The following is a 72,089-nucleotide window of genomic DNA, read 5'->3' on the forward strand; positions in this document are numbered from 1 at the left end:
TACCAAGGCCAACCAGAAAATGTAATTGATAAGCATGGATTTGCATTTGCATCTTTCAAAATCAGAAGTAGCATTCTCCCTGTTTCACTGTACTGTTACAAGTCCATCATCAATTATTAATATATGTATTTCCAAAATTAAATCCTTGTTATATTTTTGAATTCTGATATATATATATATACCTGGTGTCCACTCATGTTTTTAAAAAAGCCAGTGTGGTGTAGTGGTTTGAGAATTTTGTGGGTGGGTGAGTGAGGTGTGTCCAAGTGTAAAGGACTCAATGGTGTTGATGAGCGGGTCAGCCGCCTGGCCTTGACTACATTCCACAACCCGGGCGATGGGCCAGCTTCTGCAGCGGAGACCTTATCTCTGCGAGGGAGATGAGACCTCCGTTCCCATGGGAATCCGGGAGGGGGGATGGGATGGACAGAGTTATAACCTGTGTTTCTGGCGGGAGACCTTATTCCTGCCACGTCGTGTACGTGAGCTTTCTAGGATGTCTGAATAAACGGTCTTTTACACCAAAAAAGCCTTTTATTTCTGCTTCTATGGAATTCCTTACATTGTGGCAGGAATCTTAGTTCATCTATCTTCCTAGTGCAGTGGACCTCTGGTGTCTCGGCATGGAGAGGTTGAATATTTCTGTGGAAGGCGCGGTAGCCCCCAAAGAGGGCTCCGAGCTTTCCCTTCTGGATTTGGAGGAACCGGCGGGAGAACGGGTCTCGCTGGTAACTCTTTCCCGTCCTCGTATCAACACGAGTCTTCCCTTACTTCGTTGGGACAAGGGACGAGGAGACGACCATGGAGACTTACATGAGTCGTTTGGGGCGCTGTCTATGGATCGAGCGCCTGTGGATCGGATATCTGCCCGTTTCCGTATGGATTACAAACCTCAGATGCAACCTGTCACGGAGGAGACGGGCCTGACCACCTTTCATGCGGCAACACAGGAGTCCATTGAATCGATTCCTGGACTCGTATTTTGAAGGTGATGCTCCCAAAGAATCCACCGTGGCATAGCGCCCAGCACTGGGGCCCGATCGAAGACCACCCGTTGAAACCGGGACTATATCGGGGATTGGGAGGGTATCCGTACCAGCTTCGATCCGGACCCCCCAGATCCCGGATCAGCAGCGGCACCTGAGGTGCCCCGTGGAGCCACCGGTGGGCACGAGGTCCTACGTTCAGATGAAGAGGAATCCGAGGAAAGCCTGCATTCCCATCCGGATCTATTCCCCTCCCATCAAAAGAGAGCTGGGATGAGGAAGTGGGCCGACTGCGAGAGGCCCAAGAAGCGCGGGCCCGTGAGCTCCAGCTGTGGGAAGAGGAACGAGAGCAGCTGCAGCAAGGCGTGAAAACCTGCAAAGGGACCGGGAACAGCAGCGCAAAGAAATCCAACTTCGAATTGGACCGTGCCAAAGGCGGCGCTGCAGCGACAATATGTGCAGAACCTGTCAGTCCATGATAAAGTCCTGGAACACTCCAAACTGGACTTACAGCGTCAACGCGAAAGCGTTCAGGCGCTAACGTCGCATAAAGTGAACTAACTGCAGCTGTTCAGCGAGCGGGCGAACTGGCCAAACTGGAACGAGAGAAAGCAGCTTTGCATGTGCACCAGGATGCCTTGACTCGCAAGGAGAGGGAGCTAGCCGCCTTGGAGAGGGAACTGAAGAAGCAGCAGAACAGGATGCCCCAGGTTGGAGTCTACGCTGTCACTGGTACAGCCAACGCCAGAGGGGCGACGCTGCTGGGTCCTGCTACCACCTTCCAAGGACCGGCTCCCACCGGAACACCAGCGGCGCCGGCGTTGGTACCCCCACCTCCACCGATTCCGGCCCCTCCTGCGCCGCTGCCTCAACCTGCACAGCCGCCCCCCCAGCGGGCGCCAAGGGCCGTGGAGAGAGGATATTACAGACCTCCAATACCTGCCCGTTTCGATGGGACCGCTTCCAAACTTCCCTACTTCATCCTACAACTCGATGTCCACATGGAGGACTATGACGATTTATACCGGTCTGAACGTGAAAAAATACGGGACATCGGTTCCGTCTTGGATGGGGCGGCAGCCGACTGGTTTGTGACTCTTTTGAATCTGCAAGATGAGGATACTCGCCGCGGTGCCGGCGTTCCTCCAAGCCTTAAGGGCTCGCTTCCAAGATCCGGGTGCTGAAAATGAAGCCATCCGCACCATCAAATCCATTCAGCAAGGCAACCGCTCGTTTGCAGAATTTGCCCGTGAATTTCGTGCGGCGGCTGCTCGACTCCCTCCTGAGTGGCCTGAGCGCATGAAATGTGAATACTTCTCGGATGCTGTCGACGGCAAACTGCGTGAAACGGTGTTTCTAATTCAGATTCCTCGCACTATTGCTGATTGGATCGACTTGGGGTCCCAGGTGGCATCTCGTTTGGAGTACGCTCGTGCCGGCCGCCCACGCCCAAAACCCGCCGCTACGACCACCGCTGCGACTCCCAAGCCAAGCCCAGCAGCCTCTACCGAGACCACCTCCGAGCGCCGTCGCCGTCTGGGATTGTGTCTTTACTGCGGAGGACCGGGTCATCTAGCCGCCAACTGCCCGAAAAAACAACCGCTCCGGCCGCACGCACCCCATCTGCCAAGCCACCACGCAAATCCGGGCCGCCCCCAACGGGCTCGTCAAAGGGAGTTACCGAAGGCGACCCAGAGGAGGGGGAAGCAGCTGTTTGCCTCTCTTCAGCCCCCATGGATATGGGTTCGACTCCAGATGCGGTGAGTGAAGGCAGCGCCCCCATTACGATTCAAGCATTTCTGGCCAATCCCGCTAAACATACTCGCATTATAGCCTCAGCCCTTGTAGATTCTGGATGCTCCCATTGTTTAATGTCCCCATTTGGGTGTGAGGAGGAACTAGGTCTAGACCGAGTCCCCCTGGCTAAGCCCATACCATTCACCCAAATGGACGGCAGTCCTCTCGGGATCGAAGGACCGGCCCAGTTCAAAACGCAACCGGTTCTCCTCCGCTGCGCTGACCATTGGGAGAAAATTAGTTTTATTCTGGCGCCAGTGGCCAAACACTCCATAGTTCTGGGCATGCCATGGTTGTTGTTGCATGAACCAAAATTCATTTGGAAAGAAAGGATCTTAGAATTCACTGACCCTCCCTGCGGGGAACACATGAATTGGGGGGAAAACTCGGCTTCTCCTGACATACCCCCCCCCCCTGGCTTCATCAGCGATGCACGCTCTAATTGCTCCCGATTCTACCGGCATTCCACCGGCTTACCAGGATTTAGCCAGAGTATTTCAGGAGCAAGAATGTGATCAATTGCCACCCCATAGAGACACTGACTGCAAAATCGTGATACAGCCAGGGGCGCAACTGCCCAAAGGTAGAATCTACCACATGAGTCCCAAAGAGGAGAAGGAACTTCGTGCCTTCTTAGACAAGAACCTCCATGATTTATTATACAAGGGAGTAGTGGTGTATTTAGATGACGTTTTAATTTATTCACAAACCATGGAAGAGCATGAAGCATTGGTTCGGGAAGTATTAAAACGCTTGCTCAACAACTCCCTCTTTGCCAAACTTTCTAAATGCTGTTTCCACCAAACCTCTATCGACTATTTGGGTTACCGGATCTCTCCCGAGGGGCTAAAAATGGATCCTGCTAAGGTTGATGAAGTCCTCCAATGGCCTGCCCCTACCAATCGAAAGGAACTCCAATCTTTCCTAGGGTTTGCTAATTTCTATCGTGACTTTATACCCCAATTCGCTGAACTGACTCTCCCGCTCACAGACCTCTTACGCACTAAGGGTAAAGATCCTCAGGCTGCCAAGCCCGGGACCCCCCTTTCCTGGTCTAAAGAATGTCAGACAGCCTTTCAGCTTTTAAAATCAGCGTTTACTACCGAACCTATCCTGAAACACCCTGACCCAGATCTCCCGTTTGTGGTTCACGTGGATGCCTCGGACAAAGCGCTTGGGGCAGCCCTGTTGCAGAGAAATAAAGATGATAGGCTGGTTCCGTGTGCTTATTTATCAAAGAAATTCTCCGGTGCTGAACTCAACTGGACTGTAGGGGATAAAGAGACTGCGGCCATCAAAGTAGCACTTTCCACTTGGCGCCACTGGTTGGAGGGCTAAACACCCCTTTCAAGTTTGGTCGGATCACAAGAACTTAGCCGCCCTCTCCACCCCCCTCAAGATGTCCGGCTGAAGCAACTCCGTTGGGCCGATTTCTTTTCTCGTTCCTCTTTCACTGTCCATTTTCCCCGGAAAAACCAATAAACTGGATGATGCGCTCTCGCGCCTACCCGAGGGGTGGAGCTGCCTTACGGGATATTCCGCGCACTGTTCTCTCCCCTCCCAATTGGGGCTGGCTGTCACCCGATCTCAGGCGTCCACTCCTCCTTCTCTACCCATTCCCAGCCTGGTCTCTCCTTTTCCCTCACGGGAGCCCGAAGAGGCGGGGCTGCGCGAGCCACCAGCGGAGGAAGGTGACTCCCAATTGCGCCCTGGAGAATGGTGTTTGGCGGCGGGATTGTTGAGTGACGTGCCTCCCCTCCGTAAGCAGGTTCTCGAGGCCTGTCATGATGCCCGCTCGGCTGGACATTTTGGCTTCCTAAAAACTCTGCATTTGGCCCGCCGTCAATTTTGGTGGCGCGCGATGCGCAAGGACATTGAGACATATATTAAAGGTTGCTCTGTTTGTGCGGAAGCCAAGAACGTTCCGGGAAAACCCCATGGTCTGTTGAAACCTCTCCCGGTGGCCTCCCACCCCTGGGAAGTCATCTCCATGGATTTTATTACGGATTTGCCAGAAAGTCAGGGCAACACGGTCTTGTGGGTGGTGGTGGACTTATTTTCTAAACAAGCCCATTTCATCCCATGTGCTTCCATCCCCTCCGCTCCTAAGTTAGCGCGTCTGTTCATTCAGCATATTTATCGTCTACACTCCGCCTCCGACCGCGGGCCCCAATTCATTTCAAAGTTCTGGAAGGCTTTTCTGGGTTTGTTGGGGGCCGCCCCGGCGGTTGCCGCCCCCTACCACGTTCAAAGTGACGGTGAGTCAGAGAGAACAAACAGAACCCTGGAGCAGTATTTACGTTGTTACACCAACTCCCACCAAGACAATTGGTGCGAAGCTAATTCCGTTTGCAGAATACGCCTATAATAATGCGGTTCATAGCAGTACAAAAAAGACCCCCTTCGAAATTGTGTCTGGTCGGTCCTTCCCTCCGTTGCCGCCACTACCTGCGGAAGCGTTGAATCCTCCGGAGTTTCAGCAGTGGGATTTCATCTCTGGCCGAGGGGTGGAAAAGCGGTCCAGACCGCCTTACAGCAGGCTAAAGACGCCCAAGGACTTCAAGCGGATAAGCCCCGCTCGGATTTCCCTTTCGCGTGTGGGCGCCTGGGTGTATTTGTCTACCAAAAATCTCAGACGTGCATAAATTTTCAAAACTAGGCAAAAGATTCGTGGGACCTTTTCAGATTACTAAAGTGATTAATGATGTCACTGCCCGATTGGACTTGCCTAATTCTCTAAGTAATATCCATCCTGTCTTCCATTCCAGTTTGCTCAAGGAGGCTCCCGTTTCCGATGCCTGGTACGACCAGCGGAGAGACCCCCACCGACTATAATTGATGGCCACAAGCATTACGTAAATTGACGCCTATCCTGGACTCTCGCTTTTAATCGCATAAGCGCTTGCAATATTTAGTCTCTTGGGTGGGGTATTCCTCTGGGTATAATCAATGGGTTTATTCCGAAAATATTGACGCCCCGCCCTCATTTCTGCTTTCCATCGCACCTTTCCGCACAAACCTGGGGGGGAGAAGTCTTTTTTAAGGGAGGCAGAGTGTAAAGGACTCAATGGTGTTGATGAGCGGGTCAGCCGCCTGGCCTTGACTACATTCCACAACCCGGGCGATGGGCCAGCTTCTGCAGCGGAGACCTTATCTCTGCGAGGGAGATGAGACCTCCGTTCCCATGGGAATCCGGGAGGGGGGATGGGATGGACAGAGTTATAACCTGTGTTTCTGGCGGGAGACCTTATTCCTGCCACGTCGTGTACGTGAGCTTTCTAGGATGTCTGAATAAACGGTCTTTTACACCAAAAAAGCCTTTTATTTCTGCTTCTATGGAATTCCTTACACCAGGTAGTTTTAGATTGTTTTTGAATTTTTAAGATGGGCTTTTACTGTGATTTTATTGTTGTGGGATTTTAGTGTTGTGATTTTATTGTATGGTTTATATTGTAACCCACCCTGAGGCCATGGTAAAGGGAATGGAATAAATGCAAATGAATTGAATAGAAAATCAGACTTGAATCTAGGAGTCTCTGCCACTGACCCCCATCTAGGGATCTCTGCTGCTGATCTCACCAATCCCAAGGTCTCTGCCACTGACCTCTCCATACCGCAGCTTGTCCAGCTCACCCAGGTCGACTGGCTGTCACCCACAGAGAGCCAGGAGCTGGCTGCCGCCAAGAAGAAGGCAGAGGCAGAGAAAGCAGCTGAAAGGGGGAAGGCAGAGAAGAAGGCAGAGGAGAGCAAAGCAGAGAAGGAGGCTGAGAAAGCAGCTGAAAGGGAGGAGGCAGAGAAGAAGGCAGAGGAGAGTGAAGACGGGAGAGGGGGAATGTCACACAAAAATTAAGTGGGACCCTCACTCACATATAAATCGAGGGGGGCTTTTTTCAGCACAAAAAATGTGCTGAAAAAGTAGACTTATATGCGAATATTTAAGGTATATAAAATTGTGCCCCCTATACTTACATAATAGTCATTTTGGGAAAAAGGTAAATGCAAAGATAAGAAGAGTAATAATAACACAATGTAGTCATATACTTTTTCTAAACCTCTCAGCTTTGTTCTCCAGAGGTAAGGACCTCACTTGCCTTGTCCTTGTTACAGCTTTCTTACATTTAATATACAGCTTTGCTAGATACGATCACAACAATAGTATTCTGTAAGACCAGATATACTACTGAAAAAAAAAACCCCAGTCTCACTCTGTAGTTGAATAAACTGCTAGAAGGAAGGGCTTAATCAGGGAACCCTGGGAATATTAATGGAGGTAAAAGAATTGAGTGGTTTAAGTTCATTTCTTCATCAGTTCATATTTCCAGCATATCCCAACTGCTTTATTTGCATTCCTTTTTTAAAAAGAAAGCGGGAAGAACTGTATGTGCACTATAGCTATGCTATTTTAAGATGAGTCTGGTTATTGATAGTCTAAAATTAGAAAGTCTATCATTTAGATGAATTCTATGCAGCATATAAGTATTGTATCCCGAATATATTGTGCTTCAGAGACAAGTTCTCCTATAAAGTATGTAGCAGTTAATATAATTTCTGTCTGCTGAAGATTATGGCTTCTTAGATTCTTGAAATCAATGGGGTTTCAGCAGCCTGTGTGCAAGATTACAACCTCCATATTGAAATACTAAACTATACACTCACCTTATTCCTGTCACCTCAGACTAATAAATGTTTTTGAAATGAAGTTTGTATGTCTAGTCTAGAAGTAAAAAAAATGTGATTTCCTCCTCCTGACAGGTATTCTCCTAAGAATTTCATAATACAGAAGTTTAGTGCATAACACATTCTTAAATAGTGCCTTTCCCATTTCATCATGAAGATCTATTCTGGGGAACCACAATTTCAAAGTGTTTGTTGTAAAACTAGCACCATCAAAACACTGTGTAAAGCAAGGTATCTTTCTTCACTTTGTTATTGTCTTCTCATTTCTTCAAACATTTCCAGGAGTAATATAAGGGAGGGGACACAGATTGTAGCTCATTCCAGTGTTCATTCAGGTCTTCCTGGAGCAGGCCACCTTCAAGTATATGAGGAAAAGCAATGTCATATAGCCCTACTGTGCAATAATTCCACTACAAACATTGCTAATACAATGTGAGAACAATCACATGAGAATGCCAGCCATGCATTTAAGGTGTCATTATAATTTAATGTGATAATTAATTTGGGAGCCCATAGCTCAGATTCAGAAGTAGATGAGGTCTCAGGTTCAGTTCTTGACATCTCTAGCTGTAGCATATTATTGTGTTTTAGAGATTGCTCACATTCTTTATGTATGTTGTTGAATTATGTAGTTGATTTTATTTTTGTTGCTTCCTATTTGTAAAGTGTTTTGAGATTTTGGAGAAAGGTGGACTGTATATGTTTTAAGAGAGAAAGAAAATATTTGATTTTCATAAATATTTATGGATTTATTAAAGTATACTGTTAATTAGTTAGTAAATTAAAATAAATTGTATACATTATGCATTTCACAACGAAGTTCTAAATTGTAAAATTTGACATGCATTTTGTAACTTGGCCATTTGTTTGTATTTCACTGTGTTTCTAGTTAGCAATTTGCACACCAAATTCATTTTCGCTTTCATTCATTTAGTTTGAACAATTTTTCTCTTTATTTTCATTATTCATGAAAATAAAATTTAATAATTATCATTTTAATTTACTAATATCAGAAAGATCTCTTTCTGAGACCTTGGACAGTCACTGCTAATTAGAAAAGACAGGTGAATGGGCAGAATCCTGAACTAAATTATCTGACCAACTAAATAGTGGCTTTATGTATGTTTAAAATGCCAAAATAGTAGGGGCTATATCTATTAGGTGCTATATATTTCCCAAAACTGCTATCCAAACAGTATTACTTATTGAAAGAAAGAGAGGGAAGTAAATAGGTGTTGTTGTTTTTTGGTCCTGCTGCCTGCTAGCAAACTAACTGGTTAACTGGTATGCAACAGCAGCTGCTTTGCCGGTCAGTGGTTTAGATATGATGTTGGAGTTCACAAGAATAGTTGTAGAGATGCTTAGCACTCATCAGTTCAGTTTACATTCTGTTCAATGGTCGCAAATAGGGAGTTTATTATTATCTGGAAATTTGACTGTTTGTAAACAACACCATTCCACACATGAACTAACCAGTGGGAGTGTTATCTTCCCACCCTCATCATCATGTCATTAGCAGAGCCAGTTATCTGCTATGGCTTTGGGGAAGAACTGATTAGGCAAAAGAACAGAAACATAGGCTCATTCCGCACACGCAAAATAATGCGTTTTCAAACCACTTTCACAACTGTTTGCAAGTGGATTTTGACATTCCGCACAGCTTCAAAGAGCGCTGAAAACAGTTTGAAAGTGCATTATTCTGCATGTGCGGAATGAGCCATAGTGTTACCCAAACTGGACCCAGACAGTTCTATAAGGGTTTCACAAAGAAATAACGTGAGACCTTGTATCCTCTATCAAGGGTAAATTTTAGTAGGAGTACCCCAAGATAAAATTATGATGAAAGAGAGTCAGACAGAGTAACTGTAAACACAAACAAATCTACTGTCTACAAAATAAAATTAAAAGAATAAAAATGTAAATAACCTACACTAAGCACCTGAAAATAGATTCCATAAGTAGTCACACAAGCATACCCACACATACCAACACTTCATAAAAGGGAGAAGGGAGGAAATTTGGAAGTTTTAGGGAAGGAACATACAACCTTAAGTTCAGGGCTTGAGACACAGAAAAGTCTGGGGGTCGATGCTATGGAGATCCAAAGAGCAGAGTGAGTTGCTAGCAAAACAAGGAGAAAAATCCTGTAGTGTCAGTGGGCACAAAGAGCAACATGACTGACATACATTTATTAGGTTGAAATGAGCCAAATCTGCATGGACGCTAAAGCCTGGGTGAAGCAACATAACTCCTGAAATGGGAAGGAGCAAATTAATGTCTTCAGTGCCATTCTCAATAGATGAAACAAAGGCTGTTTCTGCACGGGCATTTAATGGCGGACTGAAGATGGCAAAAACGCCGTCTCCAGGCCACCATTCGCACAGGGGGCGCAGCTGCATCGCAGCTGCACCACCCTTGCGCCGCCCTTGCACCATGAAGCCGGTGTTTCCCCAGTGCACTCGGAAGCGCACTTGTTGGGGAAACGCCACCTTGAAGCCGCTGCCGAGCGAACGGCAGTGGCTTCAAGACACCTCCCCCCCACTCCCTCCCGGCACTCCCTCCCTCCCAGAGGCCCGGGGACACGCCGGGTCAGCCAGACGCCAGCGCTCCGTGGCGCCGGCGTCCCGGCTCTTTCCAGGACCATCCATGCGGACGGTCCCAGCGTCCTCAGGTCGGCGCAAAATGCGCCGACCTAGCCGCTTCCACCTCTGTGCGGAAACGGCCAACGAAAGAAGATGAATCAGGAGCTGCTTAATGAAATAGCAATGGCCTTGTGCTGGGAAGAAACTTTTGGGGTATGTCCTTCTGCAATGTCAGGATATTGGGTGATGACTCCAGTGCTGAAAAGTCTTTTGTTATTGGGATATGATATGCCACTGAGCTGGGGGGAGATTGCACTTGTTCTGTTTTCCTGTCAGCAACACCCTTTCTCTTAATTCCTTGGAATTTCCAGCGTCATAACTCAACCCAGGAGTTTTTACAAGTTTCAATTCCCTGACACTGGATTGTAAAGCCACTACATCCAAAATAAAAGAGGAACCCTACTATCTGATCAGTAGTGGCTTTACAATCCAGTGTCAGGGAACTGAAACTTGGGAAGTCTTGTAAAAACTCCTGGGTTGAGTTATGACGCTGAAAGGAGTTTCTCAACCCTACTTCTGATGCGAGTTAGGAAATGCATGTCTTTTGCACATCACTACAGAAAACCTATAGGTGGACAGCTTAATTCAACCTAGGTCTCTGTTGCAACAGAGTTTCACTGAATAACTAGAAGGGCAAATCAAGACACTCACATTGCTTCCATGCACAGGGTAGACAAGTGGTCTGATGTGTTTAGCTGTGCTAGTTCCTATGGAGCTGATGTCTTTGCGTAGCTTTCCAGAGATGTTTGGCATCTAATATACTTTTTAAATGTATGTAGCATGTGGTGAAACATACCCATCTTTTGCCTTCACAGATAGTCCCTGCTGTGACTTGTGAAAGTAAATTCCATTGAAAAACCTTGCACAGCAGGGGCATCTGACATGCAACTATCTTGCTTGCCTAGTAACCACAGCCTTTGGGAAATGTCTAGATTTAAAATGTAATAGTTGTATGAATCAGAAGGTCTCTGAGTATAAGGTATCTCTCAAAATGAAAATATCTCATTCACCTTTCTGTTACGTTACTCTGTAATTCCTCCCTGACACAATGCATTTTATTAATTTGCAATAGTCAATGGCTGCAGTTCTGGGAATACATCTGGGCAAGATTTCATATATAATAGTAACAAGTGGAGGCCCAGATGACCCAAGTCTATGCTGTGGAGCCCACTATGGCTTCCTCCTCCTCACTTCCTCTCCCCATCACTGCTGCCACCACTTCAGACAACCTAGCTCCAGCAGGCTGTTGGCATTCTCCTTACCTGGATGGTTAGTGTGTTCAATGTATTATTGAAGGCTTTCACAGTCAGATTCAATTGGTTCTGGTGGGTTTTCCGGGCTGTGTGGCCATGGTCTGGTAGATCTTGATCCTAACGATGTAGGCGAAACGTTAGGAACAAGATCCACCAGACCACGGCCACACAGCCCAGAAAACCCACAGAACCGGCTAGTGCACTGGCGTAATGCCCATTGGGCAAGGTGGGCAGCTGCCCAGAGCATCACTTTGTGGGGGGCATCAAAATGCTGGGTTCGGTTTTGGGTATTTTTGTGGTTTTCCATTTCTGGCCTGCAGGGGGTGCAGTTTTTAGGCTAGTGGCACCAGAATTTCAGCGTATCATCAGGAGACTGTCCTTATGCTACCCCCCAAGTTTGGTGAGGTTTAGTCCTGGGAGTCCAAAGTTATGGACTCCCAAAGGGGTGCCCCTATCCCCCATTGTTTCCAATGGGAGCTTTTAGGAGATGAGGGCTATAGTTTTGAGGGTTCATAACTTTGGCCCCCCTGAACCAAACTGCACCAAACTTGGGGGTATCATTAGGGCAGTCTCCTGATGAGACCCCAAAAGTTTTGAGACTGTGCCTTCAGAAATGTGCCCCCCACAGCCTGCAACCCCCATTGACAGCAATACAGAAAATGCAGAACAAAGATTCTTGGACAAATTTGTAGGATGTTCCTTCAGGGGGTGCATTTTTGGATGTATCGGCACCAAAATTTCAGGGTATCATCTGGAGATGATGGCAACCCCCAAGTTTGGTGCAGTTTGGTTCAGGGGGGCCAAAGCTATGGACCCTCAAAACTGTAGCCCCCATCTCCTATTAGTTCCCATTGGAAACAATGGGGGATGGGGCACCCCCTTTGGGAGTCCATAACTTTGGACTCCTTGAACTAAACCTCACCAAACGTGGGGAGTAGCATAAGGACAGTCTCCTGATGATATGCTGAAATTTTGGTGCTGATATGTCTAAATATTCACCCCCTGCAGGCACCAATGTCCTGGTGCAAAAAGAAATTTGGTCGTGGTGGAGTGGCCGCCCATGGGGGGGGGGGGATCCAACTCAGGTTTTGCCCAGGGCTACAGTTTGCCCAGGGCTGCCTCGTTACACCCCTGGGCTAGTGTGTTGTTTGCGTATGTTCAGACAATGCTGTTTTTAAAAGAAATAGTCAGGGAGATTTAATTTTCAAAACCCCTAGGGGGTTCCCAAGTCTGCAGAAAAACCTGCTGGGATCAATCTGCCCCATATATTGGGGCTCCACAGGCAAGGGGCAGACTTGGGAATTAGATATATAGATGACACTTAAGGCTGTGCACTTAAAAAAACCCTGATATTTATTCAGATTCAGATTTAGGAAGGGCATAAATACTGGTATTTAATTGTATTTGGGTCCCCAGGCAGTGTTCCAGGATTCAGGTTTTTCCAGCATTCTAGATTTATTTAGACTCTATTGTTCCCTATGGGGAGAAAATGGTGTAGGGCTGAATGGCTTTTTCCCAGTAAGAAGAAGAAGAGTTTCATGTTCTGCTTTTCCCTTCCATAAGGAGTCTCAGAAAAGTTTACAGCCACTGGGAAATTGTGATAATAGCCCAAAATAGCAATTTTCAAGTATATTTCTGAGGGTCCATAGTCTAATGAACCTCACATTCTCCAAGCAAGGATACAAGCCCTCATCCTGTCCTGAGCAAATAATGGAGCTACTACACTTCCAATATTCTGTCCCATCTGAGGCTGACCTTGCTTTGTGCTAGAATGCTGGTCTTTAATCTGTGGCAACACCTTACATTCTTTGGTATAAGCATTAGATATATTTTTAAATTTTTAATTTAAGATGTTTTAGTGTATTTTGGGCCATGTGTTTAATATATTTCAACGGGAAATAACAATTTGGTGATAGTTTATACCCCCAGTTTCTACTGAGAGCTGCACAAATGTCCCTTCCAAAATTTTCTAATGATTCTTGTGTCTTGGATAATATCTGTGCCAAGTTTTGGCTTTCTAATTAGTCTGAAAGTATCCACTTAAATGTATAATTCCTTATACAATATTTAGAAGGAGATTTTTAAAAAGTCACTCAAACTTTTTAATAATCATGTCTTGGGCTATGTGTGTACTTAATTTCCCCTTTCTGCATGGAATGGAAGAATCTTAACCATCTGAAGGTATACATTCCTTCTTCTTTTTGAGTGAGATATATACCAATGTCCCATTTACCATTGCTTCAATAACTCTATAACATAGCTGTACAATAAATTATCAATCATATTTATTTTTAAAAAAGATTTTGTTGAAAAAAGTGCATACCTATTGAGAACCAACTAGTCAAATTGTATCCGCCTCAGTGCATCCATAGTGATAACTGTGCATATTGGTTGCCGTACCTACATCCAGCAACACAAAAATGATCCTTTTGTATCTGCAACATCCATGGGGGGGGGAAGGGGGGTGTCTCTGTGCAAAAGTGTTCTGTCACATCACACCATGTGATCAAAACAGTTATTAACAATTAAGACAACAGTTGGTAGATCCACATGGACACTGGAATATTTCATAAAGCCTGTTTCAATTTTATCATAGTAGGGAATTCTGCATAAATAAAATCTCCTTGGCATTCAAAGAACATACCTTAATTCATGTAAGACAAAAAAAAATGCCTGCATGAATAGAGTAATTGGAGTGGGGTGGGTCATATGGCCACCTCCCAAGATGCAACCTGTACAAGGACATAAAAGTGACACCATCTCCAAAAGTTTTGTCTTGAAAATCCTATGGGATCACTATAAATCAGCTGTAACTTGATGGCTCTCATGCACATGTTCGCGCGTGTGCATGCACACACACATACTCATATTTAACTATTACATTAGTATAGTTTTTTTTAAAAAAAATGTATTATCATGTTTCAGCAGAGGAAGGGAGTATAGTATTGCAAGGTGGTCCTGATCTTAAAATTTGTAGTTATTATATTGGTTTGCAGGTAGGTCTATATGCACATTGACCACTGTATAAGCATGAACATTTTTAAAGTATATTGGCGGCAATCTCCAATACAGTTACAACTAACATCAATAAAACATTCTTGTAACAGTGATAATTGTAGCAATAATTCTAGATGGTTTGAAATAATTGCTCGGAATTTAGAATAAAGAAATGAGACATAGTTGATAGGATTAAATGAAAGCCATAAAGTCCCTGAATAGCAGATCAGTAACAATATCCATTGTTGCCTGTCGCTCCCTACATACCTTAATTACAATCTATTAGCATCACTTGCTTCAAGCTGAGAATCTTGGATTTTATGACAGTTCTGATATTTCATATTTACCAGAGATGCTGACAACTTTAACTTCAAATGTGATCACCTATTTAACATGCTGTGATCAAATGATCATTTACATGTGAGCTGAAAGCTTAGCTGGATCACCTCCTTGTTTTTCTTGATGAGTTAATACCATGTTCAGCAGTTTGTTTTTGTTGAGTTGCCTTTCAACTAAAGCAGACAGTACCCCTGAATTCACCCCCTGAGCTATTTTTCCAAATTGAAATGGTGTCGGAGGGAGGGTTCGGCAAAAGCTCTCCTACCATTTTGGAAAATGGTGTAGGGGAAAGTGGGAGCCATTTGTTTCCACCCACTGTGATGGCCATGACCAGAATTGGGGGCCTCAGCACTTTTAAAAGGATTTGTTGGGGGAAACTCACTCTACAAAATCGAGATGTGTCTTCAGGATGAACTTGGAGATCCCATCTAGTTTGGCCCTAAGTCTTCTGTGCATAAGAGCTTCTTACATGATAGGGTCATGGAAAGGTCAAGCCTTGGAAAATAAACTAAATTCATATCTTCCATGTTTCAGGTTATGATAGCTGTTAGGCCTGCACATTCAATCAAAGATGAGGACATGTATTCCACAGGGTCATGGCAGTGTCATTCTGACTTTAACAATACAACAACAACAACAACACAGATTCTTGAAATCTGTCCTTAGTGTTTGTGAAGGCAGGATACAACTTTTAAAGGTTTTACAGTGTATAAGATGCCTGTTGTACCTGTACAGGTTGACATTGTTTCTGTTTGTACGTGTTCTGAGTCAATGCCACAACCATCACATATCACCTTTGTCTCTGTGAGTGACCTTGGGTTATATATCATTCCTTATAGTATGCTCCTTTCACAGTGAAAAGGACAATAAAAAGGACTGAGAGCAGTAGGTGGTATTTATGGGCTCATGAAATGAGACCAAGGAAGAGATCTGGATCTCTTCAAGCCCCCAGTGAAATAATTAGCAGTGACAGTATGTCCCAATTTCAGACATGGACTTCAGACACAATCAGGAAAAGTAGTTCAGTTGGCCCAATTTCAAATCAAGCAAAGCAGAGCTTAAGCTGACGCTAATTGGAATCCACGAGAAGTCATATTGTAAAGGTTTCTCAGTCCCGATCCTTTACAAATGATGTACCCTGAAAGTCTGATCTGGATGCATTCCTTCCTCAGTTTTAGGATGCTTAATTAGTATATCCAACCCACACTAAACCCACCATTTGTAATACCAATTAATAGGATAGCTAGTCAGATTACAGGAATACCTCAAACCAGTTGTGGAGATTAGGCAAAAAAAGTTCTTACCATGACTCAGACAAGGTGTAGTTATGTACTACCAAATGGAATGGTTGAAGGGGAAGGCTACCATAGTAACCTCAATATATGTGGAGAAGTAGCTGGGTTGCTACATCTTTCCCTGCCAAGTCTACATGAGACACAGTGGCCCTTTATGCATGAAGCCCTTCGTGCATTGATCCTCATCCTACAGTGCCTTAGCAGTGGGGTCTTCTCATGATCCCTTGTTTAAGCATGAGTAGGTGGTTCACTGCCTGCTGAGCAGCTTGCCTGCCCCCACTTCTGAGTCACTCCCCACCCAGCACAATTTTTTTAGTCCTTTAAATTTTGTATTGATATTCATTATATCAATATTGTACTACCATTATTTTTTTGTTTTTGGGGAGAAATGCCAGCCATCAATCCCTGCAAGGAGTGGGAGTGGGGAAGACAAGAAGGAGCAAAGTTTCCCCACTCTCAGCAATCATGAGGCCTTCATGAGGCTGCAGGGCAGAGCACCAGTGAATAATCAGCCAGTGATTACAGCCAAACATGCTCAATAGCTTCATAGTTTCTTTCTCTCCAGCAAGTGGTTCCCATTGGCTGTGTACATGGAAGTTATATTCTAGATGAAACAGTAATTCTTCTGAATCACTTATGATGATGCATTTAAAATAAATAAAAAGAAAAACTGAGTATTCCATTAGACAAAATATTATCACCAAAGCTGAGGCTTTTAAAATCAGACTGATTAGTATTTAGTTTTCATGGCATTAAGATGAACATCACAAATAAATAATATTATCAGGAGTTTTTATATGTACTTTAGAGTACATGTTATATCAGAAACAATTGCTAGTGTTGATAATGTGTTATAATTAAGTATATTGGTTGGAAAAAATGTACACAAAAATGATGGAATTGCCCTCATTCACATCTGTTTGTTTATTTTATTCAAACTTTGCTACTCAGTCTCACAACATGATTAATATTATATAATTAAATCCGAATATAGTAAAGCCAGTGAATATGCTGTAGCAGCACAACAGATATTGGAAGTCACCATGGGGCAGTTGTTCAAAAGGTCAGACCAATTGTTCAAAAGGTCAGACCTGGAAGATCCAGGTTCAAATCCCGACTATGCCATGGAAGCTTTCCGGGTGATCTTGAACCAGTCACAGTCTCAGCCTCATCTATCTCATAGGGTTGTAGTGAAGATAAAATTGAAAACAGTAGAATGTTGGAAGCACTTTGGGGGGGAGGTATAAATGAAGTAAGTAAGATTTCTGCTGTTACTGAATTCTTGAGGTTCACTTAGCCTGTTCTATTGCCAGACTGACCTATGGTGGGCTAAGGGAACCCTATTTGGAGGTCAGTGGTATCTCTATCCATCTCAGCCAACAAGTTTGTTTGGTGACGCCTAAGAAAAAGCCATTTCAGTGGCAGCAACACAATGTTTAATTTGTTTATATTCACCCTGATAAGGTGGAAAAACACCATAAAAATGTTTTAAACAAAATTTAAAAAATAAAAATTATGAACAACCACCTTAGAAAAATGTACCTGGTCCCCTCACTTATGATCTTCAGAAGGCAGTAGAAGAATGTTTTTATTTATAACTGCATTTGACAAATTTAGTTTTCATTATGGTCTTTTATATTTGTATAATCATTGTTTTACTTACATTGTAAACTGCCTTGAATTCCACAAGGTAGAAAGGTGTCACTTGAAACTTTTTTGGGGGGGGTGTCTTGTTGTAGACAGACAGTACTTAGTGTGGTGTCATTTGGTTGAAAACAGCCACTCCCACCCCCGCCCAAGAAAGAATCTCCCATAGGGAATAGCAGACCCCAAATCATTTTGGAATCTCAATTTTTTTTGAGGAGTGGGGAACCTCTAGTTTGTCTGAGTGCCTGCATTTTCATCTCAAAACAAATTGGAGTTTGCTAAAGGGCTTAAAAACCATGAAGCATTCGTTCATGCTACATTTGAAAGAAGGAGTGTGTGGTTACAGCAAACAGGGCATGTTTGCACTCATCACAAACAAACTGATGTTTGTTGGGGCAAATTAATAGGGCCAGTGTACTGTTCTTATTCACAGGAAAGAATTAAAGGAACAATTTATCAATCAAACCACTTAAGAATTAGGCAGTCTTAGGATTCAGTTCAGATCCTTGTTTGTTTTTGTCCCAGTTCCACATATAAGGATAATTGTTTGGTTACATCCTGTTCGACACTTCTCTGCAAATAACAGAGATGGCTGGATTCTGGACTGCCATAACCTCACTCCCTCCACAGAATCACTATGGGCTCGCTCCAAGAGTGGGGTAGGGGTTGGACCAAAGGAAAACAAAACAAAAGGCTAAAGTGTGAATCCACACACCTTAGAGTATCACTGTCACTAGTCCCCTTACTACCCAGTCAACCAGAGACCAAAGGAAACAAACCTCCAGTCCTTCCTGGGTCTAAGAAAGAAACCAACCCTGCAAGGTTGCACATTCACAGGGTAAATTATGAAACAGGTTCCTTCAGTAGTTATAGCAAACTTGTGCCAAAGTTCTGGATTCAGACTGAAGCAGAGGCATAGCTAGGGAAAATAGAGCCTGGTGGAAAATCTGAGCCCCCCCACCCCCACCCAATGGGCAGCCGTTGTGATGCTGGAATCCACCCCCAAACAGCATCACTTTCAATGTTGTTTAAACTAGGGAGCCCAGATTTTAAATCCACCTTAAAGGGAGAATCTGGGGTCCCCAGTTAAAACAACATTGAAAGTGATGCTGTTTGGGAGTGGATTATCCTCCACCCTGAAACAGCATCACTTTCAATATTTAAACTGGGATCCTCAGACTCTCCTTTTAAATCCATGCAGAAGGGGGTGGATTTAAAAGGAGAATCTGGGGAAATTTGGAGGGTGTCTGCTGTCAGGGGTGCAATTGTTATGGTAGCAGCACCAAACTTTCAGGGTATCTTTAGGAGACTCTCCAGATGATACCAGCCAGGTTTGGTGAAGTTTGGTTCAGGTGGTCGAAAGTTATGGACCCTCAAAGGTGTAGCCCCATCTCCTATTAGCTCCCATTGGAAACAATGGGGGATGGGGGCACCCCCTTTGGGAGTCCATAGCTACCTGAACCAAATCTCACCTAACTTGGGTGGTATCATCAGGAGAGTCTCCTGAAAAATCTCTGAAATGTTGTGCTGCTAGCCTAAAAACTGCACCCCCTGCAGGCCAAAAACTGAAAAAAAACCCACTAAAAAGTACCAAAGAACCACAAATGAACCTGCAATTTTGTGCCCCTCCATAAGGGGTGCCCGGTGCAACATGCACCCCCTTGTCCCCTGGTAGCTTCACCTCTGGACAGAAGCCTCCTGAAAGCAAGAACATACCAAAATGTATGTTTTCTGCACAAGTTTTCTGCACAAGTTACAATGCATCTTACTGCCAAATGCTACTTTTTTTTCCTTTCAATTTCGCACATCTTCCCCCTCCATTTGGTTCTTGAAAGGTTTTCCCTTCATTTTTCCTCCTCCTCCATTTTCCAAAGAAGTTTTTAAGTTTTTTTTGTCTTTGTCATAGTGAACAAGCAATGTAACATTGAGGCAGAGATACAAAGAAACAGAATTGATTAGAAAGCCTTAATTTTATACAGGCCAGAAATCCCCACAATCAGTTCACATACTTCAACTAGGGTTTGCAGCTCTAAAATGAGAAATGCCTTGAGATTTTGAGGGTGGAGCATGAGGAGGGCAGAATTTGGGGAGAGGAGGGACTTAAATGAAGCATAATGCCTTACAGAACCATTTTTTTCCAGATGAACTGATCTCTGTCACCTGAAGATCAGTTGTAATCCTAGGAGGATGCCAACTACCAACTGGAGGTTGGCAACCCTAACTGTAACTTTAAAAATTCCCCCTTCCTTATGTATAGAAATAATTGTTCAGTGATTTCTGTGTTACTTCCACAAAATGCAAATCTCAGTGTAGAGCTTCTAAACATCTAAATATAATTCAGGTTATATAGCCATGTGCATCCTCTATTTAGCAGAACAGTGATAGTCTATGCTATAATAAAGCAATGACATTTTAAAAATGTTGGAATTGAGGAAATTATATCAGAATAAAAGAGTATTAAGTGTCCCTAAATTACCACCTAACCTTCTCAATTCCACACTTAGCACAAAGCTAGCCTCTTCAAAACTCAGCTCGCACACTTTCTATTTCAGAAGCAACCCCTTAGAACAGGAAGACCAGATAAAATAATTTTATTCGATTCAGAATGCCTGGATTGATTGTTTGCAGCACTTATGTGTGCTTCCTAAACAGTGGTTTGGAACCAAAACCTAGTTTCATTAAAGACAACAGTGGTCTAACACCAGCACTGTTGTAGTGATGCATGTTATTCCAGAGATCTGTTAAGCTAGAAGCACCAAACTTTCAGGGTATCTTTAGGAGTCTCTCCTAATGATACCACCCAGGTTTGGTGAAGTTTGGTTCAGGGAATCCAAAGTTATGGACCCTCAAAGGTGTAGCCCCCATCTCCTATTAGCTCCCATTGGAAAAAACACTGAAAATACAAAAGAATTCCACAAACGAACCTGCATTTTTATCGCCCACCACAAGGTGGCACCCTGGGCAAGTGCCCACTTTGCCCAATGGGAGGAACGCCTCTGAGACACACCTTGCTGAGGGGAATCGGATCACAACTTTACTGTTTCAGGTTCCTCAGGTCTTGGCACAACATAGACTGAGGATAATTGGTGCAGTTGACAGCCTGACTGCTATCAGCACCTTCCTCTATCCACCTGCTAGGATGACCAAGGCAAGGGCTCATATAGAACTGAAAGCGGCAGAAATCACTATACCTAGTCATCACCATCCTCCTGGGGGTATAGCCAATGTCCCAGCCCTGAGGCTGGCTGTACTATATTGTCATGCAGAGAACCCACCCAGCATAACTTGCACTATTTTCTGCAGCCAGTGCCTAAACATGAGAAGCCAGCTGTCACAGTTAAGCTCTTTTAACAATGCAAGCTAACATACATAATACATATATTCTTTGCTATGGGGATGGTGAAAACCCCAAAGCCTATTTGCCAATTTGCTTTGGCTAAAATTCCTTCTCAGCCCTGTTAACCAGTGATCCCTGCTGCAGTCATAGCAAAGCATGAGCAGTCACTCTGAAAATAAACCCCACAAGCATGGGGGGGGGAGGTCTTTCCTGAGAGAAAGCTGCTGAAAGCCCAGCATTTCTTCAGTCTGCTCCTCAAAATCTGAACTGTGTACCAGAAACAAGCCTGTAGCCTGCAGTCTGTACATCCCAATTCTATGGGCTGGCCTTTGAAGCAGACAACAGGAAACTGCTTAAGAAATGACTCAGCAAGGGCTGCGCCAGTTGTCCAAAGTCATCCTTGCTTCCTACCCCAGGCACAGATGGCTTTTCTATGCCATGGCTGGGAGCCTGCCTGTCCGCCTATCCTGAAATAATACAACTTTGAAATATTTTTCTCTTGTCCACTTGTTTTCACATAAGGCCTGTTCCTGATTTCTTAGCCGCATTCCTTGTATGCTTTTAGCAGCATGATACCTTGAGGCCTGATCCAATTTATTTATTTATATTTTATGCATAGGGATAAGTTATAACTCCTTGAAAAACAGCATCTCATTTTCCCAGACGCCCACAGATATCAGCAATTACACCAAAATACAAAAGGTTCCATCAAAGTAAATAATTTATTCTCTAGTGAAGAATAAAGAATAGCTCACTTCAGAAAGGAGATTTTTTTGTTTGTTTCTTTCATAAGTTTGAATGACCTGAGAGACCCATATGGTCTTTCCACAAATGAGAGGAAGAAAACATTTCAAGGGTACAAATATCACTTATTATATGAGAAAACAATTTTAAATTAAAAAAGAAAGCACTTGTCTTATATCTCTGTATATTGGAACCTCTTTCAGTTAGTACTATTATATCCTCTTCAAATGTTATGTTGTTTAATAATACCTAAGTGTAAAGAATAAAGCACATTCTCTGCAGTAAGCAGTTGTATGCAGCCACAATTTTATCCCATATCATTGGAACTTAATAAACAGCAATTCAAATTTGTCAGTGTTCCTTTTGCTTTCTGAGACATTCTGATGCTGTTGCTGCAAAACCATAATTATTCCAGTTTAACTGTTTATTATAGGTGTCATTACAGGTGTTAAAAATCACCAGTTTATCACAACAACATCCTTGATTATTACTTCATTTGCTTCAAATTTTCACAATCATTAGGATGGGAGATGTAGCATTTTATATTATCAGAGTACTTTGGGAACATACACTGTACATTTACAAAAAAAGCCGCGCTCTCTGCCCGTCACGACTCTCCCGTTCTGTGCATGCGAACGAAGCGGCTCCTGATTGGTTGAGTGGATGCGGTGTCATTTCGATGCGTCCGCATTTCGACGCTTCAAAGCGATATCGACCTTGTTCCACCAGCGACTCGCAGTTCATAACTGCGACAGGGATGTCGCGGTTCCGAGCGGGGGGAACAGAGACAAGACAACGTCGAGCTCGGTTGTAGTGCGGATACACTGAGTTGAACCTGAGTAGAAACCAGTACAACACAGTAAGTGTGGAAAGCCCCTAAGGTACCCTGTGTTTTCTTCAGGGACCAAGAAGCAGTAGTGAATGTTCTAGCAATAGGGCAGATATGGGTAATGAGTGCAGAGCAGCTTTTTTGGAGGAAGTGTGGGCACCTCCCTTCTGGATAACAAAACAAATTACTTATATACAGTGGTGGGATTCAGCAGGTTTGCACCACTTCGGCAGAACCGGTTGTTAAAAGGGTGCTTGTATACAACCAGTTGTTAATTTATTTTATTTATTTATTTATTAAATTTATAGGCCGCCTCATCCCCGAAGGGCTCGAGGTGGCTCACAACATGGCTGTTTCAACAGCAAATTAATACAACATAAAAATAATCCATTAAAACTCAGCAGCAATTAATAATAAATAATTAAAACAGCAAGATTGTATAACACATATACACAGGCACCTGATCTAAAGGCCAAAGGAAAAGAAAAGAGGAAGAAAGAAGAAAGAAAGGGAGGAGATAGGCAGGGCCCAAGACGGAATTAGGGCCCAACCAAGATGGTCCAGACAGGCAGCTTTGATTTCAGTTTCAGTGGGGGGCAGTGGAACTGTGGCCAGCCCCTCCAAAAGCCCGGTGGAATAGCTCTGTCTTACAGGCCCTGTGGAACTTGCCAAGGTCCCGCAGGGCCCGGACAGCTGGAGGTAGAGCATTACACCAGGCAAAGGCCAGAGCGGTAAAGGCCCTGGCCTGGGTTGAGGCCAGCCACATCCTTGCAGGGCCTGGGATCACCAGTAGTTCTGCCGCTGTTGATCATAGCGGCCTGTGTGGGACATAAGGGGTGATGCGGTCCCGTAGGTATGTGGGCCCCATGCCGCGTAAGGCCTTAAAGGTCAATACCAACACCTTGAAAACGATTCAGAACTCCACCGGAAGCCAGTGCAGGTGGCGCAGCACCGGAGTGATATGATCTGAATAATCACCACCTGTCAGAAGCCGGGCCGCCGCATTCTGGACCAGCTTCAGCTTCCGGATCAGTCACAAGGGAAGGCCCATGTAGAGTGAGTTACAGTAGTCCAACCTCGAGGTGACTGTCACATGGATCACCATGGCCAGGTCAGACTGGGAGAGATAGGGAGCCAGCCGCCGTGCCTGGCGAAGATGAAAGAATGCAACCTGGGTAACATGGGCCACCTGGGTCTCCATTGATAATGAAGAGTCCAGGCAGACCCCCAGGCTGCGCGCCAGGGATGTCCAGGCCAGCATGACCCCTTCCAAAACAGGTGGCTGAAATTCCCTCGGTCTGTCACCCCGGCCCAGCCAAAGGACCTCCGTCTTTGCTGGATTAAGTTTTAACCTACTCTGCCTCAACCACCCAGCGACTGACTCCAGACAGTGCTGCAGAGCCGCAGGGGCAGAGGCTGCCCCCCTCTCCATCAACAGAATGAGCTGGCTGTCATCCGCATATTGGTGACAGACCAGCCCAAAATTCCGCACCAGCTGAGCAAGGGGTCGCATGTAGATGTTAAATAAAAGCGGGGAAAGCAAGGCCCCCTGAGGTACCCCACAACTAAGTGGGGCCCTCTGGGAGGCCTCATCCCCACACCACACCTGCTGACCCTGACCCTGGAGAAACGAGGCAATCTACTGAAGGACAGTGCCCCGCATTCCAGAGGCAGCCAGGCGGTGGATCAAAAGGTCATGATCGACCATATCAAATGCTGCTGTGAGATCAAGCAACAGCAGCAGCATCGATCCGCCTCGGTCTAGCTGCATGTGGAGTGTGTCTGTGACGGCAACGAGGGCGGTCTCCATCCCATGCCCAGCATGGAAGCTGGACTGGAGGGGATTGAGCACCAATGCATCCTCCAGGAAGCCCTGAAGCTGCTCCAACACCACTCTCTCAATTACCTTCCCCAGAAATGACAAATTCTAAACGGGGCGGTAATTGGCCAGATCGCCAGGATCTAAAGATGGTCTTTTTAAGAGTGGGCGGACCACTGCCTCCTTCAACCCGTAAACACTCCTTGCTCAAGGGAGCAGTTGACTATATTCAACAGGTGGGGTCGTAACTCCTCCCAGCAAGCTTTTATCAGCCAGGAGGGGCACGGATCCAGAGGACAGGTAGTAGGCCTAACAGCAGCTAGGACCCTGTCAACATCGGGCTTGCAGAGTAGGGAAAACTGGTCCAAACTTGGGCCTGAAGACGGCGAAGGAGCCTCGAGTTCCCTTACTGTATCAAGTGTGACTGGAAGGTCCCAATGGAGTGACGTGACTTTATCCACAAAAACGCTCTGAAAAGCCTCACAGCCAATAGCCAATTGAGAATTTGTAGACCCTTCCACCAAAGAGGTGAGGGATCGAACAATCCGAAATAATTGTGCCGGGTGAGAGCTAGCAGATGCGAGGGAGGACGAGAAATTAACATACTTTGCCTTCTGTATCGCCAACTCATAGGCCAACTTCATAGGCCTATAAGTTGTTCATGCCACTTCGTCGCGAAACTTCCTCCACACTCACTCTAGCCATCTGAGTTCCCATTTCATCTGACGTAGCTCCCCGGTATACCAAGGAGCCCGTCGTGAGCAAGGCCACAGAGGGCGCTTGGGAGCAATTTCCTCGATGGCATCTGACAGTCTGGAATTCCGTAATTCAGTAATGTCACGGCGGTCCCCTTGTCACAGCGTCACAAAAGAGGTCCCTGCCACCGGCCTCCCCTGGTGATGTCACGGTGTTTGGACGGACATCCATCGACTCAGCGCTGCAGAAAGAGGGGGAATCTAAGTGCCACAAGGGGGGTCTCTGCCACCAACCTCCCTCAGTGGCATCTCAGCATCCAGATGAACATCCCGCAGCATCTCCGCCTCCTCCTCGTAATGCAGTTAGATGAAGAACCACCGAGACGACCAGGAACGGTGGAGCCGGGAGCCGAGGGCAACAAATAGCTGGCAAAAAAGGGAATGTCAAACAGCTGGCAAATGAAGGGAGCGTTGAAACAGCCGGGAAAGCACCAAGCGGCCGGGAGCCACAATAAACGGCCGGGAGCTGCAAACAGGCAACAAACAGGTGGCCAGGCGCATCAGGCAACCCGGAGCAACGGCGGCCAGGAGCGACGGCGTCCAAAGGCCGGGAGGCCGGGAGCAACAAATGGCCAGGAACAGTGAGCTGCCAAGAGCCACAGCAACCCCACCCCAGTTACGACCGGTCAAATCCCACGCACAGCACTCACAGCACAGCAAGTAAACTAACTGAGCTAGGTTAAGCCCAAACAAACTAGGCTACTGACAACTCATCTGCAGCTATAGCTACAAATAAATAACTAAAGTTTAAAATCTAAAACTAAGCCTAGAACCTAAACCTAAAGCCTAAAAAAACCCTGAACAGCAGAGCTCTGCTGCAAAGCTCCCGCTGGGGGCACCATCTTAGATTGCATAATTGTTAAATTATTTGAATCTCATCACCGGAACCGGTTGTTAAATTATTTGAATCCCACCACTGCTTATATAGATAATCTTTCCAACATGTTATTCCAGGCAATATGCAGGGCATTCTTTGGTATTGTGGGCTTTCCTTAGCTTTGCTTAGCCTTCCAAGAGAAAGTGGTGGGTATTGCAGGAATTTCAACTGGATTGACTGGTTCTGTTGCCACAAACAGGCATTCATCCAAGGATGGTGACTGGGGCTGAGCCTAGTCTATCCACCAGAGAGAGCCACAGGCAGACATTGAAAGATGAGCCACCCTCACTAGCTGGGCCAGTTGAAGCAAGAGTAGCTACCCTTTCTGCTACTGCCTGCCTAGTATGATTAATGCAGACACCCCCCCCCCCAAAAAAAAAATCTGGTGCCATAGGCCATTTCCCAGGCTTGTCTACTGGCTAGTACAGTCATTCATGGGCTCTGCCATTCAATATTTGGGATTTGGAAAAGCCTTTGAAATTTAGTAAAACACTTTCAGTTCTGACTCTTCTGGGTCTTTCAGTTCCCGTAACAACTCCAAACTACCTCACCCTGTGTTATCTTCTTCTGTTTGCAATTTCATAATAACTACACAGTCACTTTAACTAACATACATCAAGGGAAGAGGTAATATACTTGCAGAGGTTGTATGAATTTTTGTAATCAAATTTGCACCTTTTCCCCCTTCCCTGAATGACCCCTATGACCTCCTTGTTTATTTTCTGAGATAATCCTCTTTCCATTTCCGTTGTCTGCTGAGTTTGTACCTATTCAAGCAACTGTAGACCTTATTCAGATAGTTCTTGTTCATGTTCAGAATGGGAAAATTCCTGAAGAGTTAATAGAATTGTGAAAATGTAAATCAGCTAGACAGAAAATCAGAAGATATATTAATGAAGTTAATGTACATAGCGCAGTTCAAGCTATATATTTTTCACTAGTACCCTTCCTTTACTGTCCCAGGGAGATCTTCTGATTTACAATAGTAACCCTCTGCCTTGTACTAAGTTAGCCTTTGAGCTATTAGCTTTTCATTTTTAGCCTTGGGCCAGCTGCTTCTAACCCTTTTGTCTTGCATCAGTGGTCCTCAGCCTTTTTTAGTTTACAGCAATCATATAGCCATGACCTTATAAATTTTCCTCCCCTATCTCCTTGAATGTCCAAATTCACATCTAGACTGGCAGCTTACTGTGTAACTTTTGGTTTCTGCTGCCCAAGTTTTCAGCAGACACAAGTTCTGCTTCAGCAGCCTCTGGCCTTCAGTTTCTAATATTGTACTGGAGTCCAAATTACTGAGATAGCAATCTCTGAAGGCCGTTTATTGGGATCCATTGTTCATCCTGTTCCCATATTGCAGTATTATGGTTTTTACAAGAAACTGTAGCAATTCACAAAAGAAATATCCTTCTCTCCTTTATTCCTGGTCCTATTCACAGATTTTAAAAGCAAAGCAAGTTAATGTTATTTTTTTACAAAAAAAATGCTAAATAAAATAAATATAAAACCTCAGTGGATGAGGAAGGAAGAGTTGATGTTGCCCACATATCCATTTTATACCAACCTATTTTTTTTCACAGAGTATGCAATCATTTTATTACTTTCAGTGGTTATTTATTGCAGGCTCATGCTTTCTGTTTCTTTTACTTCATAAAAATTCATTGATTCATACAAAATAGAAATGTTCATCTATTGATAGATTAATATTTTACATCTCCATTTTATAGATATATAGGGAATGGGAAGCCGTATCAAACACTGTGCATGCCAAAATGGAAACAAACAAGCATCTGCTTTGTTGAAGACTTTCATGGCTGGATTCAACTGGTTGTGGTGAGTTTTCTGGTCTGTGTGGCCGTGGTCTGGTGGATCTTGTTCCTAACGTTTCGCCTGCATCTGTGGCTGGCATCTTCAGAGGTGTATCACAGAGGGAAGTCTGTTACACACTGTGTCCAGTAAGTAGGGAATGTTTTAGTGGGGTATATATAGTCCATGTCCCAGGGTGGGGAACCAATCAGTAAGTGTTTGGGTGGAACTTTCTATGCAAAAATGTGATTGGGTGCATTGTATTGTGGGTGGGGTTATCAGTCCATTTACATTTGTAGTCGCATTTGCATTCCCTGCAGCAGCAGCAGTACTGGAGAATACAAATCCTGTGCTTGAGTTAAGTCCATTGTCCATGAATTTAGCATTCCCTTGGCCTTTGATTCTGGTATTTTTAAGTACCGGTAGCCAAGCTTTGTTAATTCTTCTTGTTGAAATTGTCTTGGTGTTTGTGAATTTTTGGAGGACATTTTAAAAATCTGGAGCCATGGCGAGGAGGAACTGCTGAATTTTCTGGACCACCTTAACGGCATCCACCCAAACATCCAATTGGCCATGCAAGTGAAAAAAGAAGGAAAACTGCCTTTTTTAGATGTCTTGGTCTTTCGCTGACCCAACCATCAATTGGGCCACACAGTATACAGAAAACCAACACATACAGACCGATATCTACATAAAATCTCCAACCACCACCCACCACATAAAAGGGGTATAATCAAAACTCTGACAGATTAACATACACCTCAGTTAGGTACCTGCCACCAGTCCCTTTATCTACCTAAATAGTCAGAAGTCAATGGACAACCTTCCTGGGATTAAATTAAAGAAAGTCACCTCAGCAAGGTAGGAGACTTGCAAAGTGAGTTTCACAAGAAGCCAATCCAGACTAAAGTGCTGGATTACAATTGTAACACCCTGAAATCAAAGATATGACAAATATAATAAATTAAAATTGTGCAAGCAATATGAATAAAAGAACAATGGGCAATAAAAACAAAAAAAATACAAATTATAATTCAAAACACCAACACAGTAATAGCATTGGTTCAATTACAAAATGTTATCACAAAGGCTGAGTTCTTTTAGCAGTCAAAGACCAATCCACTCCAGGATCAATCAGGTTTCCAACAAGCAAGTCTCATCAACAAGACAGGTTCACAGATGAAAAACCATGAAACAGTTGAAAAGCCATGAACTGAGAACAAAACTAGATGAATAGTCTGAGCTACTTGCACAAGAGTCTGAGTTGGCCTGACTTACTTAGATAATCAGATATGTGGTTGATGATGTCATCCTCAGAGGCTTGTTGCTAGCCATGTGACTGAGAGGTAAAAGTAATTATGTCAGTATCAGTGGATCCACTTGCACCTAAGTTGATCCCCCATTATGATTTCATCCTTGGAGCTAATTAGGAAGATGGTACACTTCTCATACCTGGCTCTCGTACCTATGTTTCTAGAAGTCAGCACTGGCTGGGTTCAGTGGCATACCACTACAAAACAGCCCCTGGGGCTCAGGGTGGCATGCAGGGCAGCCAGACAGTGTAGCATGATAGTCGCCTCCCAGGACTATCGCCTCCCAGGACTCCCAGCTGTTGCTGCTGCCACTGCTGTGGTCCATGTGAGGCAGTGGGTGAAGCTGGGGAAAGACTGAGGTGGCAACTGGGGTTGTGTGAGGCAAAGCAGCAGTGGGCTGGATGAGGTGGCAGGAGAGGAGGCGGCAGCAAGCCAGGCAAATCAGGGCAGACAACAACCTGCAGACCAGGAAAGGCAAGCATGGATCAGGCCCCGCTTGCCTTTCTGACTAGTGGGGGGAGAGCAGTCAATTGCACCCCCCACACGGCCTATGTGCATAACACCTGAGTCACGAGCTCCCCCACCCAAGATATGCCCCTGGCTCAGTTTCAATCAGGAAATTTCCATTTTTCACTAAGCCTACAACCTGAACCAACATTTAAAGGAACAAGAAACTGCATTTTAGGAACCCAGTTTCTTGAAACATGTATCAAATATAAAATTCCTGTTAAATTGTTCTTTTGGGTCCCCAAGGGGGGGGGATGTTACAAATAAATAAATACAAATAAATAAAATTCATTAGTTAAAATTGTCTCAAAGAAGAAAAAGCAAAACTCTCCTCCTCTGATATCTGTTTTTATAATGCACAATTTTTTCTAGCAACTACCAAAAATATGATTTTCAGGTCACTGGATTTTAGGATATTAATATTTTTATGTTTTGGTTTAGATTATTATCAGCAAGAAGTATATTGTGATTGAGAAAAGGTAGATTCTATAGAGCTAGGGAGGCTTCAATCTCATATCTACTTTTATGCAACAACTGGCAGTGTTCCAGTTAACAATAGGAACTTTGTATTAAAGCTGCCCAAGTACAGAATGGAGTTTCACCACCTGCCATCAATGGTCGATTCCCCACAGTCAATTTATTGTGTGATATTCACGCAAACAAACATGGTTTAAGCAAGAACTCCCCACCGCTTAAGTGCCAAACACGGATTGATCCCGATTGTGGCACGCGCTCCCCCCTTATCCCACTTTTTTCAGAACCTGCATTGAAGTGCACCTTTTTTTCCCAATCATGCTCCGAAGCTGGATCAGTGGGGAGAAAAGGGACAGACGCAGCTTATTCTTCCTGCCCTTCCAACCTTCCAGCCAATCAGAGCACAGTGAGCTCTGGGCAGACCGCACACAGCCTTTTTTGTGCTGTGCTGGGCATGGCTATGAAGGAATGTAAATAGGAAGCTATGGTATAATGATTTTGATAAATTGTTTGTGTGTGGCTCCATTCGAACGTAAAAACAAAAAGGATAACAAGAATTTCCAATCAGGGGCAGAGTAGTGTTCCCACTCCAGCACAATAGCCAATCAGAAGGTGGGGGAATTCTGCCTACACATCTACATAATGACGTAGCTGTGTGGAAAAAAAAATTTTTTAAAAAAAGTTCCCACCCCAACACAACACAACAGCCAATCAGGACAAGGAAGAACAGACCTGCCGAACAGATTGGATGTTCGTGGAGAGTGTTACATTGCTTGAATCCATGATAGATATCGAGCTCTTCACTAGAGACATGCTGCAGTGGGGAAGGAGAAACCATGATGAAAAGGTGCTGTTTCTTTTGAAAGCTGGTTGTATTCGGCTTTAATTTCTCAGTGGGGAAATGGCCAATATGAACTACTGCAGAACAGGTTACAGAACAGATTCTTTAAATGCCTTATGGAAGAAGTTTACTAAAAATCAATTCATTTTCATTATTGGATTACTGTAGAGGAAAAGGATTGGTATAATTATGGCCATTTTACACCACTTTCCAGCTATTTCTATTAAAAATTATCCAACCTGAAATGGAGTTCATTTATTAAAAGTATACTGTTGCTGCTGCGCAGTCCAAACTGCAGTTAATTACAATAGAAGTTTATAATGAACACCCTAAATTCTATCCCTACTTCATATGCAGGAATTATATTATGTTTCCATGTCTGTAAAGGTCAACATCAGTGCTGATGATTTTACCCAGACTGAAGCACTTAAGTAAGATGAAAGCACGAAATGTAGTGAATGGAAACTGATTGCAACAGTCTTGAGTTTTATGTGTGCCTATACAAATATTGATGATGCACTGGAAATATCTGAGATTAACATTACAGCGCATGATTCCATTAAAGTATTGAAAGCTATGTTTTCAGGATTTATACCATCTTTGTGTAAGTATGACTGTTCATAGGATGTGCAGCTGTAACTGCACTAAAGAATATTTGGTCTGAAGAACATCTGTTTGTGAATATCAGAAAGGTTTTTGAATCCAAATGAAATTATTTTTTACAATTGGAAGAAGTTTCAAATTGTTTCATTTGAAGATTTTTCTTACTTCTTGCTGCTATATTGCATTTTCCCGGATGACAGGAAACATTCACATAGTGGAAGGAGATAAGTGGATGGCAGTAATATCTCATCCCAATAGAAGAGTTTCCTTCTAACAAGGACACTTTGGTTGAATCACCATAGTCAATTAATCATGTGATACTCGTGCAAAATATCCAGGTTTCAGAAGAACTTTCCACTGCCTGATCACTGAACACGGATTCATCATGGTTCTGGCCTTCCTGCTCGTGTGTTTTTTAAGAACCTGCATGGAAGTGCACCTTTTTAAAAAACACGTGTCAAACCCAGATCAGTGGGGAGGTTTGGGGGTTGAATCTAGATTTAATTTCCCTCTGTAGGGAGTGATGTGGAGCCTTCCAGCCAATCAGACTGCAGTGGGCTGTTCTTTTTTTGTTTCACGCTGGCAGAGGCTACGTTGAAAAGTGGCTGTGTGGAACATGATTTCTATGCCAACTATAGCTGAAATTAGACTTTTGTGCCAGCACAACTGTGTGGGTAAAGAGTTCCGAAGCCGTGCATAAACGTAGCTTAGCATGAAAAACTGCTACCATCTGATCTACGCATATGCATGGTGATGTAGCGCCAGCACAGTGCAACAGCCAATCAGGATGAGGAAGAAAGAGCCACTGAACAGATCGCATGATCATGGGGAGTTCTGCACTGTTTGAAAGCATGATAGACATGGATGTCCTCATCACACACACGCTGCAGTGGGGAGGGTGAAACCATGATGAAAAGGTGCCATTTCTTTTGAAACCTGGTTGTATCTGGATTTAATTTCTCAGCGGGCAAATTGCCTTTGATAGAGGTTTCTGGGTTCATCATTACATTTGTTACCTAATTTTGCACCAAACTCAGGAAGGCTTTTTGATTCTATATAACCATAGACTGTGGTCATCTGACATATTCTATTACTTGGGTCTGTACACATGTGAACTAGACAGGAAGAATAGAATCCTTTGCTTGTATCCACTGACAGACAAGCAGATTGGAACTACAGTTCTGCTGTGCTTGTCAGCCCTGCTTGTGACATAGTTTATTCAGATGATGTAATTTAGATATAAAAAAACAAGGTTTCTGAATATAAGAAGCCATTCTACCTATTCCTCAGAGACAAAGGCAAATGATGCATTTATACATGAAAGCAGAAAGGAAGTGTACATTCCTACATGAAAGCCCACAGCGGTAGATACAAGGCATAAGCTAAAGGAAAGCACAACACAACAAACAAGATAAGATAAGATATGAAAATCCATTCATTAAAATTCCTCAAACTGAAAGAGAATATCTGAGTATCATTAAAAAGGGGGAAATTATCCTCTGATGCAAATCATTCCTTCGCCTGCTTTTAGCCCAATTAGGCCAATCCCCACATGAAGAGGTGAGGATAATGGGGAAGATTTTTTTTTTACCTGAACCATGTTCCTTCTGTATAATTTTATTTGTTTTGTCGTATGCTAGATTACATAATTAAATTGGTAGGATTTTATTCTATTGTTTTATGCCAAATAAAGGCTAAAGAAAATAAATAATTAATTAAATTGGGATAGATATATTATGGACTATGTGTAAAGACATAGACATAAGACACAAGACAAAGACATAAGACAAAAATGCATACCAATACTGTCTTTATAAATATGGCATAAACATTTGCTTGTTAATGCTTATTATTATCTGGCTCAACAAAAAGAAAAGCAAAATTGTAACTTCATTCACCACATGCTGGACCATCTTTGTTTTCGAATGTTCCATTTGGGTCCCGGTTTCTATTTAGCACTAGAACCCAAATGGAACAGTCTAAAACAAAGAGAGATCTCAGAAAGCAGAGTTAACAGCATGTGGTGAATTTTGGCTCTTTCTTTTGGTGAGACAAAGTACAACATCTCACTGATTCAAAATCAAGTGCCAGAATTTACATAGATTCAAATTGCAATTTATTTTGAAAATGGCATGGTCCTACCATTCAGTTCACAGTTCAGAGAACTGAGCTCAGGAAGGAAACATCCATTTTTGAAACCTCTTGAAACTCCAAAGACAAGAAATCTTGAAAGCACTTGCACATTTTCCCCAGTTGCTTCATGCCTTCTGTAAGGACAAAGCCCTCCGAATATTATGTCAAGCCCATATGGTGCCTATTATCATTTAATCAAATGACATTGCAGTCTTCAGTGAATCTGTCCTCAAAATACACTTGTGAAATTAACGCTATTACCAGACTACATTATACTCCTGTGTAATTGAGGCGCTGTTAGTTGCCCAAGGTCACAGAAGACATTTGTGGTGGTATTGATCTTGAGTCTCTAAAGTTCAATTTCAGCACACTAGGACATGATTCCTGTCTGTACAAAGTGACTTCTCTATAATAGAGTCCTGAGCCCTAGAGACAATTTCATAGAAAATGGGCATACACAAATGAATGCAATTAATTAGATGGGAAAATCTCTTCATCTTGGAAAACAGTGCAATTTTTTTTCTGGGTCTAATTCAGTCAGCCTAGTATCAAAAATTGTTACTCTCACTTTCTTGAGACTACTTACATTAGCTGACATTTTGAAATTCTCTAGAGATGTAGAAACCTGACCATTTTCAGTTCTTTGGTGAGTCAGTTTTCTAGAGGTTCTTTTTCCTCTCAAATATCCAAAATTGGTTAATCTTCAAAAGTGCTGCTATTTTTTTTTTTACATTTTTTAAAAGCCCAAACTCGTTGGGGCAGTGTTGCTATTTGTAACTCAGGTCATGAGCAGTGCTTTGCCTGAAGTATTGGAGCTTACCATTCTGGGTACAGTGCACTTTGTTGTATTAAGGTGGCATATTTGTCAATAAAGTGCAGGCTTGATTTAAAAAATCAGGATTTTTTCCTTAAACAGTCGGCACATCTAAGGGTTTCTTGAACTTGGTATATTGTGCTTAGTGGGTTAAATATACGTTAAGACAGCTAATTCCTGAAAAAGTTTTTTATTATTACTATTTAATTTTGCTTAATATCATAGCTTTCAGTTCTTTAGCTGGTTGTTGTTGGCCTTTCATTACAACTCAAGACTCACTCAGAGGCCTAAGATGTTGTAATGTATTGGCGTAGTATTCATGCAGATCCCAGCAGGGCTGCCTTCTGAATATGACAAATGTTTACTTTTGTAGGGTTGGAGATTCGGACAGTCCAAATCTGGATTTTGACTGAATCTGCACTGATTCGGACAGATTCGGACGAGCAGGGGCCGAACCTGAGCTGTCTGAATCCCACCAGATCCGAATCCATGAGATTTGGATCACCAGCCGAATTGCGTTTTTATTTTTTTGGTGTTTTTTCGCATTTTGGCCTGCAGGGAGCGCATTTTTAAACATATCAGCACCAAAATTTCAGGGTATCATCAGGGGACTGTCCCTATGCTACCCCCCAAGTTTGGTGAAGTTTGGATCAGGGGGGTCAAAGTTATGGACCCTCAAAAGGGGTGCCCCTATCCCCCATTCTTTCCAATTGGAGGTAAAGAGATGAGGGCTACCCTTTTTAGGGTCCATAACTTTGGCCCCCCTGATCCAAACTTCACCAAACTTGGGGGGTAGCTTAAGGACAGTCTCCTGATGATACCCTGATATGTTGGTGCCAATATGTCAAAAATGCGCCCCCTGCAGGCCGGAACGTGGAAAAACACCCCAAAAATAAAAAAACCCAAATTCCCGGATTTTCCCACAGATTCGGCCCAGTCCGAATCTGCAAGGTTCGGAATTCGGCCAATCCGAACCCATTGATCCGAATTTGGGCCGAATCCGAATTGGAACGAATCTGGCTGGTATTGACCAACCCTATTACTTTGTTGTTTTGAAGATGTTTTAAGTGCTGCCCTGGTGTTTTTGGAATAGCACTCTTACCAGTATTTTTCAGGCGGGTTTTCAGTCAAATACCCACCAGAGACTCTGACAGGTTGCTGGTTATCCTGGTCCCCCCAAAAAGTTGAAAAATTGTCTTCATTCAGAAATTATTTGAGAATACCAAATAACCACTGGGGGATTGTGTGCCCTGTGCCCTTCCCCCATCTTTTAGTTGGTTTGCAGGGCAACAGGAGGCAGGGGGAAGTCTACATATGATCTAAAACATATTTGTTACTTTCTGATTGGCTTTGCTTCAATTGTCCAACCTGGTTATTGTGTGGGCCTTTCTTAATTTTCCAGGAGTTTGAACACAAAAGGCTTTTTAAACACTAGCTATTTATCAATATTGCTAGCACTGTTCCTAGGACATGTTAGCAATGTTTTAGCACACAAATGGGACACAAACATCTTCTCCCCCCCCCCTAATACAACTGTTTTCTCTGCAATGGTTGTGGACTTTCCTAAGCTTATCTGATGAGCAGATTATAATTATATTTGAGCTAAACATATACGCACAAAATATATTTGAGTTAAATATATACATACATTTATGGGTGCATGTATGTGTGTGTCCTTTTGCCTTTAATTTCTAGAGGGTTGGTGAGGGTTGTTCTTTGGAAGTTTAGTGTTGCTGCAATACAGTTGGTGAGGCTATTGTGCTGTGCTTCTATTGGTTTTACAGTAGCCATTTTGATGGTTGAGATTCTAGTAAGAGTTAAATAAAGTCTGCTTTTAATAAGGGTGTGTTAGGAATTGGTTAAAAAGCTCCAATTAAATTTCAGCAAAAGGTTTCAGTTCCTCCCTAATTAGATTTATGGTAGGCAGTTATGAAGAGGCAAGATTGTTGTTTGTCAAACAGTTAATTAGCATAGATTAACTTTAAAAAGAAACTTTTAATGTCCAATCTGAGCTTAACAACAATTGAAGTCAAGTGGCTTTAGGAAAAGTACTTTAGACTGTCTTTCAGTTCCATTGTCTAAAAGGAAGCTCCTCCATTCTTTAAAAGAGATTAGGTGCTCATTGTAGATGAGTCAGAAAAGTTGGATACAGACCCATTTAAAAAGTTTTCAAATTCTAATTCAATATTAAGGCCAGGTTTACATACAGGCCTGAAGCCAGTTGCTCTGGAGCCTCTGTACTGTCATCTCCACCCCCCAAGCACCACTTTCAATCAGGTGGAGTTGGAGCCAACAGTAGAAAGCTAGAAGGGTCTAGAGCAGCCAGCTTTCGAGCTGTATGTAAGCCTGGCCTTAGCTGGACTCAAATGGGCCCTTGCTGTCTCATTTCCACATGGATCTCTACATGGAGATGAGGGCAAAGTTAGCAATCTCCACATGGAGATTGTGAATGGGGCAAGCCTGCTTAAAAAAACTAATAATGAATGGAAAATGAAGGAAAGAGGAGAAATTATAATAGATGGGCAACAATGCCAGTGGTTCCACTATCTTCAAATGCAAGATAAATTTATGAAAGATGTCCAAATGGGCTTTGAACTAGATAAATGCGATTTGTGGGAAGCTCTATTTAAAGATGAGAAGGGTATGATAAAGAGAGTATACACACTGTTATTAGAAAAAGAAACGGAAACAGAGAGGATTAAAAATATGATAATTTGGGCGCAATCAATAGGCCGTACTATTAAGTTAGAAGAATGGGACAACCTATGGAAAGATATTAAATTTACGCAAAATATAAGTTTAAGAGAAAATTGGGTAAAAATGTTCTACAGGTGGCACTTGTGCTCGGTTAAAATAGCCAAAATGTATAAAAGTGAATCCAACAGATGTTGGAGATGTAAAGAGGAAATAGGCTCATATGAGCATGTATGGTGGGAGTGTAAAAAGATTAAAAGATTTTGGTTAGAAATTCACGAAATGATAGAGCAAATCATGAATGTGCATTTAAAATTGACAAAGGAGTTATTTCTACTTAATATTATGGACAAAAGTTTAAGAAATACTTTGAAATATAAAAAACTTTTGTTGTATATGAACTGAAAACTGAAACTGTGAACTGAAAGCATAAAGTCTTTCTTACAGGTTCTGCACACCGGTAAATAAAAAAAATATATTTTGCCAAAATATAAATGTGCATGTGTATTCCAAAGGCTATGGGGAAAAGTTTTTTATATGTTCTCTGATAAAGTTCCCATTTTAATCTCAATGTATGAGGTCTAAGATTAACCTGAAGTATTCATTGTTGCTATATTGATTTTACTGTAACTTTCACAACTGGGACTATCAGTAAAACCTTGTTAAATAGCTGCTGCACATATAGTCTGGAAGAGAGATGCAAAAAAGAAAATCTCACCCTGTTTTTTTTAAGTTCCTTTAAGACATCTCAGTATAATATGTACCTTTACTTTAAAATGATCTCCATTTTTAATAAAACAAATGAACCATCAAATATTGCAGCCAAAGATGAAACTGTACCAATGCTGTCTTCTATGCATGATGTCAACCTATGTAAATAGCCCGAAGACAAAATGGTTGGTGAGGAGTCTCTGCTGCCTCCAGGGTTTTTTTCTGTGAAAGGAAATATATGGCTTGTTTTGACTGTGCCCACTACCAAATATTTCTGAACTTCTTATGTTACTGTTATCTTTACTGCAGACAGTATGATGAGACCCCCTGAGATCAACAGATTAAAAAAGATGGCACTGTGAAAATATATTTTTTTAAAGCAGGGTTTTTTTTTAAAGCGGTTTTTGAAAAACCTCTGGAATTTTCAGTGCTGCTTTATAGCTAACTAGCAGGGCATCCGTGCTTCACTACGCATACTTCATCACAGGCTCTCTATGAATTTTGGCGTGACATTCAACATACTTCTTTACAGCCTGTTTGTGCACTTTGGGGTGACATGCAGCATATTTCCTCACAGCCTGTCTGTGGACTGATGGGTTTCGCATATTTTGCAGCAGCTTCCTGTAGTTGTCTTTTGATAATGCAATGTATTATTGCTCTCTTTCACCTGGTGGGCTCCAAAAGATGTCATGTGGAAGCAGCCATTGTATTTTCGAAATGCAGAAAGGAAGTGTTCTGCAATTGGATGCTGATGAGTGAGAAGGCTGTGAAGAGGTTCAGGGTAGGGTTGAAGGGCAGGGAGCTAGACTGTACCGCCACTGCAGCACATTCCTGGGGACTCATCCCGCCACCTCAGAGCACAACACCAATTACAGGGTGATCGGAGACCGAGAGCAATAAACTTGTCTCCACAGCAATAAATCTGATGTCCATATGCAAAACAATGCACGTGCATTGTGGAGGGCAGTGGTAGAGTGCAGTTGGTGAAGGACATGAAACTGGTAGTGTTGAACTGTCACTCTTAGAATGTTCGTGCAGCATGTCTGTGGACTGAGCGGTTGGTTTGCCCTTAGAATGTTCACGCAGATGGCCAGAGATAAGCAGTTAAAACAGTAAATAGGTAATAAATCGAGTGAAAGTGAATATTTTGGGAAATCCTTTCTTAGTGAGCACCTGGAGTACGTAAGGAACAGGTGTGTCAAATTTCATGTGTGTGGCTTCGGTGGTTTTTGAGTTCTTTTGATGAGTCAGTCAGTCAGTCAGTGAGTGGTATTTCACGTTTATAGATATAGATTCTGCCTTTGGAGCCCTTAGATTTGCATTGTCTTTCTGTCTGATAGTGGCTTTCCAAGGTTGCAGGAGTTTCCAAATAGTTTTTGCCTGCCTTAAAACATTTTAACTGAGGATGCTAGAGTGACCCTAGAATCTTCTGCATACCAAGCACATGCTTTCTCACTGTGCCACAGCACATCTATCATCTAAAATGAACACATTGTTTCAACTACAGACACATGATTTTCAAATTATGGTATTTAGTGGCCTTCTCGTGTTCTTTTTCAATGACCCTGCTGTCACCAGGTAGAACTATGTCGACAGTGGACATAGATTTTACTGTAACTTTTGTCCTCGATCACTGTGATGTCCAGCGTTATATGTGCCAACACTTTTTCTGTATGGATTTGAAAGTCCCACAAGATCTTGACCTTTCATTTTTCATGACTTTCTCTGAACAACGTTCCCACCAGTTTTTAGCCATCTAATGTTATAATTCTTGCATAAATTCCAGTGGATCATCTTGGCCACTGAGATGTGCCTCTGTTTGTACTCAGCCTGGGTGATCTTTTTTCCAGCAGCTGAGTACATGATCTCCAGTTTCCTCAGCTTCCTTTGCATCATCTGAGGATTTTTTGATTCTGGCCTTGATCAAATTTGTTCTAATGGCTTGCTCTTGAGTGGCTAAAATCAGGGATTCAGTTTCCTTTTTCAGAGTTCCAGTTGTTAACCACAGCCAAGTTTTTACAATGTCCACCTTGTCCTTGATCTTCCCCAGAAATTGAGGTGCAATGCTTTGTTGTGTCAGCTTTCATTCCTTGTTTTAATCACATTTTTCTCTGGGCTTTCAGTAAATGCCTTTTTTCATGTCAATCAATATCTGGTCTTGAGTTTCTTTCACATAATCAGCCAGGCCAGAGCATGTTTCTCCTCCACTATTTGCTTTATTTGCAGTAACCCTCTGCCGCCAGATGTTCGAGGAAGGTATAGTCTATCAGTATCATTACGTAGGTGTAAGACATAGTGCACTGACATCAGCTTTTGGGTTTTTCTATCCAATGGATCCAAATCAGCCTTTTCCAGTTTATGATTCTGTGAGAGAACCTGATGATAGGTATTTCCCAGGTGTTGATGACCTTGATAGTAATCCATCCATTTAATTTGGATTTCAGTATTTTTCTAACCCTCTCCCATGTCTACTACTGTCATTCTTTCTCTTTTTCTTCATCTCCATGCCTACTATCACTCTTTCGTTCTCTTTCTCTTTTCCTGTGCCTACCATCTCTTCTTCATCTTTCTCCATCCACAAATGTCAGCTGTCACTCCTGGCCCTGCTGGAAGGTACGTATCATGCTGGCATTGCATCCTAATTCAATTCAATCAGACCATCTCCAGAACCATTACATTACCCAGGTATGTCTTCCAGTATCTCTGGGTCTTAATTCTGCATCAAATTTAACTAATTGTGGGCACCTCCATTGGTGCTCAGATGAGACTAGGTGCACAAGAAAGGGATGCCCTGACCTAGATGAGCCAGACTTGTTCTATCTCATCAGATCTTGAAAGCTAAGCAGAGTCAGCCCTGGTCAGTACTTGGATGGGAGACTACCAGGGAAGTCTGTTGTGGTAGGTAATGGCAAACCATCTCTGTTCATCTATTGCCTTGAAATCCCTAACTGGGTGGTGGTGGTGGTCATTATAGATTGGCTGTCTTTTGATGGCAGTTACCATCACTAAGAAGGAGATAGCAAGCCCTGTAAGTTTATTTTTCCCTCTCTTGGATGCACACCTTAATTTTGTGAGGGTGTTTGTGTGTCTTTGAGGCTGAAAGTAATACTGTAAGGACTCTAGACCTTGTCAAGAGGCTAAACTCCTGGCAGAATCACTTAAGGCTGAATGGTCACAGCTGAGACACCAGACAACATTACATCCACCCCTTCATAATAAACAGCCACAGCAGCAGAACAGAGGAGACAGTTCCAGTGGTGAGGGAGTGGAGGAATTTTTGAAGGGTAGCTTCTGGGCATCAGCAGTAGTAGAAAGTGACATTGGCAGAAGAACACAGCAGTGTCACTTCGGCTAGTCCTGGTTAGTACTGGTAAGAAATAGACCCTGATAGACCATGTCTGATCATGTCCTAGCTATGATTAAACAATCTAAATTGAAATAACCATAGGACATTGGGGAGGTTATTAATTAATAACATTGCCATAAGTAAAAAAAGACTTGATCACACTTAACATACAAACAAGTTTCTTTTATGTTTAAAAGTACTTGCTAGAAATTTCAGACAAAACATTTCTGTGCTTCTGAGGAAAATATCCTGGAGGCAGGAACTGATGTACTACTGGGGAATGGACTACAATACACTGCAGACATTCTCTAGTCCAGGTCCCATATGCTTGATCTATTGGTTTATTACTTCTTACTAATACATTTCAGCCTTCTCTTTAATAATAGACTGGAGACTCTATTTTTCACTTCACACACATGCCCCCAAAGACTGACCTGATGGTCTGGTACTACTTCTTTTGATTCCTATTACCTTCACGTTCATGTCAGATAGGTCCCAAACCTGCAGCTTGAGACAGACTTTTAACATGCAAGCTTGTTTGCCAGGTGGATTTTTGCAGCTCTAATTATGATGAAATATAACTGTATGGTCTGTTCAAGAACTCATGCTTGTAAGCAGAAAGAAATCTGCTTAAGTAGCCTATTTTCAGGGAGGTGTACGTTGTTCAAAGTATGCACTTGCTGTAGAGACAAAAAAAGAACAAGTTTTGCAGTTCAATGGGGGGAACTCTGAATCTTCTGATATAGAAGGCACTGCAGGAGAAAGAATCAGGGAATCATGGGTAATTTCTACTATTTGTCTAAGAGAGAAAATTGATTATTGAACCTTCAAGTATGAACCCCTAGGGATGGAAAATTGCAGTGTCTGAAGACCATGCTCATTTCAAATATTCTGTTACCTTATATATTGAAGTTGATCACACCTGTAACTTTGTCTCAAGAGCATCCAGCTGTGCCTAAGTCTTGGCCTAGTGTAAAGAACTTCAGGAGCCCTTGAAATAAGTAAGAGATGTATTCCTTAGCTGATCTATTCCTTGATATTATGTGTTTTGATAGTTAAACAATGTTTTGCCTTTTGAATATAATTTTTACTTCTTTTCATTCATTTCTTCTTTTATCCCACTGTGTTAATCCTGTGAAGTAGTTAATCCTAAAACATAGTTATTGATTCAAGGGTAGATTCTGCATGGTAGAAATATAATGGTTTGACAAAGGGAAATATTTTGGTTTGGGTAAGAACTTCACATTAGTCCCTTCCCCAAAGTAAAATTAGCCCATTATATTTCCCTCAACTCAGGTTTTTCAAAAATTGCCAAAATCACAATGTTTTTTGAAAAATCCCAGGTTGAACTTGCTCCCAAGAGAATGACATGGATGCTGTTCTGTTCCCCAAGCAATCTAATATCAGGTGCCTTGCACTTGGCGAGAACAGAATGTAAGACCCACAGACGAATGAGTAACAGTTCAAAAAAGTGTTTAATAGCATTGAGAGTTTAGGATTCTGACTCCTCCCATGAAGTTTAACTAATAAAGAATACTTGCAATATTGGAAACAACTGGAGATTATTTGAAGAACTTGCAGACACCAATTCTTCCTTTACTGCTTCTAAGGAAGTCTGAGATGCTTGTGCCACTTCTGAGATCTCCCAGTGTCCTAGACTCTGTTTCCTTGCAATCTGTTAGAACTTGATGACTCAAAATACTATGAATCTCTAACACCTTATACATAACATCCTAGACGTCTGAGATATTGCTGTCTCCAGCTTTCCACAGACACTTCCACTGAAACAAAAACTGAAAAAAGGGACTGCTAACTAATAACAGATAATATAATTATCTTGCCTATAAAGGGCTTCTTAAAGGGGCAGGGTCTAACCACAGAATACTGTACAAAAACAATTAAGCCCTTTCTATCTAAGGGTATAACTAAGGCTTAAATAAAGAAAATAGCGAGGGTGTCTCAGGTGCCCAACCACTTTATTTTTCCCACCCTGCCATCTGTTCTCCCACTTTACATTATGTCAATTTTGTTGCTGCTGAGCTGCCAACTGGTGGGATAGCCTGCCATTTCAGAAATATCCTCCAAGTATGTTTTCTCCCCATGGCAGCGACTGTGAGTGCCATTTCATCCAAATGTGTTACAGGAATGGATTCACAACAAACAGGGCCATTGCCAGCAATAACCCCATTTGCTTTTTGCTTTTTGGGTGCTCAAAGCATGTAGCTAGGCAGGTGCACACCTTTGGATGTGGATGGGACATATTGCTTTGCTCCTTTCCTGGACAGACATCATTATGTGGTATGTCACAATGCTAAGAGGGGTTGCATGTTTACAAGTGTCATGGTTACAAAGCGCTAAACTTTATTTCCATGCTGGAGAAATGGGTGGGGGAAGTCCTGCTTGGGTTCTCAGGGTTGCTGCAGATTATCCACCAATCAGAAGCGTTCCCTTAGCAGAGTGTAGGAATGGATGGAAGGGGGGCTGTGATGATGGATTAGCCAACCAGAATTCAGGAAAAATGGGAAGTTTGTGTCCATGTAGCTCCATTTGCATTGTTAAAAAATAGCTGGTTCGTGTGAAAAGACTGAAAGAAAACGGATTGTTCCTCCCCTCTGACATCAACTCCATTCCTTCACAGAAAATGGGCACACATGTGAATGACAAAAAACAGAATAAAATGGACCCAGATTCAAAAATAATGGATACAATTAATTATTATGATGATGCTGTGCAGAATCCACCAAGGTTGCTCTGTGAGCTTCCATAGTTGTGTAAAACACCAGTCTTCTGGGACAAAGTCCAATGTCCTAAACTCTTTCATATACTACATTACAAATTTATTCAGTCTTATAGGCTAACGGCAGTTAAGGTTATCCACACATCTGAAGGCAACCAGGTATTACCAGGTATTATATAGACAAAAATCTAGGATATGATCATCAAAAAGGCAGTTCAGTTTGCAACAGAGTAACTAATTGATATGAGCAGTGTTGCCAGATTATGAATCTGGAATCATATTTTTGTCTGTTTCTTTTTGAATTGAGCATCTTTTGGCTCTGATAATTTGTTTACAATTCAGTATTTTGAGAATAGATCTGTTTCCTGCTATCAAATGGGCAAACATTATTGTCATCCAATTTTTGAATTGACTATGAGGCTTCCATTGGCCTGGAGCTTTTTAACCTTACTGCAGCCTTCCAATTATATGAGATCTTCAGTACAGCTATTTAAGTCTGTTCCATCTTTTAGGAACATTCTCCCTGAGCTGGCTTACCCACCTGATCTCTGTTGGATCATTGTGGAGTTAGTTGGTTGCATGATGTTGCTTAGCAGAAATGTTCAGATGCGCTTCAAATTGGCCTTGAGAGGATCTTTTTATTTTATTTTTTGCCTGTTCTACATAGTCGGTTAGCCCTAGTCTAGAGTATAATTTAGAGTATAATTTAGAGTATTAGAGTATAATTTAGTTTGCTATGAATTGTATTTGTTAGACGATACCCAGTGCTGTTTAGTGAGACCCTAATGGGTGTATGAATAAATGGTCATTCCAAAACCATCCTATCACTATTTTGAGTAACCTGGAAAACAGAGAAAGGGATTCCTTGGTGCTGAGCAGCATCAACTCAGCTTTAATTGCTTGAGCAGCACATGGAGTGAGTCAGGTGAGATTTAGTATCATGTTATACATTTTGATGGGCAGGCTAGGATAAGCTAGCGGTTAGGCTGGACAATAGGCTTCGAGATTCGGATGCAACAAATACCACATTCGGCTCGAATCTGGGTGAATTCGGGCATATTTGGGCAAAAATCGGCCGAAATGCCCTACTTGAATATGAACGAATCCCAATGCAAGCTATTTGGGCTGCTGCTGAGTTTCCTGAAAGGAACAAGCCAAATGTGCTAAAGTTTGCTTGGGAGCGGCAAATGCTGTGGGCACCCAGTTGATGGTGAACCTGATGCTCACAACATCTGCCCCCTCCAAGCAAACTTTAGCACATTTGGCTGGTTTCTTTCAGGAGATTCACACCAGCAGCCTTGTAGGAAATAAGTGCCCCTAACTAGAGCAAGACCCCCACCAGAGTGCCTTCCATTGAAACCTCTACCACAGAGCCAGCTGGGCATAACAGAAAGTACCATTGAATTATATGATGGGAAAAGTTATTTTTTCCCACCATAGAACTTTCCGAAGAACCTGGCAGATTCTGGGGAATTCCTGAGTGTGTAAATACTGGCTGCACATTTTTGAAGGAAGAGGTGCAAGACTTTCAAGGTGGCTCCAGGAGGCCTCCTGGTAATAGCATCTAGGCTTGGTGAACTATGCTTCTGGGGGTAGGGGGCGGATTGAGAGAGTTCAGAGGACTCAGCCAGCAGGTTTCATGTGCAAGAGTGGGGAAACAAAATAAGCCTTTTGGGGGCCCATAAAATTGAACTCCAAGAAGCACAGTTCACCAAGCCTGGATGCTATTACCAGGAGGGCCACCTGGAGCCACCTTGAAAGTCTGGTGCCTCTATCTTCAAAAATGTGCAGCCTGCTTACGCATTCAGAAATTCCCCATTGGCTACAATGGAGCCAATATATTGCAAATCAGAAAATCTTGGGCAAATTTCCAGGAGTGCCGGTGAGGAGTGCATTTTTAAAGCTAGTGGCACTAAAATTTCAGGGTATCATCCAGAGACTGTCCTTATGATACCACCCAAGTTTGGTGATGTTATGTTCAGGGGGTCCAATGTTATGGACCCTCAAAAGGGTAGCCCCCATCTCCTATTAGTTCCCATTGGAAACAATGGGGGATGGGGTCATCCCCTTTGGGGATCCATAACTTTGTTCCCCCAGAACCAAACTTTACCAAACTTGGGTGGCATCATCATGACAGTTTCTGGGTGATACCCTGAAATCTTGGTGCTGCTAGATTTAAAAATGCACCCCCTGCAGGCCAAAACATGAAAAAATTAAAAAAAATTCAAATGTACCATAATTTTTCAGATATACCTGAATATTCGGGTTTATCCGAATATGTTATTTATCTTATTTAGGCAGGCAGATAATTTTATGCCCAAATAAATTCGAATCTGAATTTTATCAAATTTCTAGGTTACTTACCAACCCTACTGGACAAGCTAGGGATTTATTAAAGTTTACCTGTTAAAGGAATCCATACTTAAAAGTAGACCATGTTTTACTGATACATTAATGATATAGATCAGCCAAATTTAATTCACCTCATATATTTTGTGTCTCGTGTTTCTATTTGGGAGAGTGAATACAATTGTATATGCATTCGTCAGCATATAAAGCATCCAGTACAAGCTCAGAATTTAACAGATTACAGAGGTTAATGGCAACTGTATTTTTCTTGACCTTCCAATTTTGTTTGAGAGGCTAAGAAAACTACAGTTCCCTTCAGCTCTGCCAAGATGTCATGCTTGGGAATACTGATATGAGTAATTTTCAGGAAAGGTGAGCCTTGGCTGGAGCATAAATTTGTGACAGATTACTCTTGAAATGTAAGTTTGTGCATGACAGAATGGCAGGGAAGGGTATGACACTTCTGATACAAATACTCTAGTTTGTGTGCAAGTGCAAATTTGCAGTCCTTCTGTTAAACATTTGCAAATGCCATTAAACTGTTCACCTTGTTCAATAGGAATGTTTACAAATATGTGAACTGTTTCATTCTGAGCATGGATGTGCTTCCCTATTATCATCCAGAACTGTCCCAGTGAGATAAAAAAAGTCTTGTGTAGTAGCTCTTCGTTCTCATTTATGTAATAGAATTCTTATGAATTTGGATGCATAGTCTCAAGGCCAGGTCAAAGTTAGTAACTTTATAGAACAAGGTGAAATCTTATTGCTTCTTTAATACTGGGGGGAGGGGGGACAGGGAGGTTGTCACAATTTGCACCCCAATTTGCACTGCTAGACTAATTAAACTAAATTATTGATACAAATTAAAAACATTTAAGTCTATGTGGCTAATTGAATCTTCTTTACTCTTTGGTCACATGATGCATGACTCTCTTAATTTTTGTGACATTGGTAGAGATTAAAAATGAATTAAGAATCATGCTGCCCTGACCCTCTATTTTTATGCCCATCCTTTGGATCAAAATAGCCTTCTACCAGGGAAACTGCAGTTGTCTCTTTTCCTCAGCAGTATTAACAGCATTCTGCATAAATATTACCTTTAAAAATGCTGTTTTCCCATGAGTCATTTATAGAAGCAATTAAATGGTTTAAAATAGTGTTCTTTTAGCAGCAAGAGAAGACGCTTTTGTTTCTTCTGATACTTCCTCACAGGGAACTCTTCTTCCTGTCTTGTTTGTGTATTTAATTGGATTGTATGGGCATTTTTAACCTGGTTTTAGTTGTTAGAATTACAGCTGAATCCAAAGGGGGAAAGGATGAAAGGAGTCCTGGGAGCAGCAAGTGCCCACACTGGCAGGTTTACCCTCCTTGCAGGCATAAAGAGTGTCTGAGCTGGTGGACAGAACAAAGACACCAGTGGGCAGTGCCACACAACTCCACAGTGGCAAAAATCCTGAAAGGCCTGTCTCTCTGAAACTATACTGGAATAGCCGAGCATGTCAGCACTGTGGGGCAGGCCAGGGGGCATTCCCGGGGGTGGAGCTGACTTTAGCCAGCTTCCACAGGGCTTTACTCCATGAATGCCCCCTGTCACAGTCACAGACTGTCAGTCACAGACTGATGCCACTGGGAAGCATGGTATAAGCCTGTTTGGTCTGTGGGACTATTTGGGCAGCAAAAAGGTTTTTGAATTTCTCTCCTTCCTGAACTGCCCAAAACTCCTTTGAAGGCACCTTTGTTGCACCATCCCCAGCCACCATGGTGCACTTCATCCAGTTCATCAGGTCTCACCAACTGAATGTCGTCCATAGGACCAGACTGTACCCCAACAACATCCTGAAAGCAAACCCATCCAACTGAGGTGTCTACATCATGGCAAATTAAGCAATTATATCTGCAGAATACATTGCAAAGAAATCACAGTGAACTTCAAAGTCTTCCAGGTTAACATTCTCTGTGGCTTGAGATAACAGCTCCTTTACAACCGGAAGACTTCAGTAGATGGCATGGAGCTAATGCAGTGGTAGCAGGGAAGTGAACTTGCTGTGTCATCCCTGTGTAGAGTAGTTTTTGAGATACGAACTCCCCAACTATTATAGGTTATCAAGTATACAAGCTGCAAGATTATTACTTCAGTTTACCAGCAGATCTCTCTAATAGTAAGCACCCCAGACTATTTCTTCACATGGTGGGTTGCTTTCTGTATTCATATATGTCACTATCTAACTCAGAATTACAAGCAGTTACAGCAGATTATTCAGGGAGAAGGAGACTTTCATTGAGTTTTTCTCCACTAGCACTCTAACCATCTCCTTGCTTCATTTTTCAAAGTTCCTCACTAAGCTAAGCTACATTCCAGATTTCATGGAAAAAGAGAGGGTACTCAGGATTTTAAAACCATAGTGAATTGTTTAAAAAAACTCATTGTATACATCTAGTTAATTTCTCAAGAGCCTAATGCTAGAAATTCTGAGTAGCAGATGCTGCTTACCAGGAGCACATGTGAAAAAGGTTCATCAGATGGTGTGGTAGCAAGAATTTTTGTGAAACTTTCAAAAGTACAACCCAAAAGCAGAAACCATCCTACAGTCCACCTGCTAGATTTTAAAACTGGGAAACTGTTTGTATTTGTCTTCATTCTAAATGCTCTTATATATAGACAATGAGCATCTGAGAAAGCTGAATAATTATTTTTTTCAGAAGAAAATATTTCAGACATGCATATTTTTCTGTGCAACTGTATGCACATCTTTCAACTTGAAAAGAAAAAAAATAAACAAAAACATACAGCTTCTGTTCTTGGCTCAAACCACAGTCACACATTGCCTCAAATCAACCCCGGTGACCACCAGTATATAACACTAGCGGGGCCTGGCCACGCGTTGCTGTGGCAATTGTCTTTCTCATCACAGTCCGCAAACCACACAGATGTCCATGCAGGTCCAATGATCCCCAGCATAGCCTTTTGGGAGCAGGAGTGGCATAGTGGCTAAGAGCAGGTGCACACTGATCTGGAGGAAGTGGGTTGGATTTCCAGCTCTGCAGCTTGAGTTGTGGAGGCTTATCTGGGGAATTCAGATTAGCCTGTGCACTCCCACACACACCAGCTGTGTGACCTTGGGATAGTCACAGATTTTCGGAGCTCTCTCAGCCCCAACCACCTCACAGGGTGTTTGTTGTAAAGGGCAAACGACAAGGAGGTTGTAAGCCCCTTTGAGTCTCCTACAAAAGAGAAAGGGGGGATATAAATCCAAACTCCTCCTCCTCCTCCTCCTTTTCCTTTTCCTCCTCCTCTTCCTCTTCTTCTTCTTTTCCTTCTTTTGGGGTGGTCAAATGGAATCCCTCTTTCCTGTTTCAATTCACATTATTATATGGTGCTGTCTTGGTTTTTAGTATAAGGTAACCCTTTCCATTCCACAACGGAACTGTCCAGAGTGCGAATCCCGCTGTCCATGAGGCTGGTTGACACGCACAGTCCTGGCTTGGGTAAGGCAGAACTGGGGCAAGGAGGCTATCCCAGTCAGGCAGCAGAGGCAGGGTGGTGAGGAGCTCAGATTGAGACCAGCTCCCTGGGTTTTTTAAGGGCCACGTACAAAAGAAGCAGAGGCAGTAGTGTTGGTTCGCCCCCACCCTGTGGATTTCCTTAGAAGAAAAAGGCAAACTCCAGCTTGCTTTTAGTAAAAGAGAGCTGTGGCGAATATGGGTGAGGAAGTGGGTAAGTGGTGGTTGGATGTGAGGGAGGGCAGAGTGAGGTGTGTGAGGATGAGCTGGATGTGGATGAGAGTATGGGTGTTGTGTTGTAGTAGTGGGTGAGGCACAGAGAGTGAAAGTTACTTGCATGTGTGTGGGGGGGGGGATCCCACCTGATGTCTCACATGGCAAAGTGTGTATGTGTTTCACTTCCACTCGTATTACCTATTTACAGTTTTCACTGCTCATCTCTGCCCATCTGCACGAACATTCTAAGCCCTCATACCAAGGCCTCAGGCCACAGACAAACAGGCTGCACAAACACTCTAAGGGTGACAGTTAAACACAGCCAGCTTCATGGCCTGGTGCGCCAGGAAAAAGACATTTTACCTGGCTCAGGTATGGACTTTTGGCGATTTGAAGGTCCGATTACCTGCCCACAACAGGGAGGGACATCATGTGAAAATTTGGGGGTGATCCGTCCAACTGTTTCGGCGTTAGGGAGTCACCAACAAACGGATGGTTAGCTTTTTATATATATAGATGCCACTTCAATAATGAAATCAATAAGATTTCTCAATGTGGGAAGGATACAATTTGATTCAAAGACACTGGGTCGCTTTTTGTTTTTGTTCACAGTGAATCTATGTCATAGTCAGTGCTGTTGAATCTTTAATGCAATATTTGCTAATATTCAAACATTTTGCACATTCCATGATTTTAAAAAAACCTCCAAATGTGTGATCTTATTGTGCTTTATTGCACCATTGTCCAATCTCCCTTTTATGTTCGTTGTGCCATCTTTCTTCCTTGCCTGCCATTCACTTCATTCTGTAAGAAATTAAAATATTAACATTGCATGGTGAGGGAATAATACTTGAGAGGTGTCTGTTTCTATCTTTTATGGCTGCCTGACTTACCACTTATTAATTGCATAGCAGGATAATGAATAAGATGTGGAACAATTTGTACATGTATGCCTCATGAAAACAGTCCTAACTTTTCAGGGGAATACCTAGCATTCCCTGGGCACTTGTGGGACTTTTGTAATTTGTCATGATGAAGAGCTCCTTTGATTGCAAAATACATTTCAAATTCAGCTCAGTGATCAAAGCACAATTTTAGAAAAATATTAGGCTTGGTGACTCAGTATATCCAATTTTTTAAAAAAACTGAAATAGCTATATTTGGCTTTTAAAAAAGCTTTTTTTGACCCCGAATACAAGCAGGACTGATAAAACCCAATCCGAATAGCTCAGAATGCTGAATGTTGAATAGATATTCAGCATTCAGGGGATTTAAACTTTAAAGGGAGCCTTCAATAGTGACTAGCCACCTTGGACTCCCTTTAAAGTTAACTAACTTGACTCACATATAGTTAAAACTAGAGAATCCCCCTTTATTTAAGTTAATTAAGCTTGCATATAGTTAAAACTAGAAGACCCCCTCCCCGAATCTGCCTCCACTTTACTCATCATTGCTGTGTTTGTTGGAGGCTGTCTGGTGAGGTCTGGGGGAGCAGCCTGAAGCCCAGCAACAATGGTGCTTGAACTGGTTCTAGCTGAGTCTCTCTTTCCTGCCCTGGAACTCTCTTGTTTCATTAATTTTTTTTTCAGGGCAACGAATTGGAGACTGGATGACTCAGCCAGCCAGTGATTATTATGCATTTCTGCTAACTAGGACTTCACAAAGTTTTTCACCTTGAAGGAAAGGACACAGGAAGTGAGATAAAAATTTATCTGACCAATGAAGCAGGAGCAAAACTGCCCAAGACTGGGATGATTTTCATTCCCTGGGATATTCAAACTCCTGGATTTGGGTTGCCTGGCTGGCTGGCCCAAAAGTATAAATTGCAGTGCTCATTCCTAATCAGCGCATTCTGTGCCAGAATTGAGAGAGGTAGAGTGATAGCTCAAGAGTCTTGAACTTGTCTTCCCTGTATCTGGGGACTGGTCATTGAGAGCTTGCATTTGTGGGACACACCAGCCCTGCAGAGGAGGCCTGCCTGGAGAGGAGAAGAAGATGCCATTCATTTCACTAACCAAGTTTTATTTTTCAAAAACATTTGATTCCACTAACTTTTAAAACTTTATTGCTTTCCTGTTACAATTGTTTGCTGCTTGGTGGTGGGGTGGTGGTAGGGACTGAGGATGTAGGCCAAAAGGTCCAGTGTTCTATTGATTTGAAGTTTAATTTGTTCAACTGTTACTGTTAAGTTGCTGTTACCAACATTTTCTTTCTGTGATTTCAGTTCAGCCTTTTAGTTGTTTGGGTATGTGTGTGGGGGGTGGGGGGTGGGGGTAGGGGTGAGGTCTTAGGCCAATCCCATGCAGGCCTACTTTGGTTAAAGTCTACTTAAGGGGGAACTGTTGGATAGAAGACTTCTGTTTATTAATTGTGTGGTTTTTTTGGTTCAGGTCTCCCAAAGCTGAGTTCTCTCCTCTGGATCACTCATTTTATTCCTTGTGTTTGCTGGTGTTGTGTTGCTTCTCCTTTTAAGCTTGACCCTTTAGTTTCCCACTCCAAAACCAAACTGTTTAGAGGTTTTGCTTTTCCTTAGGAGTGGTTTGTTTCTGTTACTGGTTGTTTCTGTTTCTTTTTCATAGGATCATAGAGTTGGAAGAGACCACAAGAGCCATCAAGTCCAACCCCCTGCAATGCAAGAACTCATAATCAAAGCACTCGTGACAGATGGCCATACAGCCTCGCTTTAAAAACCTCCAAAGAAGGAGACTCCACTTTCCCCCTCCATTTGAAACAGTGGGAGGGGTGGGGTGGGGTGGGGTGGGGCGGGGTGGGGCTTGCTGTTATGCCCAACTGGCTCTGTGCCAGAGATTTTATTGGGGGGGTCTAGTTGGGGTCCTGCTCTTTGCCAGGGGCACCAAATTTCCTGCATGGCTGTTGATGAGACTCCTGAAAGGAACCAGCCAACTTTAATGAAGTTTGGTTGGGAGAGGTAAATGCTATGGGCACCCACTTGAAAGAGAACCCGGTGCCCACAGAATGAGTCCCAAATCATCCAAACTTCAGCAAATTTGGCTGGTTCCTTTCAGAAGACTCACATCAGCAGCCCTGCGGGAAATTTGGTCCCCCTATCCAGAGCAAAAACCCCACCAGAGCCCCCAATACAATCTCCATCACAGAGCCAGCTGGGCATAAGAGCAAACCCCATTTAAGTCTATGGTGAGAAATTGTGATCTGACGTGGCTCCATTGCAGCCAGTGGGTCATTTCTGGGTATGTGTAAGTAGGGTGCACACTTTTAAGATAGAGGCACCAAACCTTCAGAGTGGCTACAGGAGACATTCATAGTATGATCACCCAGGTTTTGCAAACTTTGCTTCAGGGAGTCCAATTTTATGGATTCTGAAATCGGTAGGGCCCATCTAGCACTCTCCCACCAGTTTTTAGCTGTCCCAATGTTGTAATTCCTGCATAAATTTCAGTGGATCATCTTGACCACTGAGTTGTGCCTCTGTTTGTGCTCAGTCTGTATCCTTTTTGCAGCAGCTGAGTACATGATCTATAATTTCCTCAGCTTCCTTGCACAATCTACACTTTGCATCTTTAGAGGATTTTTCGATTCTGGCCTTGATTGAATTTGTTCTAATAGCTTGCTCTTGAGCAGCTAAAATCAGGGATTCAGTTTCCTTTTTAGAGTTCCAGTTGTAAACCACAGCTAGGCTTTGTCCTTGATGTTCTTCAGAAATTGGCTGTGCAATGCTTTGATATGCCAGCTTTCATTCCTCATTTTAATCACATTTTTCTATATTCCTGTTTGGTTCTTTGGGCTTTCAGTAAAATATCTGTTGTTCACTTCAATCAATGTCTGTTCTTGACTTTCTTTCACATAATCAGCCAGTGCATGTTTCTCCTCTTCCACTTTTTGCTTTACTTGCAGTAACCCTCTGCCACCAGATCTCTGGGGAAGGTATAATCTATCAGTATCACTGCGTGGGCATAAGGCATGGTGCATTGTCATATGCTTTTGAATTTTTCTATCAAATGCATCCAAATCTGTTCAGTTTATTATTCCCACAGTTTACCAGATGATGGGTATGGCCTCGGTGTTGATGGCCTTGATGGTATTCCCACCATTTAATTTGGATTTCAAAAATTTTCTGATTTTCTGGATGTATTCTCTGCTGATCACAGTCTTCACTTGCCGGTGCTTTATGTTATCAAGCTGCAAAATGCCCAGGTATTCATAAGCTTTCTTTTGATTGCACTTGATTAGTTGGCCATCAGGCATTTCTATGCTGTCACTCTCAGTGATCTTGCCCCTCTTTATTGCCACAGTGATGCACTTTTCCAGGCCAAACTTAATTGAAATATCTGTGCTGAATATCCGGACTGTGTTCACTAGTGACTGGATTTCTGTGTCTGATTTCCCGTTGAGCTTCAAATCATCCATGTACAGCAAATATGAGATTTTTTTCTATGGCCATTTGATATCAAAACTTTGTTTTCTCTAAGATCACTGATAGTCTGATCATGGCAATGATAAATAGTAAGAGTGATAGTGAATCACCTTAAAAATTCCTTTCTTGATGTTGACTGTTCCAGGTGCAGGCCAGCTGATTTTACTGCTATAGCAGGGTAGGGAATTGACAGAACAGAATTTTCTTTCAAACACATTTCACATAGAGAAGGGAAACACAAAAGAACTCCATCTTAGTTGGGCTGTATCCACTCAATTATCTCATCTTCTTATACTGGCTGTTCAGACCATAGAGCCTTCTTCAGCAAAAAGGAAATTCTTAGAAGCTCAGCTACATGCCAATTCTCATTCATTTGACTGAAATTCTTCATTTAATGAAGACTGAACAAGAATACCACTTCATCTATTCATATAAAGTCACAGAGATTGTGGGCAACTAGGGTTGCCAAACTCCTGCTATCACCCCTGATAAACAGGTGACAGAGATCAGTTCACCTTGAGAAAGTGGCCTCTTTGGAAGGGGGTTGTATGACATTATACCACACTGAAGTCCCTCTTTTCCACAAATTCTGCATTTTTCAGGATCCATTCTAGTTATTTCCCAACCTAAAGCTGACAACTCTATGGGAAACCCAAATACAAGAGTGGGGATAAAGGTTTGTTTACAGTATTGCAACATTTCCTTCCAGTGTGGTATAGTGTTTAAGAGTAGGTGTAGTTGTTAAGATCAGGTGGACTCTGATCTGGAGAACTAGGTTCAGTTCCCCATTCCTCTACATGACCAGCCAACTCTTATCTGGTAAGCTGGATTCATTTCCTCACTCCTATACATGAAACTTGACCTTGGACTAGTCAAAGTTTTTCAGAACTCTCTCAACACAACTACCTCCTAAGATGTCTGCTGTAGGGAGAGGAAGGGAAAAGGAGTTTGTAAGCCACATTGAGACTCTTTACAGAAGAGAAAGGTGGGGTAGAAATCCAAACTCTTCTTCTTCTCTCTTTTTTAGAGGAATAATTGTGTAAACTAGTTCAATACATTCACTAAAATAATAGTTGGCTAGGTGGCTGTGTAAATTGGCTTGTGTCTCATCCTGAGACATTAGTATTATTTTGTCCAGCTGTATATAAATATACTAGATCCTGCTGAAGAAAAATTAGTCCAGTTTTCCTTAAAATAGGCCACCCTCAACAGTCCTTAATAAATTATTCATGAAATTGATTTAATCTTTGTAGAAGACATAATTTGTTTTGTACATTGTTTAGTCACACGTTCATTGGCTTGTGTGTCTAGATTTAATTTAATATTTTGAAAGCTTATTTCAACAGATTTTTTCAATCCCTTCCTGATTAGAGACAAACTGGACAGTAGAATCTTCCATGGAACTTTCAAAAGTTAAAGTGGTTCCAACTGGAGTTTCCAAGTGATTGAGTTGAAAAGAAAAATAAGGCTAAACTGCCCTTCTCTAAACACTGTGGACTTAAACCAGGACAAGAAGATGTCTCCCTGAATAAAAGAAAAGCATGTCCAGGCATAAAAGTACTTGGGGGTGTTTCACACTCCACCAACACAACTTCCCCGACTCAAGCAGCTGGAAATCATTGCATGGACCCCTGGGTAACAGATGCTAGCATCTGGAACTAGTGTTTGTTCACAAACCATAAAGCAGCTAAAGAAGGAAAGAGGGAATTGAATATATTGGTAGAGTGGCAAGAAAGTAGTATGCTACTCAGTCCCCACACCCCCATATACATACATTATTCTGATCCAGGTAGCTGTCATGCTTCAGAATTTCCCAGAGTATGGTCTGGTGTCTGACAGAAGTAACATATAGGTCTTCTGACTCTACTGTACTCTCAAATATGGCAGGATGGAGGATTGTGCATCAGGTCACCATTGTATGCTGAGAGTATGAGACCCTGGCATACAGAAATAAATTATAGCAATGTATTCCATACACACTGCATATTGTTTTGCTAAATCTATGGTAAAGAATGAGATGACATACTGTAAGGAAATCCAGAGAAGTGAAACTTTTGGAAAACAAACTGTCATATTTTTGCTGTTCCTGCAATAGAGAAGCAGATCATGTACCAGAAATGAGATCTTGACATGTAGCAATTTCCAGATTCCCATGAGAGTACTAGAAAAGTATCCAGCACTGAATGGCTCCCCTGAAGTACAGAATATGATGAGGTGCAGAAGTGTTGCCCAGAACAGCTTATTGCCAAAGTAGAATTATAAAAATGTTGTTATTTGTTGTGTTTTTTTAAAAAGACCGTTTTATTGTCCTTTAATAGTTTCCCTTTAAATATATTTAAGCAATAAATTGTTTTTACTGCAAAATCTACCATTGCTTCAAAGGAAAAAAATTGGATGCAGACTAAACAAAAATGAAAAACTTACTAATACTGGGCATCAAAAGAACTCACAGGGAATTCTATGAGAAGTTAAATTGGTTTGATTATAATTACCAGGAGCTTTCCTATTTTTATAGATATTTACAAAAAAATTAAGATATGAAAATTATTTATGTAAATAATAAGTGAATCAACAGAAAATGAATTTTCATTTATATCAAAATGCAATAGGCACAATATGCTAGAAAGTCTCTTGTGTATAATATAGTTTCACAAAAGAACTCAGTGACAACTCTTCCAAGGAACAGACTGACACTACAGAAAACATTAAAAATCAAATAATCTATGCATCTAAAACTGTAAACAGGGTTCCACCAAACCAACTGAACAGTGGTCACCCAGAAAATCTGTAGGAAGACTAGAAAGAGTGAAGGGTGAAATGTACTAATGTTTGAATCTGCGTAGTTGAGCTTCACTATGGGTGTTTTCGCACACACTTTTTATTCCAGAATAAAAGCGAACCGCATTGATTCCTTACCTTTTTAATGTAGTTTCGTCACTCGATGGCATTCACACATGGCCCGGTAGTCACACATCTTCCACTTGCTTCGCAACTCCCGGGTTTTTGCATCCCTCAGGAATGCGGCGCAAATGACGAATCTGATTGGCTGGCGCGCAGTCCTGGGGCAGTCCGAGGGTGGGGCCTAAGTTACCCTGTGAGGCGGGTGGGGCTGAGAGAGCTCCGAGAAGCTGTGACTAGCCCAAGGCCACCCAGCTGGCATGTGTGGGAGTGCCCAGGCTAATCTGAATTCCCCAGATAAGCCTCCACAGCTCAGGTGGCAGAGCTGAGAATCAAACCCGGTTTCTCCAGATTAGATACACGAGCTCTTAACCCCCTACGCCACTGGCCGGGGTGTTTTCTCAGTGGTTCTCTTCTCCCACTCCGGGAGAAGGCACAGGAATACCTTTGTTCCATTTCCCAGGAGGACTTTTCGGCACTGGATCCTTGAGAAAGAGAGGGGGATGAAAACAGTGGAATGCCCTCTTCTCTACCCTACTTTAGCAGGATGAGAAGGGAAACGGGGGGAAAAACCCACACGCATCCCACTCCACCCCCAAAGGAGGTCTGCAGGCAAATAAGGCACCCGTTGTGCATGACAGCACAAGAGAATATTCTCTGCTCCTCTCAAAGATGCAAGCCGGGCCTCTTTCCAGCCCTCCTTGAAAATCCGCATCCTTTAAGCAACATCTCCTAGGCTCCGCCAAAGCAAGCAGGCTTTCTCTTTCAGCCGCCCTCCATTCAGTTCCGGACAATGGGAGGGACAAAGAGAAAAGCAGAAAGGGGTGGCGGTTTTTTAAGCACCCTTCAAGAGGCCATCTGTGGGTCGAGCTACAAGGCGTACACGACCGAACGGGATGAGGGGAGGAAGTCGAGTGAGACGCAAAAGGAACAAAGGAATGTGCGCGCGCAGCCAGAAGGCCCAGTCGCACTCCCATTGGATGGATCAAATCTCATCACATGGTGGGCGTAAACCCTTGCTGCCGCTTAATCCACTTTCGCTCCACTTTTGTTTCGCAACTAGGCACCAAATTGTGGGGGGAAACTGCGTTTTCCAAGAAAGTTGCACAAGTATCGAGCAACAGGAAAAATGCGGAACAACGGCTGGAATGTGGCACAGAAAGGGAGTCGGAACACATTTCGGCTTAAGTGTGTGCAAACAAATGTGTGATACGGCAATGACCTCACATGTCAGATCTGCAACAAACAGTGTGTGCGAAAACGCCCTGTATTGCATAAATACCATTGTTTTAGCCAAAATAATGCTTATCTTATTATGATCTTCAGTTGTAACTCTTTGCTATTTCATATCATTTGCACGATTGATGACCATTCTTAGTTCAATGGGACTTGCCCCCCAATAAGTGTAAAAATAATTAATGCATACTCATTTATACATTTATATGAGGCTCTATAGGACCTATATAGGTTCATTTTGCACAGCACAAAAAAGATCCCTGCGATATGTATTAAAAAGGGACTACTGCTTCTTTCACTTTGCACACCCAAGATAAGACATTTAGGGGATGTCTTTAAAAGAGGTGTGCTGGTTTGGTTCCAGACAGCAAAGGTGTCCCCCACCCAACCATTTCACTGTATGGACAGTTTCACCCCCACCTTGCACTTGATTTTTTATGTGCTGCTGAAGGGATACTCCCTGCTTCCATTTGATGAAGGTTGCCCCTGAACGTTTGCTCTGCAGGCTCCAATCCTGGGTGCCTTTGTAGCTTGAAAAGTAAATAGTTGTACTCAGCTCATCCTGCTGATTCCAGCAATATATCCTTTTCCTATTTTTTTTTAAATCAAGGAGCTATCTTTGTAGCTACACAGACATTCATAGGAGAATCTTACCAGCTTGGAGAACTGCTTTACCTCCCAGTGAAAAGAATTGGGTAGATCTATTCTCCTAGGACTGTCTTTTTCTTACTGCACATAAAAACAAAGACATTCCAGAGAAGGCAGGTCTACACAATGCTTCTCAATAGGAGGTAAAGCGGTCCAGCAAATGACTAAGATTCTCTTATGCATGTCTCTGTAGCTACAAAGATACCTACTCATTTTAAAAAATAGAAAAACTATATATTGCTGGAATTGGCAGGAAGAGCTGAGTGCAACTATGTACAAGGTAAAGTGGAAGGCATTTAGTTACATGATGATGGTACATGGCTGCAATTTTACTTTGAAGAGTATTTGCCATAGGCTACATTGTTTACATGCATAATTGCAATTGCATCCTTCTGCACTACTGATCTGCATGCTAATGACAAGAATTTTCAAATTCAGAAAGCAGCTCCATGGTTCACCAATGAATGTTCTCCATGTGGTTTTGTTACATTTCAATTGGATCAAGAAGTAGGGTTTCCACTTTTTCCCCTGGGTCTCCTCTTGATCTTTAACAACAGCCAGACTCCCAGTAGTTAAGTTGGAGAAACTTTTTCCATTACACTTATCCAAGAGCTGTGAAAAAACTCATTGTAATAAATTTCTCAATGCAAAGCTGATGTTCCAGTAACATGAATGGGCTCAATAAAAATACAGTAACTCTAAGGCTGTTTCTGCAGGGTTTATGGCATATGGGACTCAGCAAGCTCCAAGCGGAATGTGGACACCGTGTAGGCATGGGAGGCATACTGGTCCAGGGAAGCGGCTCCACTTCCAGTCCTGGGGGTGGTAATCTGTCAACCACACCCCCAGCTGCTGAGGAGGCCCCTGCAAGTGGAAGGACAGGCTGAGGGGGGAAGGACGAAGGGACAAGGTGGATTTGTCAGAACCACAAGAGTTTCATTGTGCTGGTGAAACAGGTGTGCAATGACAGTGTCAGGTCTGGGTCCAGGGGGGCTCTCTGGCCTGGGGGGGCGTTCCCACCCCACCAATGTCCACAGAAAAGGCAGCTGTGAGATGCTCTCCAGGGTGAGGGGTTGCCTGGAGGGACAGGGAGATCTGGGACCTGCTGGACATCTGGGGGGAGGCAGAGGTGCAGCAGGCGCTAGGCAGCAGTCAGTGAAACATTGACATATTTGACAGGGTGTCCCAGTGGATGAGGGCTCAGGACCACCAGTGGACAGACGTTGAATGCCACACCAGAACAAAAGCCATGAGGATTTTGATTTGAACAAAAGTTCAAGCATGTGCAGCAGCAAAATAGATGGACAGATAATGAGAGAACCACCTGTCCCTACTATGCATACTCGCAATGGACAAGAGATCCAGCCTGGGCGTGTGGAAAAATGCTACATGATCCCAGCGGCACAGAGCACCAGAAATGCAACTAGGAAGCGGCCCGGCCCCTCAGTGTAGCAGCACAGTTCCCAGGAGGCTCCATCAGCTGCCAGGGCCATCCAGCCACCAGTAGCCCCTTGGAGTCAGGTGAGAGAGTACAGGGACCCCCAATATCCCCCATCTCTCCCCAGTGGCCAGGCAAGGATGGCCATCCACCCCCACCCTGCAGTCTGCTGACCATGGGAGCCTAAGATATGTACATTCCCAGTCGTCGGCGCTCCCGCACATCACAGCTGCAGTTGGAGATAAGTATGGGGCTGCACGAGGGACCAGGGAAGGATAAGCCATGGCACAGCTGGAGCAAAGGCCACAGGTGCACAGTCAACCTGCTGCTTAAGCCGCCATGGGTCACGGTTGTCACCACACAGAACCCCCTGCATACTCCAACCATTCTCTTTTGCAGATGTCACAGGCATGCAGGAGATGGACCTGGGTGAAGGGGCAGTCGACCAGGCCTCCCTGACAGGCACCAGTAAGTATCCCCCCTCACATGCCCAGTGGTGGCGCTTTGGCCCTGAGCAATGGAGCCAGACGGCCATGGCCAGAAGACGGGCAGGAGATGTTAGGGTGACACTTCCGTGTGTGAACGTTGCTACGCCGACCCTTTACTCTTTCAGGGGCCATGTCCGACTTGTCCACCCAGCAAGAGGAGAGGGAGGAGGAGGCGGAGGAGGGGGGAGGTGGCAGGGGAGGATGAAAACAACCCCGGCGAGGGCACCTCCAGGCAGCCACTGGAGACAAGTATGGTAGATGTGTTACATCCTTCCAAACTCTTAACATCCCTAGGCACTGCCTTCAAAATCTCTCAGTATTTGCTGGAAACATGTAGGCATGTCTGCCTGACACTTAAAATTGTACTGCAGCAGTACTTCATATATTATTGGTATTCTTGCATTGTGAGATGGTTATAGGGTTGAGCTCCATGGGATTGTTAGGGCCTCTCCAAGCCTGCTGTGATGAATGAGTAGTGATGTCAACTAGAAGTAAAAACAGAGTCACCATTTGTCTCTATGGTGGTGGTTGTTCTGTTCTTGTGAACCATATTGTACTCTGTATGACAACAGTATTGGGATCAATAAATGGATGGATCCACTGCTCATTTGTAGAGGGAGAATTAATGTAAAAGACATGTACTAATGTGTTTTCCAGGACTATTAGTTTTGTTTCCTGGACATTCCTCGGTCATTCATTCAAAAAGGTTAGTCACTTTCTAATGTCTGCTGTTTGTACTTTATCTACTCTTACTCTGTAAAGTTCCCGAGAAATGAACTTCACAAGTGATTGGTTAGTATAACCATGTATGCTGTCTTTGCACATACATTTATTTCCATATGAATTGCCAGCTTTTTTATGCAAGCAGCAAGCACTCTACTGATATCACTGTGTCTTTGTTATTCTTTCCTAGTATTCTTCTCTGTACACTTCCTGTATTTTTTTCCTTGTAAGTAAGGAGGAATGATGAGAAATGATCATATTACTGTTGCTATTCTCAGACACCATATTGTGCTTGAGCACAACTCCCTTTTTTGCTCCTTCTTCAAAGTACAACTCACAATGGTAGCTGGTTTCCAGTGTTAGTCCCCTACTCTACCTCATATACCCTTTCTGATGACAAAATTATCTTTAGCTTGTCTAAAAATCTGGAGTAATGTCACTAGAACCTTGGGGGTTGTTGCACAGCTGTGGCAGCAGCAGGTAGGAACTGAGGAAGTCAAGGCAGCATTTTCAGTCATGCCTGACTTTAGAATAGCAACTTCCTCCTCCAGGATTTGTCAATTTTGATTTTGCAGTTCAGTCGACAAAGGCATGTGCTGTTTGCCTCCTGTCTTTTCTGCAAAATAAAGGGAGTCATTTTCTCTTCTAGGTGACACATTTTAAAAAGAAGCCTCTTTGCAGCTTCCTAAATGGCTCAGTGCAAAAACCATGTTTTTAGCTTGGATGGAACAGCCTGTAAGGATGTAATGATTTTAGAAATATTCCAGTAGTCTCACATAATTTAAATAGAGGGCTCTGGTTACAAGCAGGATCCTCTCTCTTTGTGACAATCTGTCATTGAAAATGCTGGTTATTTATTGCAGAGGCAACCTTTTTTTGCATTCTTTGAACTCACACCTAGGTCTATTGTGCATATTAGGACAATGAAGGTATTAATATTTTAAGAAATATAGTGATATCACACTATAGAAAAGCAAGCTTGTGGCTGCATTTTGCTGTCATAGTACTGGTATGCATACTACCACAGGTAACCCTTTTTGCTAGTACACCGTTTCCATGATGAAGGTGGGATGACACATCTAAAATCCATGAATTTTAGAATGGCAAGTCATAACTCAGCCTTTGACTGTACTGTATTACTTTTGAGAAGTCACTCTATTGCTCTCTCTCAGTCAAACCTCACATTTGTTGTGAGTTTGGCTATCTTGATAATTGTGACTGAATATTCAGGACTTTTGACAAAAGAATATCAGTATTACTTTAATATCTATAAATGAGCCCAGTATAGATAATTCACCTGCAGGAGAGAATTTATCATTGTATTATATTTTTATCTAACCCTCCTTGCATGAGCTCAGTTTGTACTGATGATTTGTTCACAATTCAAACCTTTTGGGTAGCTTTGCATGTACATAATTTGAACTCTGCAGCTACTGTTGGTGCATGTTTCATTGCTTGCATAATCTATGTTCCAAAGTTATCTTGGGCATATTATTATAAATCAACAAGTATATTTGTTACTTTTTAATTTGTGCAGTCAACAGCATTGGTCAGTTGACAGCAACAAGGGCCAGGAGTCGGGAAGTCTGGGGGCAACCAGTTACAGTTGACCTTTAAGGTGATTGGTGCATTCAACTGTGGTCCAATGGAAGACTGTTGCCAGAGAAGAAGTACCTAGCTTGAATGTATATAGAAGCTATGGATTAGTTGTTTTCTATTCTTGCAGTCTGTTCAAGTATGTTATAGTTCTGATGAAGTGTTCTGTATAGCCTTATAGTCTTACTTAGAATAGTCTTGTGTAGCCTTGCAATTGCTAAGTCAAAGACTTCCTGATTGGAAAGAAAATCTTGCATGGACAGTTTTCTAAAGTGCTAAAGTGATAGGAGGCTGCAATGAGCGCAAGAAGACTACTAAACCTTCTTCTCTACTCCGAGTAACTCCGCTTTTAAGTCTGCTGGTAATTGTTTCCTTATTTATTGCATTTTATGGTTGATTTTACTGTTTTTATTTCCTTTTTTGTTCAGCCCTGAGCCCTGCAGGGGAGGGCGAGTTATAAATTTAAAGAAATTAAAAATAAATACATTTGTCTTTCTAAAGGCAAAGTAGATCTCATATATCTGGTGCTTCAGTGCTACACATTCCCCATCAAATCCAGCACTAAATCATCTAGTGCTCATTACCAAGGGGGGTGGTAACCTCAATGATCATCGATATTAAGTCTGCCAGTCCTTTACGGAGGTCTGAGGAGGATGTAGCCTGAATTATTTCTTGTCGAGTTTTTATGCCAGCAGGCAAGTGCAGTAGATCCCGTATCCTTACTTCCATTTTATCAGACCATAGAATTTTTGGCCAAGCCATCAGAGATATATTGCTTAATCTAACTGGAAGCAAGTCAGAGATTTTACATATAAATGATAGTGATAGCGGCAAATGGTTGCTCAAGTGATGATGATTAATTTTAAAAAACCCACATGCTCTAGGTATGCATGAGACACCAGTACATAGTCTAGGAAGGATGCTATTACCTCTTTCAGAGAGAAAAGTGTACTCACCAGAGTTGTTGAATTGAGCTAGGCCATTAAGGTAGATCATATTAGAGCTGATACAAAATTTGATGAGATTTATGCCTGCATAACTGATCAGTTTCTCATTTAAATTCCTTGGGAGAGAGAAATACCAGGGCGAGACTTCCATATGTAGCCCTACCTTCTCCTGAGTATTTGACTTATCTCTGCCCACTCTTGTCCACTCTTGCATTGAAATCACCTGCTAGTATTATGCTGCTGACTGGGAATTTCTGTTTCAGCATCTCAAAGTACCCCATAAACTGCTCCCATTGGGAGTCTTGTTCAGTTCTAATTTGATCTGAAGGAGCATTGCAACATTCTTCCTGTCCTCCATTCCTCATGAGATCTTCGACTTTTATATGGATATTCTTTAACGCATTGTAAATTTTCTTTACTGTCAAAGCAGTGAGGTTGCACAATGTATATAATTTTTCTGCATTGTTCCTAGCTCTGTTATTAAGGATAGACAACTGTTTGATTGAGATGCTTGCAAGGGTTCTTCAGCTGTTCCCTCTTGGGGATTAGTTTCCTGATTGGAAAGCTCCTCGACTCTTAAAGGGGCAAAGTGATTTGAGATGGGTACAGTAAATTCCTGCACTTGACTATTATAAGTTGATTTTACAGTGAAAAAGTCCCCTATTTTTGATTGCTTGCATGAAGGGGGAGGAGTAGCTTCCTCCAGGTCATGCACATGTTTTCTCAATGCCATCTGGGAGCTTGTATTAGATTACACAATTGCAAGACAAAAACTGCAGTCGAAAGACTGAGGTCTGTTGTGGCCGCCTTTGATAAGAGATTCAGAGTCCCACAAAACAGTGCCTCTGCTCAACCAGCAAGGGGTCTCTCAGTAGTAGGATGATGGAGTAGTAGCAGCTAATTGGCTGTAAATTAGCTGTGAAGTCATAAAACTGTATTTCTGTTAAAACACAGTCTTTCCTTAAAACCTTGAGCAATTGACCACCAGCAGTGAACTTCAAATGTAGCAAACTCCAAATGCAGAAGACAGGAGATGCTTACAGTCTATTCTAAAGCAGTGGTGGTGGTAGAGGAACTCTTCAGCAAGCGTCTGTTCATGCCGCCAGCTTCCGCCAGCTTCAAAGGTGGTTCAGTAGATAAAACAGTTAAAACAGTACTGTTCCTAACACCTGTATAACTATACAACGATTAGTTTTAAATTATTAAAACAATTAGTTTTAAAAATTAATCAATTAAAGCCAATTAAAATAAAACCCAATGCAAACCAGAGCCCAATTAGTTTGAGACCAGCTTAGCAGCTCATAAAATGGTTAAAATACCGAAGATAAAATTCAGCTTGTTAAAAAGGCAAATAAGATAACATTATGTAACTAAGTGGTTAGAAACAGTAAATTAAAAGAATAAAAAGGTCTTAGTGAGCCTAAATGCCAGGGGTATTACTATAATCTTAAAGGAGAAATAACTCACACTGCTACTCACATTGCTATCCTGTTGCTTCTCTGGAACTGGAAGCCACATCACCGGATTATGACAGAGTCAAATCTGGGGTGTTTATAAAGTGGCCATGTTCTAGTAGCATTTTCTCCTGATGTTTTGCATGCATCTGTGGCTAGCATCTTTGGCTGGCATCTTCAGAGGATCTTCAGAGCCAAGTCTGCCCCCACTATCCAGTAGGAGAACTGGATGCAGTAGCATCCCTAAGCTACAATTCTGTTTCTTCAGGGAGAGTGCAACATTATCTAGAACAGGAGATATATCGATTCCCAGGTCAGTCCCAGTCCTTCTGCCCATCACTAGCACTTAAGTTTTGCCAGGATTAACTGTCACCTTATAAGCCTATGTATGTCTACTCATGTTAGTCTTGTGAAATTCAACGTTTCTTACTTCAGCTGAATGTACATGTTGTTTAGGTATCTTATTTGACTCATGGGCAATGCTGGCACCTGAATATAATAGCACAACAGTACTGCATAGTTGAATTGCTGATCTTCCTGACAGAGAAATGAAGACATTTGCAGCTCTGTTTCTGTGTAAATATACAAAACACAGATTTTCTTATTGGAAGACATTGTTCATGACCTGCCAGTTAAAGAAATTTCCATTTTATAGGGAGACAATAGAAAGGTATATTTCAAGGCCCAAATCCCTTTTTGTAGCTTATTCTGAAGGAAATCATGTTGACTTGAAAATGAACGCTGCAAAAGCAAAATCTATACAGTTACACAACCTACGCTATAAAAATGCAAATATACCTTGAAGCATGTGTTATTCATGAATCCCTAAAAGTGTTGAATCCCTTAAAAAATACAAAGCTGAAGTAAGTCCCTCATTTTGAAAAAGCTGGGACACAGAATATGTATTTAAAAGGATAAATTATACATAAACGTTGTTGATAATTTATTGCCTATAAAACATTTATCAAAGCACAAGAAGACTTGGAAGTACGCAAATACTGCAAGGAAAAATAAACATTGTGATAAGCTGCGGATCAGCAGACAGAACATGCTTTGTATGTAGCATTTTATTAAAAAATCAAAAAGTGCTGCCTAAGAGAATTTGTTATAATATGGTAGCCTCCAACTGTCTTTCAATATTTATACTTTGGTAATGTGCCATAATGCTTGGAGCAGTACACAGACAATGGCCACTCCGGTTTAGTTCAATCTAGTTTTGCAAACAATTCTGGTTTTTTTTGTTGAATATAAACAAGTTTGCATTTGTTATTCACAAATTATTGTAAAGTTTTGATTGCACTATGCAAATATCTGAGTCCACTGTACTGTGCAACCACACCAATAGCATAATTTTTCCCCAGAAAAACTGACCGTAACAAATATTATGTCATATCCTGGTCCAGAGACTTAGAGTTAGTGTGTATATTATGGCTTCCAAATGGAGATATCTTTAATCACTTTGTATGGCAGCTGTTGCAATGTAGATGCAAAAAGGATCACTATGCTGGTCAAAACTTTACTCCCATGTTGTTTTTAAGCTGTCACAAAACTTTATGATGAACCATTGCATGAACAGTACCATAGTGAATTATTTCCATGGCCTCTGTGAAATGGGGGATATGACTCATCCATTAGTGGCCGTGAAGCACAAGCTTCCAGAAACACCAGTTTGAAATTCTGAGGTAAACACTTTGAAGACCGCTCTGAAAAGAACAAAGGCAGTGGACACTATACAGTACACAGATCAGTTCTGGGGTTCCTGCCCTGTTTCAGATGTAACAGTCAAATAATGTGAGAGTGGATCTTCCTCACTTCTCATGCATTTGGTATCAGTTCAGATTACAGCCTTGGTTCACTTAGAGAAGAGATTTAGCATTCCTTCCTGTGCCATTTTCCCAACCTGGAGCAGTCATAGGGTGCTGTTTGGAGAACTCCATATATTCCCTAGGTTCTATGTGGGTTTCTCCAGCAAGAATTTCAGATACTACATGTGGGAACTAAGGAACACCAATAAATTACCTATCTGTAACATATCAACACTGTAACCTATCAACACTGAGGAGAAAATAAGAACAGATGAGCTATCCAAGAGCATACAGTTGTGTGTCAAACTGATATATCTTTCAATATGATAGAAAACCTATGAAAGTTCTATATAGAATGATAGCATTTGAATGTTATATGTATTTAAGGTTGATTGTGTAAAAAAGATTATTAAGCTTAATACATTTAAAGAATTTAAGAATAACGCACATATATATTTTGTGTAAGATATACAATACACCTTGGAATATATTTATTGAATATTTACAGACCTTGGGTAAAATATTTATTGAATACACACAGACCCTGTATTAGAGTTTAATGGCAAAATAAGGAATCATATTACTGTTGAAGAAACATGACTGAAAATGGTCAAGGAGCGCGTATTCCGTTATGATGTATTGGTTGCACATGAGGACTTTGTGGTCCCATCAGAAGTGGATTGCCTAGGATGATGAGCTCTGTCAGCCATAATTCTGGACTTTAAAACTACGTGCTGGACATCATCCTGAAATATAAAAGATGGTGTACGTTTATTATATGCATAATTGGACATTACTTATACTATGAATTGATATGTATATGGATGATGAGGCTTAAATGCATCAATATTGAAAAATAGTAAGAAATATATTGTAAGGTTACAAATTGATCTTGCGGTTGGGTGTAACACATTCTTTTTTGTATCTTTAAATATGTCAAGGTAGTTATACTGTAGGATAGACTGCCATTAGGCTTGCTCAGGGTCATTTGAACACAGGGGCCACACAAAATGGTGCCTGGGGTAAGCTGTCAAATTTTGTGCCCCCCCCACCTTATGGATCTACCTCTCCCCACCCCAACTTTTGGATCTTTCTATTACTCCCCCGTCTAAATCTACCTCTCCCCACCCCAACTTTGGCATCTTCCTATCTTATTAAATTCTTCAGAATAAATAAACTCACTTGCCTGCCCACCCATCTACTCTCAAGTCCCCCACTGTCTGCTCTCTTGCCTACCCATCTGTTTGCTGTATTGCCAGCCCGCTCACACTGCCTTTGAGGTGCCCATCCACTCATCCACATGCTCTCTTGTCCACCCACCAATCATGAGTCACCCACCTGCCTGCGTGTTATCTCACTCACCTGCCCCCCCTACTGTCAAGTTGAATCACCCTCCCACTTGCTCACCTTTCCAACACAAGGGCATAGTCTGGCCACCTTCCTGGCTTGTGGGAAGAGATGGGAGAGCATGCCCCCTCCCACCCCCCAGGATATGCATCTGTTGTTTAGAAAAGTGAGTTTATATCAAAGTATTTACATCTCATGTGGAGCCACTCTGCGTAGAATTACCTGGTGGAGCCGTACTGCATGAGAGTAGCAGAGAGCTGGACTAGATGGACTCTGGTCTGATCCAGCTGGCTTGTTCTTATGTTCTTCTTATGTTCTTAGTGTAATGCACACAGAGCTAATCAGGTGCCCTTGACATTGAACACAGTGCCAATATGCAGGAATACCTAGGATATGTTACATTATACCTGCCTGTAAAGGTCCATCAAATGTCATGTCCTAAGCTGCCAGTGCAACAGGGTCAGTAGAAGGAAACACAGTGTCAGACATTCAAAAGCACAATTGAAAAAACAGAAGCTGATAAGGGACAAAGACATACAGAAGGCTCTGTTTTAAAGCAACTGAAGATAAAGCCCAGATAGGAAGTCAAGTTTTAAGAGCAGCCTTGTGATGAAATGGGATGACAGTTAATCAGGTGGGATCCTCTCCAGTCAGTTATGAGTTCTTCAGACTCAATATGATATCAAGGAAAAGCACAGGTGGATTGGTTCCTGGAGTAAAGCGATTTGTTGGGACTAGTATTGCAGAAGATGGTGTCCACAAAGAACACTGTCGTGTCCTCAAGCTTTGTGTCAGAAGTACACGCCTGGTGGTTATGAAAGTCAGACAGAGGAGCTTGGGTGCTTGCTCAAGACTTGCCCCAGTGGCACAGAATTTATATAGTTAGTGTTCTGAGTCTCCATCTGGTTTTCTTTAATGAAAAATGTAGCCTACCTCAATCTTAGTCTATTAAAGAAAATTATATCTACAGTAAGAAACCTAATGGACTGTATCTTTTTTCTAATTCATTCTGGATTAGTTATTAAATGCAAGAAATAGGTATATATTCATAGTTGGGATCATCCATTTGAGTGATATGGACAGTAAATATGTATCAGCAAAGTGGTAAATAAAAGAAACTATTAATATTTTGGGGTGCTGTGTGGTTTCCAGGCTGTATGGCCGTGTTCTAGCAGCATTCTCTCCTGACGTTTCGTCTGCATCTGTGACTGGCATCTTCAGAGGATCTGACAGCAGGAAAAGAAAACAAGTGGAGTATATATATATATATCTGTGAGTAACAATGAAGATAGCAAGGTCAATAGGTGAGGGCATCTGAATAGAAGTAGCCTGGCATGTGAGTAACAATGAAGTATGTAGCAGTGAGTAACGATGAAGATAGCAAGGTCAATAGGTGAGGGCATCTGAATAGAAGTAGCCTGGCCTTTGTCCCCATTGATTGCTTATTGTCTATAGTCATCCTGTCTATAGTTGTTGCCCTCTGTTGTTTCCCTATGTCTATAGTTGTTGCCCTCTCTGTTGCCCTATGTGTCATCGGCTTATCTGAAAATCTGCCAGTCCCCTCCCAGGGTTTTACCGGACATCATCCACCTAATTTATTAATTATGGAAAGGTTATTGCTACTACTGTTTTTATTGTTTTTATTGGGATTATTTGATTGTTTTAGTTGCAATGTATTGTGTTTGGTTGCCTGTAAACCGCCCTGAGCCCTTCAGGAGTAGGGCAGTCTAATAAACCATAATAATAATAATAATAATAATAATAATAATAATAATAATAATAATAATATAGTCATCCCGTGTTTGTGCGCAGCTGATTAGTCACTGTCTTGACAAACACAGGATGACTATAGTATTGATAGTATCAGTGAAAATCTGTCCATGAGCCTATACAACTCCTAGAAATATTTTTTCTACTGATTTTCTTTCGTTTTAATAATTCATTTCAACATTTCTAGCCTAGATGATGTTTTGTGGGAAAGCATTTGCTGTGTTATTCCAGACATCAGTCTCTTTACTTAACATTTCTTTTCACAATTTCAAGCAGCATTCATCTAACTGACGTAACCTGTTCTTAAAACATCATGCAATATCGCACTGTGGAACCTGCTGAGCCTTTCTGGAAATCTGTATTATTCTGCCTCATATTCAAGCATGCAAGGGTATAGGTACAGAAAATGTCACCTGGGGCAAGCACTGAAATTGTGCCCTCCCCACCCAAACTATGCTACCTCAGTGCAGCCTCCACTGAAGGAAGGGGGGGAGAAACAGAAAGAAGGGCTCAAAGACACAAAGAAAAACAGACACAAAGACAGACACCATTAAAAGAGTCGATCGACCAGCCGGTGTCTCAGTGGTGGTGGCAGCAGCCTAAGGGTTTGGGAGGTGGAGGCTGGCAGGGAAGGGTTGTGGAAGCCACACTGGGATGGCAAATTCCAGCCAGTGGAATCTGAACAGGGAATTCTCAGGAACCTGAGGATTTCTCTGCCTAGAATCCAGTGCCCTAGCACCACCTCAAAGCCCTCGCCCTCCAGTCTCTGCCTTCTACTACCCAGGTAGGACTCAGCTTTGAGTTAATTAGGGATGCTTAGCTTGGCACCCCACCCCCAATCTGAATTCTTCTGCCCCAGCACAGGCTGAGAAAAGTCTGTGGAACGTTTGGTGGGATGCCAGATTCTGAGTGTGGATTCTGGGTGGGAGAATCCTATGAGGAAGGGCTTTGGAGGCCATGCTGGAGCAGAAGACTGCAGGCAAGGTAAGGGGGCTCTACCTGTATGCCAGCACAAGGAGCAGCCTGGGCTCAAGCTCCCTCCTGATTCCTAGCAACACCCATGCAGGCATGGCCAATTGATAAATGAGACTCCTGATCAGAGTTGTAGATATGCTTTCAGGAATGTAGCTTTTAGTAAGACCTTAGACAGCTGACAATGGGCTGTGTTTCCTGTCATCACCTAGATAAGGTGGAGTGATAGCAAGAGAAATAACCATCCAATGAAAGAATGAGGGAAATGGGAAATAAAATTAGGAGTTAGATACACAATCAAAGGAAAAGCATCTATGGTTATACTATGTAATATACTT

The sequence above is a fragment of the Sphaerodactylus townsendi genome, linkage group LG04 (assembly GCF_021028975.2).
Source record: "Sphaerodactylus townsendi isolate TG3544 linkage group LG04, MPM_Stown_v2.3, whole genome shotgun sequence".
In the NCBI taxonomy this organism is placed as follows: Eukaryota; Metazoa; Chordata; class Lepidosauria; order Squamata; family Sphaerodactylidae; genus Sphaerodactylus; species Sphaerodactylus townsendi.